We start from the raw sequence: 72,089 nt of genomic DNA on the forward strand, positions 1-72,089 counted from the left end.
AGTCATATTGAGCCGCAACGGGTCTCGCAACTACTGTCAGCAGCCACCGCCTCCATTTCCCCCTGTCGAAGAAGTCGTACGTGACCCTAGCCTCTACTGTAGCGCCTTATAATGTGGTGTGCCTTATATTTGGAAAATATTTGTCATTCATTAAAGTTGCGCCTTATAGTCCGGTGTGTCTTATATATGGAAAACGTTTGAAAAGACACCATCTATTGGGGCTGCGCCTTATACTCCGGTGCACATTATACACGGGAAAATATGGTTAGAGCAGATGTGTGGGCAGTCAGATGGGGGGGTTCACCATAATCAATATCATGGAGGTCTCCAAGCATACTGTATGTTCATCAAAGGCCTCAAAATGACTTTATTTCTGGTGTACATGCGTGGCCCTTATACATGTGTCCAAGGTGCATGCAAGAGTCAAGAGGTCATGTTTGATTCCGCCGTGAGAGGCCAGCATGTGGATGTGTTGTGTTTCTGATTGAGACATAGGATACACTCTTACGGGAGGAGTTCTCGGCATGTTTGCATGTGAGAGCGTGGGGAAATTAACATGTGAGAGAATGAGATGCTAAATGAGGAACAGACTAGACGGTGGAAGAAATGCACAAGTGTGCATTTACATATGTCAGCGGTTGTCCTAATGAAATGTGAAAGCCCTCCGAGTCACCTCTGCCAACCCCCCTACCACTACTGCGTTGAATGCTGTCTGTCCATCTCTTGTCTCCCGCACACAAAGCCACATGCACCCAGGGCTTGTGTTAACGCGGAAGTGTTAGCGTGGAAAGAGGTGGGTTGCGGCCCCTCTGCGTCTATCCCGCGAGGCCATGCTTTTCCCTGGGCTTGTTGCTCGTACAGCTGGCAGTCCCGGGGCCTGCGGACACACAGACACGCATGCATGCAGACAGAAGCACGCTCGGCAGTAGGTCATGAAGCTGCCGGCATGAAGAATAGACGGGTATGACACCAGACATGCAGACAGCCGTTGTGGCATGCACGGGAGAGCATTGTGAGCACAAGGGTGGCGTGTTCCGTTGTGACTGCATGTATGCACACATCCGTGTTGGACAATCACACATTCTTATGAAAATGACAAGGGTTAAGCTAAGTTTTTTTGGGGGGGAAAGGACACTCTTTATTTGTTCGACCTGCAAAGACAGAATTTTACATTAAAAAAACAAAAAGAACCTGAAAATAAATTACCGGTATATCATCAAAGCTTTCGATCAATCAGATGACTTGCTCGCTGAACAATTTGCAAAAATCTTACTGCCATTGTTCAAGATATTAGGAGGCAGTTAGCCGTTAGCTCAAAATGAGTGGATGTCATCATGTTGTGATGTCGGAGCCACTGAAATTTGTGCCCAGAATAGAATTTGCAAGTCTGCACAGGAGAGCAGAGAAGAACATACCTGTCATTGTTTTCAGATGTATGATAAAGTGCTTTTCTTACAGCTGCTTTTCACTTTTGGGCCATCAATCATGTGTTCCTTTTCACCAGCTAAACAATCTTTGATGAAAATCATTGTTTCACAGCGGTAATATGACTACACTGGGCCACATGGAACATTTTTTCATAAATAAAAAAATAAAATAAAATAAAAACAATAAATCTCCCGAATGACACTAAATAATGTATGTCATTGACTGTGATATATAAATAAAAACTGCAATAAAATGCAATGAAATTAAATCAACTAATTAAATTAAAATACATTAAATTAATAAATGATAGGTAGGTAGACATGAATGAATGAATAAATAAATAAATAAATAAATAAATAAATACAAAATACAAACTACAAAATACAAATACAAAATAATGCAAAATAATAAATACAAAATACAAAATAAAACATTAAAAAAAAAAAAAAAAATTAAAAATTAAAAATTAAAATTAAAAATAAAATAATAAAAATACAGAATCTATAGTGTAACATGTTATGCCTTGTGTGGCAGTTCCGATTAATAAGGCTTGTCAAAAAAACTCAAAAATCTGAAGAAAAAGGAAAATATCAACGTCACATGAACTATGCCATTGTCCTTCATGACATTTTGCATGAGAGTGCCTGAAAATGTCTCCACCATGCATAAATTTTCCAAGTTACCGTCGAGTGTCAGACTTGTTTGACTGACACTTTGAACAAAGTCAATAGCAGGCAACACATTTTCCACATTACCGCCTCCTTCATTCCTATGACTCCTACTCCTGCCTCTATTTTAGTGTCCTCTCACATTTACTACGCTCTTTGGAGCGATAACTTCCTTTCTGCTGTCAATTATCTGTAGCAGTTAGCCCTATCTCATTTTATTTTATGGACTCTTGTCATTGAAATTCTTCTGGATTTTTATGTCTCAATGACACAGGGTCAGCCACTAAACACGTCAACGCTTTTAATCAATAACAAAGACATTGTTTGGGAGTGATGCGTATATAAATGAGGGAGGTAATTTATCACTGTGTCAAATCTGTGGTTTTCTACGGGAACATTACGGAAGTGTTGAACTTTGTGATGTATTGAATGATAGTTGTTCTATTCCAGGATACAACCGGGTGTTGACTGCAAAACTTCCCGTTGCCATGCGGAACAGAGGGTTCGATCATTGCTTCCTCCCTCTGTCTCTCAGCAAGGCCGCAGTGTACACACACAGGCATTGTCCTCTACATTGTTCTGTTTGTCGGCGGTTGCATGACAACCGGTGTTAGATATTAACTCAAAGCGATGAAGCAAAAGGTTGAACTTTCACATGCATTTGCACGTGTTTCTGTTTTGCTCATCATGAGGTGACCGCTGGTGTATCCGCACAATGCTCGGGTTGTGTACAGCTGACTCGATGAAGGTGTTGCACATGATCTCCTTTGCAGTACGTACTGTGTGTGAAACACATTTACCTGATGTATCACAGCAGTCAAATCATTGCTTTCCCAGGAAATAGAAAGCTCTGTGTGTACGCAAATGGACTGATGGACCTTGCATCAGTACAGCCTGGCAGAATTTATCATGTGTTTTTTAATTCTTCCTTAGCACGTTGCCTTTTGCAGGCACTTTTGTGTATGAGGTTTCTCCTGTCTCTTGTGGCCAGCCCTTTATGTTTGTACATTGTCGGTGGGCTTTTCTGGAAATAAATATTTCTGTTATCACATTTTTTTCTGAGCTCGCATTTCTGGAGTTTGTAAACATTTGCTTTGCTCCAGAACCTGACCTATGTCCAAAAACCGTTGGATTATTGATCTTGTAGATCACTTTTACATTAACGTATTTTGCCGTGTATACTGTAAGGTGTGTCCAAAAGCTTTCATTTTCTTCAAAAGACGACCCTGTCTTATACATCGGAAAATACGGTAATATGGATTCCATATAAAAATTGTCAAAATTGCAGACATACCATACACTATGTAATTTATGGCAATACACACTTCACAAACTTCACTTCGCCTCAGATCCAAAGTCAACGCAATGGCATAGACTACAGCCCACCCGAATGAGGACATGTGGATATGAGAAATGTCCAAAGTAGCGTACTTTAATCAGACAGTGAGTACCGCACCGGGGGAGAAGCAATCATAACAAAACTCACACACAAGCACTGTGGAGTCATATGACCCACGAGAACTTTGAAGTGACCGCTGCATACTGTCAGACAAATGACAAGAGTGTAAGTCAGCTGCTTGCGAAATGAAACAGAGCGTGCGAGGCTCGAGCTTGTGACGAAGGGGCAGGCTTAAATCTTTTGACCTGAGAAAGGAAAGCGGCAGATCACAGCCGGTGACACATCCGCATATGCACACGAGCGCATACACTTGGAACAAAGTCAAGTTTCAGGAATCAGCTGATGTGGGATTGGAAAACCTCTAAACAGGAAGCTCTGGCTGTGAGAACAGATATATGATTATGTCCATTTGCTAATCCCGTTAAACAAGAAACTGGACAATGATGCTCCAGTAACGTTTAGTTTGGCTTTAAAATTAAATATTTTAAGACCAGCTACGGGTGGAGACCGTGAACAGTAGCAGATGTATGGAGGAGAAGGTACATGGTATCTGTGGCATTCCAGTAGTACAGACCTGCTGGGCTGGTTTGCAGGTCATTAAAATTCCTTTCCTTCTCTCAGCGGTTGGCTTATTGGAAGCTTCTATTTGTTCCTTATGCGACATGTTGGCTCATGTCCACCCACCTGCCTGCTTTGCCTCCCACCTTCCACTGTGCTGCCCCCCATCCCCCCTCCTGTGCCAGAGCACACTCCGTTCTGTGACTGTTGGAAAGTTTACTCCATTTCCACATGTTGTTGTATTTACTGAGTAATGGAAGAGTTCCCCCCTTCTGTTTCCATACCTAGAACTGATCGACATCTATTTTTATCTTCTTTTACAATACAATACAATACAATACAATACAATACAATACAATACATTGATTTATATAGCGCTTTAACAACAACTGAAGCTGTAACAAAGTGCTTACCATGGACAGGTAAATAAAGCAGTCACAAAGGAAAAGGATCAATCCCCTCTGAGCCTCTGATTAGTTTTTGGCACATCTAATAATGTCTGGTCAGCAGACCTGAGGCGCCGGGAAGGTGTGTAGAGGTGGATGAGCTCGGAGAGGTAAGGAAGAGCGAGGCCATTTAGATGTGAAAACAAATAATAAGATATTCAAAACAATTCTAAAATGTATAGGGAGCCAGTGAAGGGATGCCAGAGTAGGAGTTATGTGCTCCCTCTTACGAGTACCAGTCAAGAGCCGAGCAGCATTTTCTTTCATTTCTTTCATCTTTCATTTAATCTATTTTATTGATGTGTGTTTGTGTCCATCACTCCAGTGGCGTGGGGAAGTGGAATCATCTGGGATGTTGACTAAGTTAACAACAGTTATTCGTCACAACAAAAGGATGAAGGAACGAGTTGACATTTTATGATTGTGATTAAGAAAACAACATAGCAACATAATAATAATAATAATAATAATAATAATAATAATAATAATAATAATAATAATAATAATAATAATAATAATAATCCAGTGCGAGAATAAAGGCAAATCCAATCCAATCCAATCCAATCATCATAATCATAAATCTATAATGAATGATCCATGAAGGTAAACCCCTGGTGAGTAAAAAAATCTGTAAAAGTACAAATGCATAACAACATTTTGTGTAAACATGACATTTGAATTTATGTGGGTGTACTTTTTCCATTCGCAACTACAGTGATAAATCAGCAATGTTTTTTCAACCAATATTTTTTTTCTCCGAACCTTCTCAAAATTACTGTATTGTGATGATCATGTTGTTTTTGCCGAATATTGGGATCGTCTTGTACTGCTCGTGACTTTACCTACAATTAACTCCTTGTGACAAATTATTAGTCAATGGTTTTCACCAAAAAAATATATATACTGTATTTAGCCAATCCAATCAGAGAAAACTCGATCATCATGGAAAAAGTGGACAGAATGAGCATGGAAACGTACAGATTGAAAAGCAACTGCCTCTGGTGAAATAAGATCACACACCACACACATAGACACAGTCAGCCTCCAGGGGCGACATAGCCCACCCCCCACATCGACCTAAAAGCCACACCAAGCCTTTGATCAACATACATTGTCAAGGCACACTGGGCGACCTGTGTGAGAGGCACAAGAGGGGGGTAGGAGGCCCCAACCTGAAGCACCTGGTACTTTTGTGTTACTTCCTGTCCTCTTAAGCTCTGACCCGGGGAAATTCAGCCAAGGCGCCTTGTGTTTAGATGACCCTCTACCTCGACTGTGACCCTCCCCATTTCCTTTTCTGTTCGTTCACTTTTCACTCCTGATTTCCCTCCTTGAACCTTAACTGTAAAGTATCACTCGTCCATTGGAGCTGATCATCGCAAGAACACAACCAGAATGTGTGTGTGTGTGTGTGTGTGTGTGTGTGCGCGTGTGTGTGTGTGTGTGTGTGTGTGTGTGTGTGTGTGTGTGTGTGTGTGTGTGTGTGTGTGTGTGTGTGTGTGTGTGTGTGTGTGTGTGTGTGTGTGACATCATACACATTCCTGAATGGTCTCCATAGCAGCAGAAATCCTTGATAGCATTATTTGAACCCGAGTTGGGTGGGTAGGTCACCGGGTTCCTCCACCAAAGGGACACCGTGACGGCCCCACCGTCTGTTTTATGCACGTTAAGATTCTTGTGGTGTGTAATAAAGATCATGTGCTCGCACACCATGAGACCGAGCAGAGATCAGCTCAAGGTGACCTTTGCTTTTTCAATTGCAAACATGCCCAATTGGTGCAACACACTTCTTTGATGTTATGATAATATGCCGACTGTGATATTGTGCAGAAGTGCATTTCTCCCTAACCTTGGCTTAAAACATTTGATATGTATTGCCAAAATATGACAGCATACTTTTTCCTTATTCACATTTGGGAAGATGTCATGTTGCCGCCGCTGAATCTTTGCAGTTGAGTTCACATGCCTCACTCCACACATTTCACCAAAGTTCACTTTGGTTCTGGAGTTTTTTTCGGGGGGTGTGTGGGGGGGGGGGGCTCCAATCAATAAACGATGCAGAGGGAACAGAGTGTGTGAGCGAGCGTATGCAGCCTGTCTGCATCAGCTTGTTTGACAAAAGGATGTCAATTGTACCAGCGACAGCCCCGTTGATGTCAGCACCGTTGTGAACAATACGAGTTTATGTGTTGCCATCAGGCTTGGGGGTGGGCAATAACGCCCTCCCCCCAAATCTAATATGGTCTCAGAAGACTGTTTGGTGAAAATAAATATTTGTTTTTCTTTGACAATTTTCAGGAGAGTTTCCCTTTTAATCATTAATATGATATTTGGTTGGATGACACACACACACAGACAGATTTGATTGTGTAACAGAGTATATTATCACTATATATACAGTACAAAATATTGCAGGAAGCGCCGCCATATTGTCAGATAATGATGCAATTATAAAAATGTTTGCATGACTGTATGACTACTAAATATATGTGCTAAATGATCATCTCAGCGCTTTATTTTAATGCAAGGGTCGGGAACCTTTTTTTGACTAAGAGAGCCATAAAAGTAAAATATCTAGAACTGTTTTTCAGTGAGAGCCACACGCGGGCGGGCGCGCACACACAAACGCGCGAGCGGGCGTGCACACACATGCAAACACGCACGCAAACACGCACGCAAACACGCACGCAAAAACGCACGCACCCGCGGCCCCTTTTCAACAAAATGTCAGAATGTATTATTTAAAATAACTTTGTGATAGTACTCACCGTTAACATGAATGGTATTCCGTTCCTCGTGATTGGTAAATATGGAGCAAAACGATCGGGTCCATAGGCGAAGTTACTGCTCACGAGCCTGCACACGGCTCATAAGCTTCCACACTTGCTATCTGCAATATAATTCTCACAGAGGTATATTAATGCTAACGTTAACATGGGGCTTGTTAAAATGTCACTGACATTCGACTGTTTCATCGATGGAATTGTTTCATTGAAAATTAGAATCAGAACATTTTCTCTCCTCAAAGGTGAATGCTCCGGTGCATTCAAGCTGAAGTGTACTTGTCGGCCTCATTTCAAGGGACGTTTACATGTTTCAACATGACGGCCAGTATCATCCAATTAAAATTGCGCTCTCCGCCAACCTAGGTCAGTGTTATCCAATCAAAATTGCGCTTTCCGCAAACTGCTTTCCCAGAGAACTACTTTCTTGTCCACTGCTTTGACAGCATCAGTATTGTTTTTCCTAAATAGGGTAGCACACTTGCGATTAGCTGTCAACCAAGTCAGGGTGTACCTCGCCTACTGCCCAAACGAAGACAGCTGGGATAGGCTGCAGCATGCCTCGCGACCCTTGTGAGGATAAGCAGATCAGAAAATGGATGGTAGGATGGATGGCAGCACACCACAAGTCTTATTTCTGACAGCGCAGCTCGTGGTTGTGCAGATAACGTATGCCGGTTGCAGTGCGATTTGATTTAAAAATGACTGACACCAAACCGAAAGTTTTTGTGATTGGCAATCTTTACTGTATAAAAGTTATCCGGATGCTTTTTGAAAAACGTTTTTTACACTGTGTAACTTTTTGGTGAAGCATTTTGTAAACAAAGGCTTTATTTTTAAATGAATTCATATCCACATTATTTTCTACAATTACAGTAAAGTCTCGTTATATCGATATCGGATATATCGATAGTCCCGGTTATATCGATACTATTTCTATGCACGCACGGAGAAAATTACATGCAAACAGGGTCGGATATATCGATAGTCCCGGTTATATCGATATTTTTTCGGACTCCCTTGAATATCGATATAACGAGACTTTACTGTATATTACACTACAGCTTTCTCTCTCTCTCTCTCTCTCTCTCTCTCTCTCTCTCTCTCTCTCTCTCTCTCTCTCTCTCTCTCTCTATATATATATATATATATATATATATATATATATACACAGTAAAGTCTCGTTATATCGATATTCAAGGGAGTCCGAAAAAATATCGATATAACCGGGACTATCGATATATCCGAACCTGTTTGCATGTAATTTTCTCCGTGCGTGCATAGAAATAGTATCGATATAACCTGGACTATCGATATATCCGATATCGATATAACGAGACTTTACTGTATATATATATATATATATATATATATATATATATATATATATATATATATATATATATATATATATATATATATATATATATATATATATATATATATATATATTCTATAGAATATTCATATTTATACTTTATACCTATATTTTATCTGTGTGTGTTTTGGTTTTCAGTCTTGATAGAATTTATGCATCAGACAGATGGCAGTAAATATTGATGCATTGATGTGGGGGAACGAAGACGGCCGCTGGGCCGCACCAACCTGCAACTTCTTCCGGCCACCACTAGACGATGCTTCTCCAGTTCGTGAAGCTCAAGCCCAGATCTCGAGTCCAACCTCCAGCAGGTTAGGAGGCGGGACCTGTCCGGGCAGAGGAGAGGCAGCATTGCACAGCACAGCACTGCGCAGCACTTCCCCTCACATCTGAGCTCCCTTCGCTGTGCTCACTGATCAAACGGCTTTGCCAAACGGCTGAAGGACACAAAGAAACAGCCGGACACTTAACAAAGCATGAGAGGAGCGAGGGCATCATAGAGACACGTCAAGGTTTACCCGGACTACCGTTTATCTGCGCGCGGATATTGTGGAGCTCTCCAAGCGTGCTCCGCCGATGTGTTCTCCGGTTGTAACGCACCAAAGAGCGCCGCGATCTGAGTGGCGGGAGGACTTCATCTCTCAGGTAGGGGAATATTTTCTTTCGGTTTTAGGCCAACCCGCGACGTTGAAAGGACACTACGTTGGTGCGTTTGCTGTTTAGGGATACAGTCACGACCCGCGTAGGCCGCAAAGAAGGGAGCGTTTTGTGCTGATTGAAGAAACGTTTCTTAAACGATGATGGAAGCCTAGCTAGCAAGCTGGATGAAAGCGCCTGCTGCTGTGGTGTGTGGTCTCCGCTGTTCCGCCGCAGTGGATACGTGTTTGTTCGTGTGTGTGTGCGTGTGTTTGTGCGTGTGTGTGTGCGTGGGTGCGTGTGTGTGTGCGCGCGCTGGCGTGCGCGTACAGGCGCTGGCAGACGTGCCAAGTTGCGCGAGGGCAGCGACGTCTACGCTGCACGTAGCCGACACGGAGTTGCATATCGGACTCCAGTGATCAAAAATACAACGTCCCGGGAGATCGAGAGAGAGAGAGAGAGAGAGAGAGAGAGAGAGAGAGAGAGAGAGAGAGAGAGAGAGAGAGAGAGAGAGAGAGAGAGAGAGAGAGAGAGAGAGAGAGAGAGAGAGAGAGAGAGAGAGAGAGAGAGAGAGAGAAAGAGAGAGAGAGAGGCCGAGTGGGGGTAGTTATAGTTCGTTGCCACCGGCTTGATTTTCTCCCTTACTCGGAGAGACAAGACCGATTTTTGTTCGGCACCAAAGAACGTTGGAGTAAAAGGGCCATTATACGATTAACACAAGATAAACGAAGCTGGTGACAGTGACTTTATCCACACCCCCTCACACGGTTAGGCTCTCATAGTTTTCCATTCTTTTACTGCTTGTGAATCGCTCATTTTTCCAAATTACCGCCCGATGCACTTAGTATGACGTAATTATCCAAGTGCGATCCACTGGCTTGTTTCTTTGTCTTGTCGCAGCTGTTCAATACAGTATAGGTTTCGTTTCAGTACATCAACTGTGCCGGCTGTCTTTCCAGCAAAGCAATGGAGATTTATGAGTAATTTCAAACATATTTCTTCCTTTATACACTGAGTTGACTTCATCTTGTGAAAAGGGTGCGACATTCTCGGCATTATCTTTGATGACTGCCCTTATCACTTCTTTTTCCCCTCCAGGACCCTCCGAGGTTTAGGTGTGGAACATGGCTAAAACTTTGCACATTCTACAGAAATCCACAGACGGTGTCCGGACTGGGATCTCCTTGAATGTGAGCTTAAATGTGGATGAAAGGCAGGACTTCAGAGAACACCCAATCGTGGGACTCTCGGACAAAATACCTTTGGTGAAACCTTATTTCAAAAAGAAGCAGAGGAAACTCGATGCCAAATGTCTTCACCACGCCTTGGAGGAGCCCATCCTGACCTCTCTGCTCAGCGGCGACATATCGGGGGACGGCGTGTTTGTGCCGCGCAGTCAGGCTGGACGTACGCCGGGGAATCTTTGCGCGGCGGTCGCGGCCAAACAGAACTGCATCCGACCGGTGTGCGGCCTCAAAGACTCGCCGTCCGCCGATGGCGCCGCGTCGGGGACTGGAGATGTGGAGATGGCCGATACTACTGTGGAGTTGGAGGAAATGGAGCGGCCTAAAGAAGGCCTCAAGGCTGCAGGGAGCATGGGGACAATAACGTCCGCCAGCAGGGACATGCCTCCCGTAGTCGCACCTCAGGCTTCTCGTCAAGAGGGACCCATCAAAAGTAATGACTGTTCAACTCACCCGAATCCCCTCCCCGCCCTGCAGGACACCCATCCCCTCCTCACGCAGACCCAACTGCCTGACAATCGAGTGCTCTTTCAGGACAAAAGTGAAGAAGCTTCTTTGGACTTGGTATTTGAACTACTCACCCAACTTCAATATCACACGCACCAGTCAGACTCCGTGGACATTTGTGTGGATTTCCTCCAAGGACAATGCGTGTACGGTAGCGATTGCGCTCACCACCACACGGTTCTGCCCTACCACTGGCAGATCCGCAGGAGTGACACTCAGACCTGGCAAAGCATAGCGGATGAATCCCAGGAACAGCTAGAGAGACTCTACTGCAACCCAGACAATGACCAAATCAGACTCAAGTACCAGTAAGTATCAGTCCCACATTCGTAGGACCGTATTTCCCCGTATCTAAGGTGCACCGGACTATAAGGTGCACCTCCAATGAATTAAATATTTTAAAACCTTTCCCATATATAATGCGCACCGGACTATAAGACACAGCTTCAATGAATGAAAAAAGTTTTCCAAACACAATATATAATTATATATATTTTTTTCCAAATATAATATATAAATATATAATAAACGTTTTCCAAATATAAGGCACACCACATTATAAAGCGCTACAGTAGAGGCTGGGGTTTCGCTTTATATATCCCAGCATGGACTATGCACTACTTCTAGGGGGCAAGTGGTGAGTCAGTGGCTGCTGACAGTAGTTGTGAGACCTGTTCAGGCTCAACATTTTTTCACATAAGACATACTGGCGGATAAGGGTCATGTCATCTTTTGAAGAAAATGAAGGCTTTTGGGTTATACGACGGAAATATTTTTTCTGCCTTATGATGATTATCACTTAAAGGACAACCGACACCTCCCGACAAGTTGCGTCCATAATTTGTAAAATCATTTCAAACGACTTCTACTGAGCGCATTTTACAAAGATTCCACCGCATATAGCTATATTTTACGTTTTAAGACTCGCACGGAATATTCATGAAGTCTTGTTTTCGAGTTGATGACGATGCCCTAAGTCACGTCATAGAGGGAACGCCTCTGACCGAGAAAGCGACACACAATGCATTTTGGGTACTTTTTTTGTCTGAAAACACAGTGTTGACCGCAAAATTAGAAGGAAAACTACATAAATAACGCAATGGTGAATCGTTGTGTGTCACATCTAATTGTGGTAACACGCATAAAGACGGTGTAAGTTTACACAAATTCCCAGCGGACAAATCAGCCCATTTCCAACGGAGCTTGTGCGCCATCTTGTGCATTTTCTGGGCGCTACATTGGAGTCCAGACGGCTCGAATTGATAGGAAGGACTTCTTTAATCGATTGCAAACATTTATGCTTTCCTCTTCAGAACTATTTGAATCATATTCATAACTGGATGAGTAACAAGAAAGCATTTTCTCTGAATCTGAACTCTCTGAAGCCATTGTTTTCATTCTGGAGCAAGGCAGTTTGTGAAGGAGTATCTTGGTGTAACGTCACAAACAAGGGGGCGAGACTTTCTGAACCTACCCAGTTCCGAGCTCATTTTGTGGCAGTTTTGGGACATTAAGTCATTGTTATTGGTGTTTTGCATTTGATATCAGCCTGCATGTTTTGGGTATTTTAGATGCTATAAAACGTTTTACTGATGTCAGTTAGGAAACAAAAAAATAAAAATGGTGTCATTTGTCCTTGAACTCATTCACTGCCAGACATGTGGGAAATGTGTCTAGTCCAGTGCCTGGGTTTTTGTCATTTTCACCAACATTTCAGGACCCACAGAATATTGAGTTTTAGGACTACATAAACATTCAGTACAGTGTTAGAAACCTTAGACTCCCCTCTTTCATCAGAACAAAGAGTTGATTTGTGAGTTATTTGACTCTGGAGTTATCTCAGCTTGTAATGGGGGTGGCTGTGAAAAATACAATGCAAGAAATACATTTTGATTTCTATAATGCTTTTAACAACAGCTGAAGCGCAAAGCGATAATGTGGGCAAAAGGCAAATGCTGCCCCCTCGTGGAAGGGAAAACCATTGCCACAGGTCTGACCAACGCTTTATCGACACCCCCGCAAGATAAAACAGCCCAAACAAATTCGGAAATGGCGCTCCATGTCACACTTTCCCATTCAGGAATGGCAGCGAATTAGTTCAAAGTTTTCCAGATATAAGGCACACCACATTATAAGGCGCTGCAGTAGAGGCTGGAGTTATGTTTTATAAATCCCAGCATGGACCACACTCCACTTCGACAGGGGGAAATGTAGTTGGTGGCTGCTGACGGTTGTTGCAAGTTGTGGCTCAATATTACTTCACATATAAGTCACACTGGTGTATAGGGCGCAGGGTCGTCTTTTGAAGAAAATGAAGGAGTTTGGGTGCACCTTTTAGTGCAGAAAATACAGTATTTAATTTTTTTTAGATTTTTTTGTGTTATGATTGTTTTTACTCAAAAATATCCTTTTCCAGTTTACAAACTGACAACACAAATGTTAGGACCAGAAAATACCCACTCTGTCATCCTGTTTTATCTTAAATTTTCAAAGATATGCAGAATCAAAAGCCGCAATGTTGAATGAAGTTTCAACAACAACAAAAAATCTGCGGTGTGAAATGATGTTTTGAAAACAAATTAGCTTATTTGGCTGAGTCAATCCCCGTCAGGGGTCGTTGCGGAGAGTTAAATGGATCTCGATAGACTTGTATAACGCAGTTAGTTGTTGCTTCACGAGATACTTTGGTGTTGTCAGTGTTTCTCGAGAATTCTGTATGGTAAATGGATCGAGATACTTTGGTGTTTTCAGTGTTTCTCGAGGATTCTGGATGGTAAATGGATCAGTGGCAATGTCATGCCGACAATGCTGCTGCGGTAAGTTGATAGGCTGCTTATAGATGATCAGCAACTTCTCATTCATTGTGTTGTAAACATGATACTTGTTCCTCTTTGGTTTCAGCAATGCTTACCAGTCGAAGTGCAATTGCCCCCTTTGCATCCAAACGTGTTTTTTATTTCATACACACATTATGTAAATTACGGTCTATCATTTTAAAGGTTGTAATCATCAGCAAAAGGTTGTTTTTCTGTTGTGGTGTACAAAGGTAATCTATCAGCTCCTGGTCGTATGACTTCCCAATCTCCCCACTGTGATATTTGTGATTCATTTCCTGTAAGTCAACCCTCTGCTTGGCTGCCGCTCTGTCCTAAGCAGACTTTAGAGCACTCATGGCAGAGCGTGGTGAACTTCTGTGACCCCCTTGTGCGGTCACTGACACAGCCGCACTTGGCAGCTTCTGTCCCTCTCTCGGTCATAGACATGTACACAATGGAGCACACACACACTGACACACACCCGCTCAATCCCTCCCTCTCTCCATCTCTCCTTCTCTCTCTGCTCGGCACGCAGATGCTCACACGAATGAGAAAAGAGAAGCTCAGTGGCTCGCAGCTCTCACACGCACACAGTTTAGCAGACAGAGATAAACCGCTCTTTCACTCTCCTCTCACACGCCCTCAAAGTTACCCCCCCGCACGCACGCACATGCGAGCGAGCACTTGGCAAACCAAGGTGGGGTGACATAAAAGAGAATGCCGTTTCCTGCGGAAATGTACTGTATGTGTGCAAAGTCTCACACAATGAAAACATGCACGATGACCTTGTTCCAAATTGGAAATGTAGCTCGGAGAAGAGGTTTACATGAGTTAGTTAATAATCCTTTTGTGTTCTGTATGCAACACGAATATATGTAGTTAGTTTCGATACACCTCCGCAATACCAGGACAGCTGGCACCAAAAATCAAGATACAAGGCAGTGTAGATCGATCTCATGACTACATCCAGAATCATCAATATGTTAATTGTGTAAAAGATATGAAAACAACTATCTTGTTGCTCAAAATATAGAAAGGAGAAAACCCCTGATTGTAAATTACAAAACAAATTTGCGGCATTTTTTCAAGCTAAGATCCACATTGTTTTTCACCACGTTATAATTCTGCTCTCAGCTTGTCCACATCTACTCACCGTACCACCTGGGATCAGTCATACGGATAGATTAGAGGATTAGAAGTGGAATTTAAGCGTCAATGCGGGGTTTGCAATGTTAGACAGGGTGCACCCTTAAATCCAATGATATTCTGGATTTTCCGCACGATAAGGCGCGCCTAAAAGCCTTTGTTTTCTTGAAAAGATGATCCTGCCCCTTATAATCCGGTGCTCCTTATATGTGTAATATTGAGCCTCAACAGGTCTCGCAACGACTGTCAGCAGCACTCCATTTCCCCCGTATAAGTAATGCCCGGTGCAGCGCAGCACCATCCAATGCACAGGTGTCAAAGTTAAGGCTTGGGGCCACATCTGGCCCGCCACTTCATTTTATTCGGCGCGCAAAAGCAACTAAAGCATGTCAAATGCCATGATGCTTGCTAAAGTCTGAACCAAAATTTCAAACTGTCCCATATAAACCACTATAACATACATTATTTTTTACATAAAATTTGAAAACTACGGATTCATTAATTTGTTGTGTGCTGTATATGTAATATGTGGAAGGGATTAAACATATTAATGGTTTAGCCCCCGAGAGGAAAGCGTAATTACAATGTGGCCCATGGCAAGTTTGACACTCATGGTCTAATGGATGCATAATGTAATCTCAGCCTCTCCCGTAGCACTTTATAATTTGGTGTGCCTTATATATAATAGGACAACCTTTATTAGTCTCACAATGGAGAAATGTACATATCTGGAAAGTGTTTTTAAATACACCATTTGTTTAATGTGTGCCTTATAGTGTGGAAAATATGGTACTTTTAAACAGGTTCTTGTACTTTGCACTAAATTCTCAATATTATTGATGAATCAATGACAATCCTTGAAAGATGCTCAGTGTCTTATAGCAATGTCAATGCCTATCGAATGATGTAGCCGTAAACAACTCTTTGAGCATCGATTGCTTTTAGCAACTCGCTACAATGGGGGGAAACAAACAAACAAAAAAAAACAATGCCCTGGTGTTTGTATCAGAAAACAGAACCGTATTTTCCGCACTTTAAGCCGCACCTAAAAGCCTTCAGTTTTTTCAAAAGCTAACCGTGCGCCTTATGTATAGAAAAAGTTTTTAAAATGTGTCATTTGTTGAAAGTGCGCCTTATAATGCGGTATTTTGAGATACAAAAAACACGAAAACAAAACCACAAAGCAATTTAGCGAAATAGTCCAGGTAGAGCCGTTTTGCCTTGACCACTGTAGCAAAAACTACACAAGGAGCGCACACCGCCTGACAGTTCGGTCAGTGTGCTGTTAGCCAAAAGCGATTCTTTTGTTCAAGAATGTAGTGCTTCATCATGTGAACAAACCCCTAGGCAAAACTTTTCTGCGGATTCGGCTCTGCCTGTACGAACAAAGATTTCTATCAGCCATTGTTGACTTCAACTGAAACTCTATGCAAAGTGCTCTTCAAACAGGATATGCACTTGATGATGTCAAACCAAATTGGGATGCGAGTGTCTTCCACCCTCAAAACAGGCTCAGCTGGCTCCCGTGACAGAAACTGCCTGTGCCACAAAGGCAAATAAAATGTACTCTTTTATTAACCGCAATCATCTTTTCTTCTGCCGTACACAAATGCATCTCCGCCACCCTAACCGACAGTCTTGACTCGCTGTCTTTGGGATCCTGGCCTTGCACTGCTCAATGGAAGCGGTGCGCTTCATTGGTGTTGCACTATGAACGACGCAAGCGGTTTTTACAGACTAGTTGTTGAAAAAAGACATATTTTCTGGATTGCTTCTTCAATGCCTTAGTGAGCATTTTATCGCGTCCCATCGAATTAGCTTCGCAGGTGTCTTCGTTAATGTCACTTGGCTCGTGTTTTGCTGCTGCACTTGGCTGCCTATCAACACGCCATTTTGCCTCACTTGCTTCAAGCTCAATTAGTCACTAATTATCCACACAATTGACCAAATTATTTGTGTTTAACTGTTGAATTGACTATCAGTCAAGTATTTTGACTCCCTGGTAGAAAAATGCAAGTGAATCTAGTTGTCCTTTAAAGTCCTAAAAAAGAAGTCGGAAGAAGGCAATTTCAGCACCCCATGGTCATACTTTATATTATTATATTGTATTGTGTATACTTCTTTTTAATTTCCTCTTTGCTGCTGTGAATTGGGAATTTCTCTATTGTGAGACTAATAAAGGTCCTCTTTTATCTTATCGTATCTTATCTTATCGTATCGCATCGCAACTTAACTTAACTTAACTTATATGGGAAAGTACATATACGTATGTGAATGTGAAGTAGCGGTGGTAAATATGGTTGCCATCATCGCTTCTCGATAGACAAGTGACACTGCAATAATCCTCAACAGTTCGTTTTTTGGTGAACTGCTCCGTATTGCTGAATACGAATTTTTATATGCTAGAAGGGGTGTCTGTACTTTCTGTAATCCAACCAGCGATGAGAATATACAATGTGGTGTTAGATTTTGAAAACAGAATGTCTAAAGCACACTTCCTGTAATGTGTGTGTGTAATAGGATCATGTTTTCACGCTTGAAAGACAAATTCTTGCATGACTTCCTGAAAAAGTGCGCTTATGTGCGTGCTTGTGTATGTGCGTGCGAGTGTGTGTGTGTGTGTATGTTGGCGAATGAATGAATGAGAGCGCGTGATGGGGCTCTTTTGTTAGCCAGGTGATAAAAAGGTTTGCTTCTCATTAACTAACATTAAGAGTCACGGATTAAGGGCAATGTGACCTGACATCACACAGTGTGCGTGTTTGCGTGTGTGTGTGTGTGTGTGTGTGTGTGTGTGTGTGTGTGTGTGTGTGTGTGTGTGTGTATGTGTGTGTGTGTGTGCGCGTGTGCGTGTGTGTGTTTGTATGTGTGTGCATGTGAGCGCGTGGATCTTTATGTCAAGTCAGATTGATTCATTTTGTCGTGAATTTTTAGCAACCAACATTGTTTTGTCTTTTGCGTTTCTGCTGATGTGATTGTGTGCAAACATGAGCTCTGTGTGTGTCTCTGTGTTTATGTGTATATGTACCCGTACTTGCATTGCATGAATCAGCAGGGTGAGGTCAGGTGTTGCTCTGCCTCTTTGTTCGTCACGAATAAATTGTAGTTATTTAAATGAATCACCTTGGTGGATGGTCAAAAGGTGGATTTCCATCACATTTCATTATTTATGTGATGAAACGGCGGCCCGGTAGTCGAGTGGTTAGCACACCGGCTTCACAGTGCAGAGGTTGCCGGTTCGCGTCCCGGTCCGACCTCACTGTGTGGAGTTTGCATGTTCTCCCCGGGACCGCGTGGGTTTTCTCCGGGTCCTCCGGTTTCCTCCCACACTCCAAAAACATGCATGGCAGGCAGATTGACCACTCCAAATTGTGTGCCCTGCCATTGGCTGGCTGGCACTGGAGTGGACACATTTTCGCACGTCTGGTAGTAAATGAGTTAATAAAAACGGAATGAAACTATCAAAATCCACATCAAAATGTCATTGGTTGTCATTGTTGACAGTCAGGTGCTTTTTACACACCTATCTTAACAAACAAGCAACGTTTCAAACATATGCTTTAAGTAAAGGTTAAAAAATATGCTATTCCAGTCAAATTGAGCTCCTACAAATTGAAAACCATGACATCATTCTCGGTATGTAAGTGTCTGTGTTTGTTTGTGTGTGTGTGTGTGTATTTGTCTGAAAGGTACATTCGTCAACAGATCTTATCGATGGAGTATATTTATTGAGGCATGACTGGATGAGGCTAGCATGTGTGTACATGAACCTGTCTCAAGAATGTATGCGAGGGAGCCTTTTTTGTTTGTCTGTGACGTTCACACTAGTATGACTGAAGATGCTGGTATGCAGGTCCTTGTGTGTGTGTGTGTGTGTGTGTGTGTGTGTGTGTGTGTGTGTGTGTGTGTGTGTGTGTGTGTGTGTGTCTAGCCATGAGAAACTTTGAAGGCATGTAATGTATGCCTTTAGGAACCGGGGAAGGGGAGGTGATGATTAACAACCTTTTTTTCAATGCTGTCAGTTTTCTTATATTTTTTTTTTACACTGGGTGAAAGGCTTGTTCTTTTTCGAGCAACAGTGTCGCCTCGCCCTTCGCAATGAACTGTGAACGTTCAGCTGCTTTGTACAGAGCAGGTTTGTCTGTTTTTTTTCTCTTCCGTGGCCTGACTCCACACCTTCAGCACACCTCGGCTCAAGTCAGCAGATGTATTCATTTTATTCTTTACACGTGTAAACATATCAAGTTAACCTTGCCAGCGTGAGTGCCAAAAAACGTCTCTTTCCAACTTTTCATTTGCTTCCGTGTCCGAAGCCCCCCTGTTTGAGTGCACTTAATTTAACTGGCGGAGTTTTATTTTTGGAACATTACAAACCAATCGGGGGAGCAAGGCAGGGCAGAGCTCGGTGAAATGTCTGTGAAAATCACTGGCTGTCCTGTCTGCTATCCAAATATTTTTCTGGTCGGGCTACACGCTGGGAGACACAATGGGTGGGTGGGGAGAATGCCACAAACGTGCACTTAGTATGCAGATAATAACTGTTGAAAATGTGCTCGCTCAACAGAATATACTGAACCTGCCCAAACGGCCGTTGCGTACATGTGTAAAGAGAGGGTTGTGTATATGTATGTATCTCCGTTCCTACTCGGGCCCTCAGATCCTCTTCCTCCCTCCACCTCTACACGCCCTCTGCCCGTCTCACAACGATGGGGTGCAGAGCTTTCAGCCGCTCCGCTCCTAAACTCTGGAACTCACTTCCACCCAACATCCGCAACATTGACTCCCTTCCTACTTTCAAATCTCACCTGAAAACCCACCTCTTTAAACTTGCTTTGCTTACATGGTCTAATTTATTATGCTGTTTTATTATTTATTGCTTTATGCATGATTTTACTGTTTTGTGTGTTGTCTTTGTTGTAAAGTGTCCTTGAGTGTTCAGAAAGGCGCTTGTAAATTAAATGTATTATTATTATTATTAGATGGGGTGTGGGGGGCGTTCAGCTGCATCCGGAAAGCTTCCATCCAAAACAAAGGGAAAGAAGCAGTCCATCAAAACATGGAATCAATGACAAATGTACAGTAAAGTCTCGTTATATCGATATTCAAGGGAGTCCGAAAAAATATCGATATAACCGGGACTATCGATATATCCGACCCTGTTTGCATGTAATTTTCTCCGTGCGTGCATAGAAATAGTATCGATATAACCGGGACTATCGATATATCCGATATCGATATAACGAGACTTTACTGTACTTGTATCTGCATTTACATGCATATGATGTACATTTTCTCAAATTTCTCCTCTTTGATCCAGCTGGATCTCTTACCCACTCCCACGGGTCTACAATTGCAGTTCCAATTCGCTTTCGATGTCATCATCAAACAACATGAAATGACTGGAAACAGCTCGAAGTCTCAAGTACAGATTCCATACATGGGCCTTTTTAGTCTAGTTTTACTTCTCATGCTCTCATGCTCATGCTCATTCAATCATGCGAAAACCAAGTAGAAACAGACTGCAGCACATCCATTATTTTGCCGATTAATTGCCGATTATGACAAATTCTAACTTTACCTTCTCAAGATGTTATAAACATTCTACATTATGTTTGATAACAAATTCGATTGGAATTTGTGTTTTTCGATGCCCGCTGCCAAGTCTACCTGTTCTTCCGAGTCAGGGAATTGGTTGCCCCTGTACCGGAGTATGTCAAAGCAGCAGTTTTCAAGTAAAACCCCTGCACACAGTGGCAATTCAGGAAAGTTTGCACATACTGCCATATTGCGCCATTGTTGGCAAATGTTTGCAAAAAGTGCCTGTTTATCTGGTTTTGGTTAAAAGGTGGCATTACACAAACGGACTTTATTTCTCAACTTCCGCACAATTGGATTGAATTTCATCCTGTGAATGCTTCCAGAGCGCCCAAGTGTTACTTTTAAGCCATTTCCCAACACACAGACATCATAGTTTCCCCAGGAAGCAGAATCAATCCTCCCATTCATTTACCCAAATGAGTATAACGTATATTTAGCCAAATTTTGTTGGTGTGCTCGCGCACGTTTATCCGTCTCACCACCGTATGTGGTGTAGCGTGCCAATATATGGTGCCCGTATTTATGCAAGTGTTATGTCTGACCCAGAAACACTATTTTTTTTTGCCAGAGGCCATATGGCAGACCAATGGAGATAGACTGTCAACCCCCCCTAAAACGACACACACACACACGCACACACACACACGCACACACACACACACACACACACACACACACACACACACACACACACACACACACACACACACACACACACACACACACACACACACACACACACACGATGAGGTGATGACCCAGCGAGCTAAAGAGAAGTCATGAACAGTATTACAGTATTTTGTCCATTAGCTAGGATGCTCATGCGTGTGTTTACAAGAGCAATGGTGCAAACAAAGTGCAAATCGTGTTTGTTTGTCATTCCACAAACAATGCCATCGCCAATTATACTCCAGACTATCATATCGAGAAGTTCGATGGTTCCTGGTCAGCCTTATAAAATAATACGAACATTAACAAGAGAGGCTCATATTCGAAAGGATACAAATAAACGAGATTCCGTTTTCAATAGCATTTTCACTTCTCACTTTGTGTTTCAGGGGATCGATGTTTTCCCTGGACTTTTCAGCTATGCGGGTTTGTGACCTGAAGTTTGATCGCGTCCGCCGGCTGTCCACTCCCCCCAATCCTCTCGCCACACCTGTGACAAATCCGAATCCCACCTCTAGCTGTCACACAGTGTGGAAGTACTACTGCAGAGATAATTTTGGATGGAGGGAATACTCAGAGGTGAGGAACCACACTCATGCACACGAGTCCAGACACATTAACCATACCTCGATCAATCAGCCTCAGGTCAATACAGACTTATCGGAATACAATACAATACAATACATATTAATTTATATCGCGCTTTCACAACATCTGAAGCTCTAACACAAGCGCTTTAAACTGACAACCATCATATAAGGAAAAATAAAGAAGTCACAAAGATAGTAGAAAGCATCAGGGAATAACATTTACACTACGGTGACACTCAACACTTTTTTTCACAAACACACAAATTTCTCCACTGTGAGAAAAATAAAGGCTGATCTAATCTAATCTAACACAACCGTCATAAACCATTTGTATTTTATCCCAACCAAATCGTCAACCACTTATGTGTCGGCATTCCTCTATTGACTGTAACTAAATTAATACATTAAGGAAACTGTCATATCTGTTCCATGCCTCTTAATGTTCTTCTTTCCATGCCCCCCCCCCTCTACTTATCCCCAAAAGCCTGTGGTGAAGCTTATAGAAAAGGCGACTCTGAGGGGTCTCAAGAAGGTGCGCTTCATTACGCTCCAGAACCAGTACATCCTAAACATCAGGGAGGGCTTCCAGCAAAATGCCATGTTTGGCTTCAGGCGTCAAATCAAGAAGCGGCCCATGTTCATGTCCTCGGTGATGCTTGCCCCTCACCTAGAGTAAGTAAAATATTTCGCTTGATATGAAATATCGCCTGAGCTATGTTTACTATCCCGATCACAAACATCAAGGCCACGTCGGTTTCGGGACGTGCTCGCAGTGGTATGCTGTCAACCATTTCAAATAAGTGTTCCGAATGATCGCGTGTTGAAAATCAGTTGCGGAACAAGATGAAATGTAAAAGCAGGTGATGAGTGGTTGATTCTTGGTTGGCATCCAGTCACCAAAATGCCAAAGTGTAGTAGCACAGTACCCTCTGAGTGCACTGGCGGAAAAGTGCTCTCTGAGGCAGAAACAGACAAGAATCTCAAACAAACTTTTTCCTGCGAAAAACAAGAAACCAAGGATGGAAATATTAGCGGCTTTGAGAGTTCCCATTTCTTTCTGTGGCCATTTTCTCGAGGAGTGGGATGATTCCCATCCCTCTCTGCAGTGATAGTTCCGAAGAATGTGATACCAGTTTCAAAACAAGTGTCATCTCACCTCATTTGCAGAGTTTTTCACGTCCTCGGCAGAGGGCCAGTCATCTGCTCTCATCCCACACTGAGCGAATTAGAACGAGCTGTTCGTACAAGACCTGGCAGCTATGAAAAGGAAAAAATGTAGGAGTGTCAAAGATGGAAGAGAAAAAGATGAGATGGTGGGTGCAGGGGACACGGAGAGACAGTTGAGTGAGAATGGGAGAAAGCGAGGCGCACAGCCAAGAAAGTGAAAAATGGAGGGCGCTAAATGCCTTCCAGACCAGTTTAATGGAGTGCGAAACGTGACTGCGATCTGAAATTTGGAACGAGGGATTTTGTTCTCAACAATTTCCAGGGAATACAATGTCCCAAATTCTTCGTGTGCGTTCGGAACAACCGGTGAGAAGCTCAAAGGTTGACGTTGTTTGTTTGAGTGACGCCATCACTCCTTTGCAATCTGCCGGTCAATTGTTATTGTTTCATTTCCCGATTGTTTAGTGTCAATGCTTCAAAGCCCCCGCGGGGATCCAGTCGTCGTTCGTCGCGGTAGATTGACACCAGACAGACAGGATGAAAAAAACTGTCAGTGTGACGTAGAGTCAAACTGATCCAAATCTCTTGACAACGTACCCCGGCTCGCGTTCTTATGGCTCATGGCACTTGCTTCATTTACAGTGAGGGGGTTGACAAGAACTGCTGTTCGTGACCCAGATGACAAACAAAGTATGTTTTCCTGAAACAATGAACGCTCCACAATCTGCACTTCATTTTTTACTTTGGATTTCTCAGCACCCGTTACAAACTGGCGTTGTCGTTGACAGGCAGGAGTGGATATTGTGGAAGACCAAGCATGGTCGTTCGTTAGAATAAACAGCATTTTGGCAACACTGTAAGTCAGACTGAGAAGATAACAGATAGTGGGTCGACAAAATGAGGGAAAAAAATCCTGGAGCCTTGCCGGGCCAAAATCCAAAATATGAACATTTGGCCTGCGAGGAACCCAAACTGTAAACTCTAGATGAGAATGCCGGCGCCAATATTTCTAATGTGCTAACCACTAGTCCACAATTTTGACGCAACATTCATCACAACTAAAATATTTTCTCTCTGGTCTCAGATTCCCTTTTCTAATCTTTTGATGACTGTCAATGCACATGTGGAAAGTCATGAAATGTCAACAACTTTATATTTCAAATCTTCTTTTAACCTTTCCATTACCTGCCACAAATGAGTTGGATCTGAAATATGATTGGCTAAAACAGTTGTTTCTTCTGTTCAGGACATTGGGTGGCATCGCTTCATCTCCACTGTCTAGTTCTTCCTCCTCTCTGTTGTCCGCATCACCAATGGATGTCACGGTGTCGCAACAGCTCTCCCCGACCAGCCCCAACCCGCCAAGCCTTTTTCCAGAGACTTGGTTGCCCATGGCAGTGAGTCAAGACTTTCTGCAGGTGCCCGTGTCCCGCGACGATCGCAGCTACAGGACCGTGTACAGCTTGTTCCACAAAACGGTGGCGGAGACCAAGTTCAGGATCATTAAAATACTCCGGGTACAAAACCCTTTCCTCTGGGAGAAGTACAAAAGGTGAGTTGTGCGTTTCTGCAGCAACCCTTTCCGCATAGCCACAATTTAGCACCATTTAACAAAATGAAGTGCTAAAATAAATGTTTCACTGTTGGACTCTTATCTTTCCAAAAATGGCACCACAATTGACATGGTTCAACATAATAGTTTTTTTAATTGTGTAGCCAAACTACTGTTTTCTCAATCCTTGAGCATTTTTAATGATGAGTTTTAAACTCATTAATTGCCAGACATGTGCAAAAATGTGTGCCCCCCAGTGCATGTTTTTTTTGTCATTTTCACTCAGACTCCAGGACCCACTGAATATTGAGTTTTAATACTACTTCTTTTCCTTTCGGCTTTTCCCTTCAAGGGTCGCCACAGTGAATCAGTGTTCTCCATCTTCAGAGGTTTGATTCGCATGTTTGTTTTGGACAAGCTTTTACGTCGGATGACCTTCCTGACACCCTTTGTATTTATCTGGGCTTGGGAATGGCACGATAAGACACTGGCTTATGTCCCCTTATGGCTACAGAACAAGAGACTCTATGAATTTAATAAAAATGAAGATGCTAAGGAAAAGGCTCCCAAACACAAAATGGTCATCGGCACAGCAGCATTCAAACAAAGCAAAACTATACTCGCCATTGACAAATGATATATTAGATATATAAGGTTGTTAAAACAGTGAGTATTGTTCACAAGCCTGCCAAAAATAACAAGAAAATAGATGTATATTTTTTATATTACAATTATATAAAAGAACGATCCAAAGTCCCAAAAATAGAACCGGCCTTCCAACTGTAAAATGTTATACACGTGCCCTTTAAGTCATTGAAAACAAACCCTGCTTGTCCATCACCTGTCTATCAAATACATTCCTTTACACCAGGGGTCGGGAACCTATGGCTCGCGAGTCACATACGGCTCTTTTGATGATTGCATCTGGATCGCCGATAAAACTAAATACATATTCTCGCTTTTTCACTGTTCATTTCCGGTTTGGGCGGCAGTTGGCGGAAAGCGCATTAAATACAACGTAAGAAATCTTAGACTCTCCTTTTATCAGAAGAAAATAGTTATTTCATAAATTATATGGGTCTGGAGTTATCTGAGTTTGAAATGAGGGCGGCTATCCAAAATACAATGCAATACATACATATTGGTTTATATAGCGCTTTAACAACAGCTGAAGCTGTAATAAAGCGCTAACATCGAAAAAAGGCAAATGTTGTCCCCTCGTGGAAGGAAAAAACATTGCCAGAGGTCTGACCAGTGCTTTCTTGGCAGTCATAGCAAGAAAATAAAAAAACCGTAAAAAATGGTGGTTCACATCATATTTTCAATTCCCGAATAAATTTGGGAATTGCAGTAAATGAGTAAATTCCCTTTTTTACGTACATTTATTTTTTTTGTGTTATCATTTTTTTTGCCGTGTTTGGTTGAATGTCGCTGCTGCTGAGTACGCGATCGTTTCACACTAAGCTGGATTGGCACAGAGGTGTGATAACATGGGGCGGGATGTGAAACGTTGCGACGGGGAAGCGGAAGAAAAGATAAATGAAACTAGCGCCTGGTGCAACTTGGTGAGGGCGAACTACCGTTTGTGCGCGAATGAAGCAAATGGGGTGGTGATGTTTGGGTGATGGTGATGTTCCGTTTGTGGGCAAGCCGTTGCGGTCGGTGCAGGGCGGGTCCAATCAAAGGTGACCCACTTACACAGACTGGTACCGCAAGCCTTTCACAATGACTGTCGTTGTGTCATACGAAGAGTGAGGCCCCATTATGGCCATCACTTGATTTCCTCCTACCCCCCTAACTCTTGTTTTGACACAGGAATCCTTCATGGTGTGTGTGCGTGCGTGTGTGTGTGTGTGTGTGTATGTATGCTCGCGCGCGTGTGTGTAATTGCATGCTCGTGTAAGTACATTTGCCGTCGGCAAACTGTGCCGTGCAATTTGTTCGTGAAAAACTGAAGAGTGTGTGTGTGAATTATTTTCAGTGGCTGTCTGTGTCAAGTCACTAGTGGCGGGATCACGAGAGGTGACGCCAGGGTCACCGCCGAGTTGGTTTTGGCCTCTGTATGTCTGATTGATCCGCTCACAAAACAAGTCGTGTGCGTGTTGCTCAAGGAAGGGATCAGGACCAATGTTCTTACTGGTTTTAGAGCAAATAAGGTTGCTCAAGTTGTATGCTGATATATCATCTACATTTGTGAATCATACTACGACCTCTGGTAGCGCCACCATTGAAATGAATTTTAGTGGGCCGTAGCCATTCGCTTTTCATTCGCATTTCAGTGAAAAATGTTGTCTGTATGGTTTGTGATTGATGAGCATTAAAAGGGCGTATCTCGCTAACTGTCAAGGACTGATTTGTATACAGCTTAAGACAACCTGAACACACATGAACGTGTGACCGATCCTCTTTGTCCAACTCAACAGGAAGAAGGACTACATGTCCAGGCGGATGTCTGAAATGGACCAGCTTCTGAGCGAGCGTCATCTCTTCCACGGCACCTCGGCGGACGTGGTGGAGGGCATCTGCAAGCACAACTTTGACCCGAGGGTCTGTGGCAAACACGCCACCATGTTCGGCCAGGGCTCCTACTTTGCCCGGAAGGCCGTCTACTCGCACAACTTCTCCAACCGCTCGCCCAAAGGAGTCCACTGCATGTTCCTGGCCAAAGTGCTCACTGGCAGGTGTGTTGCATCATCAGGACAAATCAGTGTTTTTTTTCATTGATGTTAAATTAAGCCAACAATCACTCTTTAATGCATTAGCCATACAGTAATCACTGCCGTTCTGCAGAATCCTCATATCTCACTTACTTCCCACGCCCAATTGAAAAAAAGAAATATGAGCCATTTTCAACATTTCAGTTTGGCCGGTGGATAAAATCTGAAATTGAGCAAATTTTGGTACAATCAACACCACAAGTCAAGTCCGCTGTAAACTGATGTTCATGCTCAAGCTTTTAAAGAGTGTCGCGGGAAGTGTCCTCGATGTATAATGGATTTTATTCAGAACCCCAGAGAGCTTTGCAAAAATTTCTGGTTTATAGCTCTTTGGGCCTGCATAAACAAAGTGTTGGCATTGCCTGGCTCATTTCACATACGTTCACCACACAAAGTTCATGCTCTGATATGAAGCCTCATGCTCCAAAGCTTATATTATTCAAGGTTTCTTAAGCACACAAAAGAGCGGCAGACTTGTCATCATTAAATTTAAATCATCTTCTTCTAGATGCTGAATTATTCCGCAACCCTCCATACAGACACTTGTCTGAAAAAAACCCACGTAATGCTCTTAATTGCCGACGTGTACTCAAATGGGTCTCATCTCTCTTCAGGTTTACTGTAGGAAATCCTTCGATGCGCCGACCGCCAGCCATCAACCCCCGCGATGCCTCTAGTGACCTGTATGACTCCTGTGTGGACAACTGGGTAGACCCTCAGATCTACGTCATCTTCAACGACGACCAGAGCTACCCATATTTTATCATTCATTACGAGCAGGTACCGAGCATGGTAGCCCTCTGAGCACACTTGCTTTTTGGCCGTTCTCACGCCACCGACTAGCTTAAACCACATTCTAAGAGACGTTTGCACACAAAGCTGTCAACTGGATTCAACCAGACTGGACTTTGCTGTCAAGACCCACAGACAAGTCCAGGTTGGTCTCAACTGGACACAAGTGGACTGTTGAGGGACAAAAAGAAGTCAATGTCACTCCCACAGTACGTTCACATGTACTAGAGAACACCCCAACGACCGTGTTACATAACACCCGGAAACATTGAATTGGATTTAATTTGGGATTGAAAACTCCTTGTTTCCTCCTTTTGTACTTTGATCTAAAACTAGATCACAATAAATTCACAAGAGACTGGTAGAAGTGTGCAGTCCGGAACACGGAGAGTCGGACCTACTACTTGATGAATGTGTGCATGTAAACGTACTGAGCATTCGGCAGTGGGTGGCAGCTTGCAGCAGGCGTGCTAGTCTTGGATCGTAAACCGTGTTAACTAGAACATTCAAGAAAATCTAATGATATCACCCTTATCTTTAAGTTAGTAGTAGATGGTGGGCATATTCAAGTTTTGTACTTTTTGGTGCGGCAACTAAACCAACAGAGGCAAACTCGAACCAACCTTGTTTATTACAAAAAAAATGCAAAAACAAAATACAAAAAAATGTGTTATCCCTGCTGCTGGCCTGCATATTTTTCAAGTTCCAAGTCTACATGTTGCGTGTTTCTATTTTGTGAACTTAAATCTCGGGGCCTCTTGAACCAGTCACTGGACGGAAGTGTTGAATAATACTTGTTTTTCCCCTTATGGACATCTATGTACTGTAAGCCTTCACACGGAGGACTCGTACAAAGTTACAACTGTTCCTGGATGGCGTGTGTTGCTGCATTGGCGCCCACTGCTTTATTTTCCAAAAGGGGGAAGTGAAGTGGATAGTTTTCATCCTGAAGCTGCAGCTCTCTCTTTCTCTCTCTCTCCATCTCTCCCTCACTTACTCATGTTCAGAGACTATAGACAAGTTTGATTGAGACAAATTGTAAAAACATTCTTTGTTTATATTTGAACTTGTGTGCCTTTTGTTCATAAAATTGTTTATTTATGTTAGTTTAATGTAACATTGATTGAATAAAAAAAACAGAAAGCAAATATGCACTAATGTGGTTTATTGGCATGTTAGCGTTTGGACTTTTAGCACTTTTTGCAGATATTCCATTCAATGCAAAGTTTTTACTACCAAAAGACCGTGCAACAAGAGTAAAAAAACTGTTGGTGACCATAAAATGGTTTGAAATGTAAATATAATGATGGATTGAATTTTATCCCCCCCAAAAATTACATTGACCCAAAAAAAACAAAAAAACAAAAAAAAAACAAGTTACATTTACAGTGTGAAAAAAAAAATCCCTCTTGCTTGTCCGGGGCAATTTATTGTCACTTTTATGAAGACAATACAGTGGCACCTGTACTTAGGAAATTATTTTTTTTTTGTTTTTATTACACTTTTCGGTTGAAATGCAACATTGAAGGAACCTTGACAAAAAAAAATAAAGAACACGGAATGTGCGTCACATTTTTTTTCCAGATATTCCACTAAATGCAAAGTTTTTACAAAGAAAAAACCCTGCAACAAAAAAAAACTTGGTGACCATAAAAAGAGGTTTGAAATGTAAACGTAATCACGGATTGAATTTTGTCAACAAAAAAGGTAAAATTGACAAATAAATATAAGAAAATAAAAACCAAACCTCAATAGCAAGTGAACCTTTACATTTGCACTTTAGGAGTGCAAAAATTACCTCATGCTTGTGCCGCGCAATTTATTGTTACTTTTACGAAGATAATACAGTGGTAATTAGGCAATTAAATACTTTTTTGGTTTTTTTTACACTTTTGGTTGAACTGCAACATTGAAGGAACCTTGACAAGAATAAAAAACTGAATGTGCGACACACACTAGTATAAATGAGATACGGATCAAAGAACTTTTTGTAAACAACCAGAATTTAGTTTCTTGCTCTAAAGCTCGCACATCTTCACCTTTATATGAACGGTGAATGTATTTATTTATTTATTTATTTTTGAAGGCAAAGACTAACTTCACAGCCCACTCTTTACGATCCTAGATTATTTATGATAAGGTATGCAGCTGTCATGTTAACTATTTAAAAAGCTTTCAAATGTCTTCGTCGTGACACTACAGTACTCCCGGTGCTTGCTGAGAGACTTCTTCGGTGTGTCCTTTCTGTCAGGAGACAAGCCTTCTCCACCCAATCACACACACTTTCTGACTTCCCAACCCAATGAAGCCGTACCCAGCGGGGTATGACGTGAGTGCCGCGTCTAATGCGGTCTGGGCGTTGGGGGTGCTGGGTTGGGGTGTTGTCTGTCCCAGCACAACAGTACATGTTGTTGACGGGGAAGAACGGCAAGCTTTTCCGGCTTGACAAATTTTCAAAATGCACATGCTAGGTATTTTTGTGTCATATATGAAAACCAAGTGGAAAAAATAATAATACTAATTTTGTAAGGTACCACTGTATTATCTCCGTAAAAGTGACACTAAATTCCGCCAAACAAGCAAGAGGTATTTTTTGCGCTCCAAAAGTGTCAAGGTAAAAGTTGACTTGTTGAGGTTGTTGTTTTTTTTACAATACATGTTGATTTATATAGCGCGTTAACAACAGCTGAAACTAATAAAGCACTTTACATGGATAACTATCATATATAGGAAATAAAGCAGTCACAAAGATAGTAGAAAGCACCAGGGAGTGTCAACATTTTTTGTCAATTTCTTCTTTTTTTATACAAAATCCAGTCCACCATTACATTTCCAGTCACAATAGATTTGTTTTGACAGTTTTCAGTGACATTTTATTTTGTTGTTTTATATATATACTGTGTTGGTTAATACTATTTACTTTTTAAGGTTGTTAATAGTCATATTTTTTCTAGAATATCAGTCTTAAATAGATCATTTGTGGGAATCTACATTGTCAGCGTAACCTTTCACCTCATTTCCTCCGTGCCTTTGTAAATCCTGCATTTGGCCTTGTCCCACAGCCCCCTCGGCCTCCGGTCACTGTCATGTGAGGATGGCGTGCTGAGCATTACTTTTTTGTTGTTGTTACGGAGGGAATGAAGGAGTGGGGGTTTTAGGAACAAGAGTTATTTTGCTCTCTTCGTGCTTCCTTGCTGGGCTGCGTGCCTGTCTGCTCCTCTCGTGTGCATGCAAGCTTGTGCAGTGTGCCCTCAGTTTGCCCCCATCTCCCTCTCTCCACTGCTGTCTAATTCCCCCCCTCCCCCGAGTCTCTCTCGCCTCACCCCTCCCTCTGTTAATCTCACACTCCACTTTTCCTTCTCTCTCTCTCTCTCTCTCTCTCTCTCTCTCTCTCTCTCTCTCTCTCTCTCTCTCCCACCCCCCAAAGTCCCTGCCCTACCTGCCCCCTCTCATCAGCTCTTAACGGCTTAAAACTCATTTTGCGCTCTTAACAGTTCGAACCTCTTCTCTTGCTTCTTGTCAGCCCCCACCCCCGCCAGACTCTCTCTTTCAGTGGTCCCCTCTCATGAGTCATGCAGCGGGCACTGACTGCGTTTGTTTGCCTGAATGCCCTCCAGGAATTGCTGCCGGCAAACAGAAAGCGCTACTTTGTAGACCTGCTGGCGAAGGCGAGGAGAGCAAAAGTAGGAGTCGATGTGCAGGGTAGGAGAGGTAATGGTTGTGTACTGAACTGTGTGCAGGACTTTATCTATCTGTCTGAGAATAAGAAAGCCTTTCATCGGACCACAATGGGAAAATTTGCAGAAAATCCCAAGTGGTGATGCATGGGATTGAACCCAAGACCTCATACATACAAAGCATGCACTCTACCATTGAGTACATCCCCATATAATGATGCAAAAATGTATGACTCATGGTAGGTTTTTTTGGGTTAAATATGCCTTACGGTGCATTTTTTTGTGCGCTAAAAACACCTTACAATATATGGTTGTTATTGAATAAGAATAAGAAAGTCTTTAATAGTCGCACACTGGGGACATTTGGAAAAATCCCAAGTGAGAAGCCGGGGATTGAACCCCGGTTGTTTTTATTTGGGCTGAAAACGCCGCACAATAGATGGTTGTTTTTTTCCGGCTAAAAAAAAGCCTTGCTTTACATGGTGTTTTAGTTTTTGTTGCTAAAAACATCTTACTATACATGGTCGTTTGTTTTTTTTTTTTTTTGTTTTTAAAAACTGCTTATCATACATGATTATTCATTCCATGCTAAAAAGCCTTCTCCAACATGGTTGGTTTTTTCAGCTCAAAAACACCTTTTTAATTGTTTATTTCGGGTAAAAAAACTGCTTACTATAAATGGTTGGGGTTTTTTTCGTGCTAAAAACCCCTTACTATACATGGGCGTTTTTCTTCTAAAAACGCCTTGCTTTACATGGTCTTTTTTTTGCCGAAAAACACCTTACCTTACTTCGTCTTGTTTTTTTTTTTTTTTTTTTTTTTTTTTTTTTTTGGGGGGGGGGGGGGGGTGTTAAAACGCCTTACCATAGATGGTCTTTTTTTTCTGTCTTAAAACACCTAACATTGTCGTTTTTTTTTCGGATAAAAACGTTTTACTGTAGATGTTGGGTTTTTTCATGGTCATTTTTAAGTAAGAATAAGAATATCTTAACAAAAATCCTAAAAGGAGATGTCAGGGATTGAACTCTGGGCCTCATATTTGCAAAGCTTGCAGTCTACCGCCATCAGTGATCACTGCAATATCTTCTATCATCAGTTGCTGTTGACCAGATGTTTCAATGCTGTTACCAACGTCTGCCATTGTGTCATACTCATTTTAAGTGAATAAAGACGGCTCCTCGAAATAATTTCAGGAGGATTAGGAAGTGATTTTGATCTCACTGTGTGTCATAATGAACATTTTCGGACAGATTACAGATTTGTGCAAGCACTTTAGAATGTGCGTTCATGGATTTTACAAATCCTATCACTCTTACAAGCGTTAAAAAGTAGTAATAGTAAACTTAATCATGGTAAAAAATAAAAAGAACAATATAAATATAATTTAAAAAAAACTTTAAGACTTAAAGGAGAAATCACCCTGCAAATTTTTTCTATGTTGTAAATGCCTCCACAAGCCTATACACATATTCAGAATCAGAATCAGAATACCTTTATTCGTCCCGCAATGGGGAAATTTGCAGTCCACAGCAGCAATTGAAGAGGGATGGGGTTGGGGTGGGAGTGAAAGGATAGAAAACAAGATATTCTAAGCATAACAAAATAAAATTATTATTATGGGTTATTATTATTATTATTATTCTTAGTTTATATTGCATTTGTGGAACAGTAATTAAAGTTCCAGTGTCCTTTATCATGTGAATTCATAAATATAAATATTCACTGATAGCAGAATGGCTCTTAATACTCAAAACTAAATGAGTAACTGTACATGGGCCTACATATGATCAAGCAATTTAGTTCCCAATGTCTACTTCCTCTTTGTTCACACATTGATTATTCACACACATGTGCGCTCAAGTCCTCATTGCACATCCAACTATGCCCAGCTGCAATCAATGAACATCCCAGATGCTGTTTTTTTCCCTCTCTTTTCTCCCTGCTTCCCTCTCAATCATTTCAAATTTCAGCTCTGAGCCTTTAAGAGACCCAAAAGCCAATATGGGCAGGCCCGTGTCGTGAACTTTGAATGACCTTCTAAAGCGACATACAGATCATGACCTTTAAGATCCAGCCTGGAGCTGAGCTTTAGGCATCAGCCATTGTACGGTCTGCTTTGACCGTTAAACAACTCTTTTTGCTGGTTGACCATTCTCAAAAGAACTTCTTAATGAATCAGTAAGCTTTTAACTCATTCACTGCCATTCCCGAATTTCTGATCAGCGCTTTATTGGCACCCCACCCTCACCCTTGCAAGAAAAAACAAAACCCGAACAAATTTGGGAATGGCACTCCATGTCATATTTTCAATTTGCAAATAAATTTGGGAATGGCAGTCTTCTAAGCCGAAAGGAAAAGAACATTGCCATTCCCAAATATATTTGCAAATTGAAACTATGTGTGGGTGAGGGTGGGGTGCCAATAAAGCACTGATCAGACCTCTGTCAATGTGTTTCCCTCCCACGAGGGGGTAGCATTTGCCTTTTGTATACCCAGCCCCACTAGCACCTCATATTACTCCAGACCCATATAACTTTGGAATAAACTCTTTATTTCTGATGAAAGAAGATAATGTAAGGTTTGTTATGTTGCATTGAATGTTTATGTAGTCCTAAAACCCAATATTCTGTGGGTTCAGGAATTTGAGTGAAATTGACCAAAACCCTGGCACTAGAGTGGACACATTATTGCACACCTGGCAGTGAATGAGTGAAGAAAAAAATGAAATAAATAAATAAATAAATAAATAAATATACACTGTAGACCAAATGTCAGTACACCGGCTATTAAACAAAAGTACAGCGAATTGCTCAGGGATGATTGGCTTTGGATACAATTTATCCTGCAGGAAATAACAGAATATAAACGAAGTTGTTCCATCAAAACTATGCAACTGTACAGGCAGATACAATCCTTGAAGAAGAGAAAATTTTCCATTTTTTTGTACATGCAATACTTTGTTGTTTTTCTTTTCGACCCACAACCCCTTTCGATTTTGCTGCTGTAGATTTCAAATGTCTCCATTGTGGGATTATTAAAGGCTTTCTGATTCTGATTTAATCACAAATGAAAACAATTCCCAGTCTCATGTCTGTGTGTGTATGTGTGTGTGTGTGAGAGACATTATTTGCTCAAACCAACCCACATTTCAATTATTGAAACAAAGTTAACACCCTCTCAAAGGTCCCCATCACGGGGAAATGAGCCATTGCTCACCTCTACGATTTACACAGTTTTCATTCCGAATGAACTATTTTGCAAACGCCATGCCACTATGTGGAAATGCGGAGCAAGAATATCTATTGACCCATTTTCAGAACCTTTAGCTTTTTTTTGCTCAAAATACTGTAATTATGACTTCACAGCTGCGTAACGTACGGTTCGTGATAATAATAATAATAATAATAATAATAATAATAATAATAATAATAATAATAATAATAATAATACATTTCATTCATAAGCGCCTTTCAAAACTCTCAAGGACACTTTAAAGTCACAGGATAAGTTTTTCTGCGGCAGCTTGACGTGCCAGAGTTCACTCAACCTGGAAGTAACACCCACTCGCAGCAGAATGTGGCATGTAAACAGTATAAAATGGACTCACTGGTTGCCCACCACTTTAGGTTCCTTCCTTGTCATAAAACCGCAGAGGACATGGGAATAATGATACGCTCATCTTTGTTTCTCAATGTCAATTGAGTAATTTATTTTTGTTTGTTTGTTTTGTGACCCTCTAAATCAAACAACCAAACTGCATTGTTTGCAAAAATGCTTTTGCTGACCAAGTGCTGTCTGGTTGCAACCCTATCGAGAACATGCAAACGTCACACAAAGAAGGCTGGACCAGGTCCTGAACTCACAACCTCTGTACTGTGAAGCTGGCGTGCTAACCACTCAGCCAACAGGTTCGGGTTGAAACGGTAGCATTTGAAGCATTCCATACACACAAACAGAGAGAAACACTGTCCCACATTTTCTGGAGTATAAGGCGCACCGGATTATAAGGCTCACCTTCAATGAATAACATATTTTAAAACTTTTATCCAAATAGTATAAGGCGCACTGGATTATAAGGCGCATGGTCAGCTTTTGAAAAATATTGAAGGCTTTTTGGTGCGCCTATAGTGCGGAACATACGGTCCGTTGTTTTGTCGCTGATCTTGTATGGAAACGAGCCTTGGTTTTGTTCCTTGCTAAAGTTTAAAATGCAAGCAAAGCTGACCTGGATAGACACAATTTCTTCCGGTGCATCCACTATGCCACCCTTGGTAAGTCCCAAGTGTGATCAAATGACTCATTGATTTGTTCAGTCTCACTGTTGTTTATCTGAGCAGATACAAACACGGGCCTGTCTAATTCGTCGGCAGTTTGTACGGCTCCTCTCGCCATCACCTCTCTGCTCCGCCGACCCCGCTGTCGTCTCTTGTTTCCGTAATTGGGGTTCACGGGATGTGAGTCCGGCAGGATCCTGAGATGTGGAGAAGATGTAGGAAGAGGAGGAGGAGGAGGAGGATATAGGGAGCAACATAAGTGACAAAGACTTGAGGAGCCAGCCTGCTAGCAGGCCAACACGTGGAAAGATCCTAATCAAATTGAGGTAATGTGTTTAGGGTACTGGACTGCACTGTCGAGTTAGTCAAATAAACCCATGGTGACATTGTTTGTGAGATAGTGTTCTGTTGCTGGTACTGTGGTACACAACAGTTTGGTGAAGTTAACATATGGGACAATCTTTTTTTGAAAAGATAGTTTCAAAGCAGAACATTGATGCCACACTTGAAGACAACAGCTGCTTTATCTCAGGCTATCCCCTTTTTTAGAGTGCTGCATATAATATATGTGAGGTAGTATTGAGACAGGAACGGAAGACATTGATTCGAAGAACAGGTGTGGTTTATTCACTTGAGCAGACCACGTGAAAGCAGTTGATTGTGCCCAGCTGTGTGGTGCTTGGTCGCCAGGCAATCTCCGACAGCCACGATTTTGGCTGAGGTTTTTGTGGTTTCAATGCTTATATGACTCAAATAAAATACACAGCGTCAAACTTTTATATTGTGCGTTTCATGAGCATTTTTTTCAAAATGCATTTAAAAAAAATTGAGACTACAAATGCACATTTACCACCATTAATTATAATGACAATCATGAGATGGGGTTCCTGTGTCATTTTTAATTATCTATCTATCTATCTATCTATCTATCTATCTATCTATCTATCTATCTATCTATCTATCTATCTATCTATCTATCTATCTATCTATCTATCTATCTATCTATCTATCTATCTATCTATCTATCTATCTATCTCTGCCTGTCTGTCTGTCTGCCTGTCTCCATTTATTGATTTATTCATTTAACTTACCCCCCCCCCCCCCGTGGTTGCAGCTCTCTGTTTTCAAGAGAAGCCATTTCCGCTCTCGCTCATCAAAGTGAGTGTCATGTGGCATTTTAAGGAGGATTCCAATCAAGGATTTTTGGGGGGAGTTTTTAATATAAACACCCAGTGTTGCTTGTTTAAGTCTAAGCATGTTGCCATCTCGGTATGTTCATGTGTGTGCCCTCCCTCAGACTCTGTATCTACGTGTAGGTCAAAAGGTTAATTGTGCCATATGGAGCCTGCGTGCATACGGGTGCATGTATGCCAGCGCGCATGCAAACGCTGCACGTCTGTGCCGAGTTGAAAAGGTCAGTCGTGCTTCAGCGCTGCGGATCCTGACTCAATAATTGAGGCTTAACGAGCACATGTTAAAACATGATGATCCTCTGTGCTGCTCTGACCCGGTCGCGAGAGCCGCAGAAACGCTTTTCACTTAGTCGTACAGTGGCGGACTTGTAATGAAAGTAGCCATGGATTGTCCAGCCACAATATGAGGTACGGCGGGAAATGGATGCAAAATAATCTTTTTGGCTTTGTGGTCCATAACGTCATCTGGCCCATCTCTGTGTTTCTTGTTTAAAAGGCTCTCGAGTTGCCCATATATAGTATATTAATTCTGATTTAAACATTTGTTTGGGCTGTTAAAAAAATCTCATTTATTGACAGAAGAACCAAATTAAGAAATGCAAAAGCACGATGCACAATAATTTATTATCTTAATATTATATTACATCTGTAATGGGCAGTACCATATTTTCACAGCCCCGTTTTCTTTCTTCAGCGAAAAGGTAGACATGCACATTTCACCATGATGACCCTGATCCACTAGTGGAAAGGACACTTTGATCCTCTCCTCTTTCATCTAGAACTGCTTCATACAACAGTGAGGGTGCAGAAAAGCGCTTAAGATTGAATGACTGTCTGTGTCTTTTGTATTGTGTCACATCATTTGTGATTAAGGTTTTTGTTGTGTGGACTTCTAGATGGCGTTGCAGCTCCTGTATTTTGTTTTTACTACTAATCCAATCCAATACCATTGCGGCGTTCTCATAACCCATATTTCCCGCACTATAAGGTGCACCGTCAATGAATGACATGTATTAAAACTTATTTCCATATATAAAGTCCCCCAGATTATAAATCACACCTTCAATGAATGACATATTTTAAAACCTATTCCATCAATAAGGCACACAACATTATAAGACGCGACAGTAGAGGCTGGGGTTACGATCTTTTCACATCATATGACTTTATTCACTTGCAACGTTATACTGTATAGTCATAGCTGTACTGTCATAGCTTGATGAAATTTTCCTCACCAAATATGTTGAGGTACAGTAAAGTCTCATTATATCGATATCGGTTATATCGATAGTACTGCTTATTACGATACTATTTTTATGAACGCAAGGAGAAAATTTACATGCCGCAGGATCGGATATATCGATAGTCCGGTTATATCGATATTTTTTTCCGACTCCCAAGAATATCGATATAACGAGACTTTACTGTATTTCACAATATTGAATTAATTCAGCATGGCCAAAATGAATCGAATACTACTCGTGGGCAGAGCGGAAAGGAAAGAAAGAAAAACAAAATTGGTCAAAGGAAGTATGCGGAGGAAGACTGGGCATGGATTTGGGCGGAGGTTTCAAGACGTGCGTACGTGCGGCGTCTCGCGTGAGCCTCAGGGGTTTGGATGAAGCTGAGAGAACAGGATGCACACCCCGTGAGGAATGTGTAGAGTCGTGTTTGCATTCATGTGAAACTCATCCCTCCCTTCTCTTTCTCCCGTTTCTCTGTCTTTCCCTTGAGCGGCTCTCTTATCCCGCTACCCCAAGCCCCAACTTACTCCAGTGGTCCCATCGGCAGCACGAGGCCGATCCGTAAACCGAGATATCGCGGCAAAATAAAATAAAAGGGACTGAGGAGGGAGCGAGAGGCAGTCTGTGGGATTTGGAGTATTACATAAAAAGCTCAAATTACATTTGAAGGGAGAATAGTCAATCCCATTATCACTCTGTCCGATCAAACCCTCTGTGACAACTTTCGTGGTGACTCCGCACTTGAATGCGGTAAGTCATGTTACTGCTGCTGTAACGTGAGTCACGTACAGTGTCCACGGAGACATCTCAGAAGAGCTGAATGACTAAATCTCTAGATTCACAGAGAAAATAATAAAAAAACAAACATTTGCGTTTTCTACAATCCGCAGATACAGTAAGATGGAGTTCGTATTATATGTAACGGGCGTTTATTTTTTGTTTTGCATATGGCCTTGGGCATGTTCCACGGAATTAATTTACATCACATTCTTTTCCAAACCCTCCTTTCCATGCTTTGCTTTACACCCCAAACAGCTGCGCTCCATTCATCCTTATTTTCACGGAGAACAGAAACCTTGAAGAGCCCAGTTCGTACTTAGCGGCATGCAGCTTAGCGCGACGGGGCTATCCACAGCAGACCCGCATTCCAGCTTTGTGCAGTCAGCTTGTATTAAACTTTTGTAGCATACTTGGCAATTTGTGACTCACCTTTCATACACTCCACCTCACATTTGAGGGACGGCTGATTTAATTTTAGGTTCCACGCATTCATGCCAAACACGTGAGGTAAACTTCATTGAACGCAATTATGGAGTCTGGTACCGATGACTGATTTTGCACCGTGGCAGACGCAAAAATGTAAAAGGCTGGTGAACAGGAGGGTGTTGTTGTTCTTGCCCTGCGTGGTTAGTGAAATGACCATCTTGCATGTCAACCACGCGTTTACTCATGTTTTGGAAAAACGGACCATTAGGGACGCACTTCACGTTGAACTAGTGTGCCATTGAGAGATGGGAAAAGATCCCGGTCTGTTTTCTGAAGACCTCAATATTGACATGTCCCTGTCCATAACTCATAGTCCAAAAAACGACGACATGTCCCATTGCGCGAAACAGATGTGTTCTGTCCACAGAGTTGGAGAGTTGAGTAAACAAATCTACATTCCGGTCTTTCATCTGAACCAATGCGTCATCAGCATACTTGAACCAGCTGCTGGGCATAATTCCTCCGCAGAAGTCCAGTGCTGTTCTTTCGCCCCACTGGTCGAGAGATTGACAAAGCCACGACGCAACCGTGCTTTTGCTTGTGGAAACAAGTGTTGGATTGGAAGCATTGACAAGCAAAGACAAAGTTGAAGGAGATCACAAAATTGACCACGAGTTGCTTCTGTCGTGTCAACTGGAGTCTATTGTCAGACTATTTGACCGGCCACTCGATTTTATTCAACGTTCGCATATTTCCGTCACTTGGATGATTGAGAATCTACACCAAGATTTTGTTCAATTCTCTTTTATAGTCCTGTGCTGATTCTGAACATGTATGGATGAATTCGGTCCATTTTGGCATCACAGTCAGTCTCCATTTTATCAGTAACCATTTCTAATCGTAACATTTATAGATGTTTCTAGTTCCGAAATTTGTTCTTTCTATGGGTAATGCGTATATCATATTTTAACATTCAAGGACCATATAAGTGTAATTGAGTCATGCATTACGATTATTAAATTGTGACAGAAGTGACGCAACAGCGTGCAGTATAGCGCCCCCAATATCCATATCTAGCTCAAGCAGAGATAGACTCAACTGCTATAAACTTCTACACAACAAAATTTGAATTAAATAATAATACAAAAAGTAATCTGGACTCGGCAGGAATTAGGGAACTAATTAGATATACCACACAGTAGAAAAGGGAAAGCAAAGTGGTCAAGAACGCAGCAGTGGGGGATGGGGTGACAGACAGAGAGAGAGTGAGGCCGATCTCCAAAAAACAAAATGGCGTCTTCGGTTAAAGCCACGTGATTGGTCAAGAACACAGCAGTGGGGGGGGGGGGTTAAACATTAAAGGGACAGGCAGACAGAGAGAGAGTGAGAAAAAACACACACACGAAAGGGAGATGACAGAGCTTGAAACAAAAAAAAAACAAAAGTGTGAGAGTGTGAGAATAGTGAGGAAAATGATAGAAAACAGTTAAAATATCCCATCAATGAGGCTCCACAAATAACCCGACAAGTCATCTGTACACTTGATGCAAAAAGTTATCAACCCAGCAAAACAGATCACAATTGATGAAGAACTAGATACAATTATCCCAGAGAAAGCACCTACAAGGATTCATTCCTCAAGATGGTGAAAGAAGCCAATGTTCCTCATCAAGTGTTTAATGCTGAGGAAACCGGACACTCCATTCCATCAAGCCATTAACGACCATCATAAAGGTAAATAAAATGACTTTATTGTATAGTACAGTTTATTTCTTAGTCATAATACTATAGCACATTTATTATATATAAAATAAGGTATATTTTGTGTAGTTTTAAGGCTTAGAAAATTTAGAAAGTAGAAAATTATGTTTTATAGGGACCTGGGAACGTAGTATTCTCATTTCAATGGTTTCCTATGGGAAATTAAAGTTTAGGATACACACTTTTCGCCTTACACACTCTGTGTGGGAACCAATTAAGTTCGTAAGCCAAGGTGCCACTGTATTTTATTTATTATTGTATCTGTATTTTTTTCTATGCTTGTCTGTGACTGTAAAGTGTCCTTGAGAGCTTTGAAAGGCGTTTGAAAATAAAATGTATACATATATTCTTCTTCTTCTTCTTCTTCTTCTTCTTCTTCTTCTTCTTCTTCTTCTTCTTCTTCTTCTTCTTCTTATTATTATTATTATTATTATTATTATTATATCCTGTTTCATGCATCCATAGCTGATATTTGTCAGTCGAATGTCGGCCTTTCGTTTTCAGCCCAATAATATCAGCCTAACAAATAAGTGGCAGCATAACAGGTTGATTTGGAGGACATTGCTCCAAAGGTTGCAAACAATGTGGGTCACCTCTCGCTGCTCAATCCAACGGCTGTTAAATCTCAAGAAGCCGGTGACGCACTGTTGATCTTTTTTTTCTCTCTCCCTCTGCACTTTGTATTTGTTGCTGGTATTGTTGCTCTCATATCCAAGGCAACTGGCCTTGGGGGCATGTTGGCCCCTAATCATCAGATATCATCTTGGCAGTCGGCGTGTCCCGCCTAATTCAGCTGCACACAGCCGAGCACAAGCTGTTGTTGACAGGATGCAAAATGTGGCGGGGCGGGAGGGGTTGACAGGATATTGGTGGGCTCACCGCTGTGATGCCTGTTAAATTTCAAACACACGGCCAAAACTTGGGAGATGATTAATTCTGAAGAGACATAGCGGAGTTGAAACAAAAGATCCTTAAATATGGGCGGAGGGTCCTTGCTCCGCTTGAAGCTGTGTGTTTCGCAAATTACTGTGGTGGTCATTTTTCCTGACACTGTCTTTTCAGATGGTTGTATTTACTCACGAGCTAATATTGAAGTTACCTTCACCGGCTGTAATTATAGAAACACTCAGCTCTGTTCATCTATTTGTATCTGGAATATACTGAAAGACTGTAAAATCTATATAACAAGTCAGTACACACCCTCTGAAAATGTAAAATTGGGTCACTCTGCCTGTGTTTCGAGATTGAGCCACATTCGCTCCACATGACTGTACAAAAAGTCCTTATCTCAGAACCTGGAATTGAGGAAGGAACTGCCGATGCTGTTACAAAGGGTGGGCCTCATGAGGGTAAGTTGACATGTTTTGGTTCATGCACTTTTCCCGTTAGCTGTGAAGTTTAGAAAACACGTTTTTCTTATTTGTTTTTGTTTTATTTAGTTTTGTTGCATATAAGGCCAAAACACTTGAAACGTGAAGGTTGGTTCTAATATCCGTTGTGTCGAGGGGAGTGCTTGCAAAATCAGTTACAGGTGCACAATCTAGTGCGACAGATCAAAGCTGAAAAATGACAATCCTGCAACATTTTAATTCACACCGTACATTATTCCAATACATTACAGTATACTCTGGCCTGATACAATGCGAGTAGACCTTTCAAATTGCTACATAAGGTGACCTAAATATGTGTAACATTTCTCAGGATGACACTGCATTGTTGTATACAACAGCAACAGTAACAAAGTACTCCCTGTTTGCTTCGATTCAAGTACCAGTGGTGAAAGACAAATTGTGGCAGCGTTTCACTTTCTGGATCTTGATTTGACACCACCGTATACGAAAGTAAGTGGGGAAAAAAGGCATTTTGTAAGAATTCAGCAGAGTTAATTCGTCATAGGTCCCTTTGAGTTCATGCAAGACTAGAACAGGACATGTGTAAATGAATGTTGATGAATGACAGATCAAGCAGACATGATTGAATGGTCGCGGACATAATACTGTCCTGTGGTGCACTCCTTTCCTTCAGCAGGGGTGGTCCAGTGGCGAGATAACCTCATCCAGACAGCCGTGGGTGATAGAGATCAGATTGAGATGACAGACTGAAGTGCAGCTTGCCTTCACACGCATACACACACACACACACACACACACACACACACACACACACACACACACACACACACACACACACACACACACACACACACACACACACACACACACAATCAATTTTGCACGACTGAGTTCTTGTAAACCCCTTCAGTGAGGCAGAGTACTGTCTACCTCACCTTGCATTTTGTTCATCTGTGCCTTTATGCAATCAGCAAAAAAAATGATGTACCACACATACTATATGAAATCCATTTACTTAAAAAAATCCATTTACTGGAGAAGTGCAGCAGACAGAGAAACTGCCACTTGCAAGCCTCCCAGCCCAATTAGTGAGGGAGTGCACAGACGCTCCCCAGTTTACGAACATCCGAGTTACGAAAAACGCTACATATGAACATTTTTGCGGGTACTGTATGTCGAAAAATGTTTGGACAGAGATGCTGTGAGTCAGATTTTGGATTGCGCGCCTTTTTCTGGCCGAGCTCGCTTGCGATTAGCTGCGTACTGCGCTTCACGCACACGCACGCACTCAGACACATTAGAGTTTTCAAGGGCTGAATGTTTATGCGACAGACACCAAGGCTGACCAATCAGTATCCCAAGTGTTGCCAACAAGTTCAGGTCACGATCCGCAAAGCTCGCTTCTGATTGGCTGCGTAGAGTACGTGGGCGGGGAGGAAATCCCTCTTCCCAGTCGAGACGCCGAAGAGGAGAAGATGTAATGGCTGCTGGCACGTAATTCAGTAATTTCGTTCCAGTAGCTTCAGTCATGGCTTCCTGAAGACCCAAAGATATATGTTGTCATACTCCAGTAGGTGTGAATTTATTTGACAACATCTGGGAGCATCTGGGTTTTATACTTTTCCATTCAGTGTTTGACTTGAACAAACATTCCATACAAAATACAGTAAAGTCTCGTTATATCGATATTCAAGGGAGTCCGAAAAAATATCGATATAACCGGGACTATCGATATATCCGATCCTGCGCCGAACTGCATTAAACAAAAGCCGCCAAAAGAGGGCAGCCAAGCGCCATATAAGAAACGGAGCTGGCCATTAGCTCCCTTTTTTTTGGGAGATGTTCCCCCAATGTTGCCTCAAAATGGCACATATAATTCTTTAATGATTGTAAACATGTATGCTTTAATCTTCAGAACTACAGTGTATTTGAAACATATTCATAACTGGATGTGTAACAAGAAAGCATATTATCCGAATCTGAAGCCATTGTTTGGATTCACAAGCAATGCAAGACGTCTTGGCGTGAAGTCATTTTTATTTGCATTTGAATAAAAAGTGACATCGGCTGTCCTTTAATACACAGTATGGAATGTTAATAATTTTCAAAATCATCGCGCTTCAGCAGACAAAACAAGAAACATTGTTGCAAAAAACGATTGCATTCATATACAGTACAGTGGGCATGTACATAACACAACAGGGAAACTGCAACGCTTACATCTTACTGTATTATGTATACAATTTAAAAAAGTCATCAATCTTCTTCTGCTTCCCATTTTTACCTTTTAACACAAACACTTCAATCTCGTCTGCTACACACGAGCTAGCGTCTGAAAATGAAAATGGCTCTGCTACACGGGTGCTGGGCACGTAACCAAGTCACCTGACCAAGTCGACCAATGGCGTGACTGATGGCGTGACACGTAACCAAGACACGTGACCAAGTTGACCAATGGCGCGACCGATGGCGTGTCACGTGACAAAGTCACACGGCCAAGTCGACCAATAGCGCGACCGATGGCGGCTCACGTAACAAGACACGTGACCAAGTTGACCAATGGCGCGACGGATATATCGATATAAACAACAAAAATGGCTGGCCGATATCGATATAACGAGACTTTACTGTATCGCACTGAAGCAATTTATGACCAAATTCACCTGATGAACGGCCAATCGGAACGTATCTCGTTCGTAAGGTGGGACCGTATGTAAAATCTGAGGTGAAATAATGCTGTTCGTGACCACAATTTGTGTCTTGCACATCTATTTAAAAAGGTAATATCAAAATATAGTAGTTTTGACAGATGATATCATGGACTTTCTTGGAGGTAAATATATATATATATATATATATATATATATATATATATATATATATATATATATATATATATATATATATATATATATATATATATATATATATATATATATATAAAAATCCTCGTCTCACCCAACATGGGTGGTGTCTTCCCCCATTTTTAGCTCGGGTCCTCTACCTGAGGCCAGGAAGCCCGAGGGTTCTGCGCAGTATCCGTGCTGTTCCTAGAAGTGCGCTTTTCTGGACCGAGATATCTGATGTTGTTCCCAGGATCTGTTGCAACCACTCGTCTAGTTTGGGGGTCACTGCTCCGAGTGCTCCGACCACCACAGTCACGAATGTCACCTTTACCTTCCAGGCTCTCTCCAGCTCCTCTCTGAGCCCTTGGTATTTCTCGATTTTCTCATATTCCTTCTTTCTGATGTTTCCATCACTCAGGACCGCTACATCCACGACAACGGCTTTCCTTAGCCCTTTATCTATGACCACAATATCTGGTTGGTTGGCCCTTACCATCTCGTCAGTCTGTATCTGGAAGTCCCACAGGATCTTTGCTCGGTCATTCTCTACTACCTTGAGAGGTGTTTCCCATTTTGACCTTGGGGTTTCCAGTCCATACTCCGCATAGATGTTTCGGTAGACTATGCCAGCCACCTGGTTTTTATATATATATATATATATATATATATATATATATATATATATATATATATATATATATATATATATATATATATATATATATATATATATATATATACAGTAAAGTCTCGTTATATCGATATCGGATATATCGATAGTCCCGGTTATATCGATACTATTTCTATGCACGCACGGAGAAAATTACATGCAAACAGGGTGGGATATATCGATAGTCCCGGTTATATCGATATTTTTTCGGACTCCCTTGAATATCGATATAACGAGACTTTACTGTATATATATATATATATATATATATATATATATATATAATTTTTTTTTAATGTTATATTTTTTAGATGTATTTATTTATCTATGTATTTATTTGTTAGCCACAATACAGACGTTGAGCAAAAATCATGGCAATTCTGTTCAAATTCATGTTTACCACCCCAAGCATACCCTCATTCTGTTTGTTGGAATGTGACCGTCGCTGAAAACTGCATTCTTTGATTACTGCGCTGCGGCCGCCATTCCTTGTCATTGTTTCCCCTCTTGTGCATTCGTCATGTGGAAGTTTATGATAATTCGGGCCATTCATGGAGTGTTGACAGATTGAACACGTACAGCTCAGAATGGAATTTATGAGCTGTGGGTGAAGGCGTCGTCACTGAATATTGTTTTTTCCACCAATATCTTTCAGTGAATATCTAGTGTGTGTGTGTGTTTTTTTTTTTTTTTGTTTGGGGGGGGGGGGGTGAGGTGTTATCCCGGAGATCATTGTCTGCGGGTCTAGACGGCACCTACTCAGGTTCTCAGTGTGGCTTCACTAATCTGCCATAATTGTGTCTCACAGCCAGCTCATTCCTAGTCATGCACATACATACATGACCTCTCTCTCTCTCTCTCTCTCTCTCTCTCTCTCTCTCTCTCTCTCTCTCTCTCTCTCTCTCTCTCTCTCTCTCTCTCTCTCTCTCTCTCTCTCTCTCTCTCTCTCTGTCTTTCTACTCCCTCTCTCTCTCTCTCTCTCTCTCTGTCTTTCTACTCTCTCTCTCTCTCTCTCTCTCTCTCTCTCTCTCTCTCTCTCTCTCTCTCTCTCTCTCTCTCTCTCTCTCTCTCTCTCTCTCTCTCTCTCTCTCTCTCTCTCTCTCTCTCTCTCTCTCTCTCTCTCTCTCTCTCTCCACTCTCTCACTCTCTCTCTATTTCTCTGTCTCTCTTTCTTTCTCTCTTTCTCTCTCTCTTTCTCTCAGAGAGTTGCCATATGTGTGTATGTGTGTATACATATGCAGCATTGTAAAGCGATGCTCCCCTACATTCTTGGGATTGAAATAAATCAAAAGATACATCATGTGAGTCAACATATAGTAAAACTTGCTCAGCGTACAATTTGCGCGCGTGCCCGTCTCATGCCACTTCCCTTGTCCCGCCCCTGTTACGCACTTTTTTCATGTTGTTTATCAACCGTTGTACCTCGGGCTGTGTGGTGACTCGCAGGCTATGTGGACTTCCTAATTTCAGACTACCTGAAAGAATCCACAAAAGCACCATCAATAAAATGACCAGAATGGAATTTTCAGCGAGCACAATGGCTCATTCCAGTTTATGGCCTTGTAAAAGGTCCCAAAATAATAGATTCGCGAAGTCACTACCTTTCTTTGGAATACCTGTCCCAGCAGGGAAGAGCTTATGATGCTCCATTTTATCACTTGATTAATAGAATACAAGTCATTTGAATCGATCCATCGCTTTTCTCGAGTATATTACCAATTAATGGGTGGGGTTACGATTTGCCACAGGTCATTCACAGGGCACATACAGAAAAACAATTCACATTCACATCTCTAGACTAATGAGAGCCTTTCAAAATTTTAAATGCAGGTTTTTGAAACGTGAAGGGAAGCAACCGGAGAAACCCGATGCAAGCAAGGGGGGAGAACGCCTTAACTCTGAACTGTGTGCGCTTCACTAGTGTTCAAGTATTTACATGGTGTTCATTTGCTGCTTGCTGACATGCGATTCTTCCAAAAATGAAATTTTGTCAACCGCATATCCTATTCCAAAACAGTTTCAGGTAAGGAGACTAAAATGTATCAACTTGATTTTGTTTGCTAAACGTGATGAGCCCCACTTGAGGTCACCTAGTATACGTGTCGTGACTTCACAGGCAACATAACCGGGACAAAGTGTCGGTCATTGTTGTGGTCTGGGCTCATTCATATTACACTGGTGTGCAGGTGAACTCTGTTTAACCCCATGACAGCATTCATTTATTTAAAAGGCTGCTCGGTCTCACAGACAAACCTGTTCCTTTCTACGCTTTGGATGGTTTAACTTGACTGACGAAAAGCGAGTGTGTGTGTGTGTATATGTGTGTGTGCGTGCGTGTGTGTGTGTGTGTGCGTGCGTGCGTGCGTGTGTGTGTGTGTGTGTGTGTGTGCGTGCGTGCGTGCGTGCGTGTGCGTGTGTGTGCGTGTGTGCGTGTGCGTGTGCGTGTGTGTGTGTGTGTGTGCGTGTGCGTGTGCGTGTGCATGTGCGTGTGCGTGTGTGTGTGTGTGTGTGTGTGTGTGTGTGTGTGTGTGTGTGTGTGAATGCCATTGATCTCATTAAACTGTTAACATCTCTCTTCTCAAGCGAACCTCCAAATGATATTGCATGTTTACGGGTTGAAAACACGCAAACGCACATGCACACAAACACACACACACACACACACACGCGCACACACACACACACACACACACACGCACACACGCACACACACACACACGAACACGCGCACACACACGCACACACACATACACACACAGGCACATACAAAGCCTCACCAAGCTTTTTTGACTAAATGCGTGCCTGGATGCTTGCTTTAACACACACACACACACGCACACAAACACACACACCCACACGGCTGCAGCACAGCACTCTTATTTAAACTGATGTGAGTGCTGTCACGACATCCGACTAGTCCTATTTGTTCCTCAGAAGCCTTGGCGTGAGAGAGCAGGGTCACCCCACTGGCTCTCATGCAAATCCATTCAGCACACACGCACACACTTAATAGTCGTGCAGATAAGCAAAAAGACAGAGAGGGAGACAGACAGGCAGGAAGGCAGGCACGAGAGCAGCCATTTAAAGAGTCATTAGAAACCTGTCAACAGTCAGTCAAATCAAGCGACCATGAATCAAGTCAAACATGAAAACGCATTTTTATAAAGTGTATACATCAACAAATTAGCCCGCAGTCCCGATAGCCTCACAGATGATTGAAATGATGATGTAATTTTTACTGAACCTTGCACGTCATAACCGTAATTGTCTTGCGCCTATTAGCAGGTTGTGTAACCGTGTAGCCTGCTAACATGGGCAAAAGTCCAGCTTGCTCGAACAAGATGACTAGATCAGTGTGACTCTAACGACGTTAGACTAATTTAAATAACCACTCCCACTGCCTTGCGCAGGACCCGTCGCTCTTGATTTGTTCAGTTTTGTTGCAGTTTGTGATGCTGGTTAAGATGCTGGTTAAGATGCTCATGAGTTGGTCTGTTTTGGGAATGTGGGAGAAAACCGGAGTACCCAGAAAAAACATGACCATGCGCTTTATAATCCCATGCGCTTTGTATATGACAAAAAAGGTAATTCATTGAAGATGCGCTTTATAATCCGGTGCACCTTGTAGTCCGGAAAATACGGTCAGACTCAGTCACCATTAACTCACTCACTGCCAGACGTGCAAAAATTTGTTCAGGGTTTTTGTCATTGTAACTTGAATTCCAGGACCCACAGAATATTGAGTTTTAGGACTACATAACATTCAATGCAGCGTAAGAAACCTTACATTCTCTTTTTTCATCGGAAAAAAGAGTTAATTCCGAAATTTGTGTTATATGCTACGACAAGATGGCGCCGCGAATGGCAGCCTCGGTCACACGCTCCCTCGTATTGTTCCTGGTTCTGTCATTTTCATTTGTTTTTTGCGACCCTACGCGATTTAGTTACATGGGGAAGAGTTACTGAACATTGAGGAATCCATTCTTGGACTATTTTCACAGACGCAACAAAATCCACAAGGTTTTTCAGGGCTGCTCGCGAGCGGCGTAGCAGCTCTGTACAGCTTTGAGACGCCGGCGTAGGAGGGACAAGTGAGCCGGCGTGCTCATCAAGCTACGGCAGCGTGGATTTCGAACGCTGCTCCCATCGATCCATCTCACTAATCTATGCTCACTACCAAACAAGATGGACAAACTTCTTCTTCTCACAAAAACCAATAAAACGTTTGCACGTTCTGCGCCGCTCTGCTTCACTGAGACCTGGCTCAGTGACCGCCACCCGGATTCCGCGCTACACCTACCCGGCTTCCGTCTCCTCAGAGCCGACCGCGACACGGAGCAATCGGGGTAATCCAAAGGTGGTGGAATATGCTCTACATCAACAAAGAATGGTGCACCGATGTCACGATGCTCGACGCACACTGCAGCCCTGGCTTGGATTCGCTGTCTCTCAACTGCAAGCCATTCTACTTGCCACGTGAGTTTGCTCCCTTTATTCTCATCGCCGTGTACATCGCTCCACAAGCTAATGCTAACGCGTGTATACAAACGCTAGCGGACCATGTAAACAAACTCGAACTAAAATATCCAGAGTCACCCCTGCTCATTTTGGGCGATTTTAATCAAACGCGTGTAAACCGTGAACTTCTCAAATATAAGCAGTATATTGACTGACCAGAGAAGAAAACATTCTAGATCACTGTTACACAGCACTCAAAGGGGCATACCGATCTGTTGCGCATGCAACACTGGGTCTTTCTGACCACTATTTAATCCACTTAATTCCCACATACAGAGAGAAACTCAAATGTGTAAAACCGGCAGTCAAGACTGTTAAGAAATGGACCGATGAAGCAAAGTTAGCTCTACAAGAATGCTTAGACCGCACTGATTGGAGCGTCTTTGAAACTTCAACGGGCACATTGGATGAATACACAGACACTGTAACACTATACATTAGTTTCTGTGAGGACATGTGTGTACCAACAAAGTCCGTCCGCTCATTCAACAACAACAAGACATGGTTCACTCCCAAACTCAGGCAGTTTCGGAAAGAGAAAGAGTCCGCATTTAGAAGCGCCTATCGAGCACTTTACAAACTCGCCCGAAACAGACTGACAAAGGAAATTAACATCGCAAAGAAAAGTTATGCGGAGAGGCTTAACAAACAGTTCTCCGCTAACGACTCTTCATCGGTGTGGAATGGCCTGAAAGCAATAACAAATTATCGTTTACCATCACCCCAAGCAGTGTACAACAATGGTCTGGCTGATAAGCTAAATACAATACCTTCTTTTGCCGATTTGAAAAGGACACCCCCATTTCTCTCATATGCCCACCATTACCAGAAACTACCATATCTCCGCCCTCTGCCCTACAGATCCACGAACTGGACGTGAGATGGCTCTTCAAGCAGCAGAAGATCAAGAAAGCTGCGGGACTTGACAGTGTCCCCCTCCTGCCTGAAAGTCTGCGCAGAGCAGCTGGCTCCGGTCTTCACACGAATCTTCAACAGATCCCTGGAGCAGTGTGAAGTCCCATCATGCTTCAAACAGTCTACTATCGTCCCAGTTCCAAAGAAACCAGCACCCTCGGGATTGAACGGTCATGAAGTCCTTTGAACGCCTCGTGCTGTACCACCTAAAGAACATCACCGGACCTCTGCTAGATCCTCTTCAGTTTGCCTACCGAGCAAACAGGTCTGTGGAGGAGGCAGTCAACATCGGACTGCACCACATCCTCGACCACCTCGACAGCACAGCTCTGGACTACAGCTCTGCGTTCAATACCATCATCCCAGAACTCCTCATCCCCAAACTTCTCCAGCTTGGTGTGTCCCCTACGATCTGCCAGTGGATCGTCACCTTCCTGACAGGACGGACACAACAGGTCAGACTGGGAAAAATATCATCCTCAACACGAACCACGAACACTGGAACCCCACAGGGGTTCTCTCTTGATTGCTCTTCTCTCTCTACACGAAAGACTGCACCTCAACGCACTCAGCTGTCAAATTCATAAAGTTCGCAGACGACACCATGGTCATTGGTCTCATCAAAGACGGCGACGAGTCTGCGTACCAACAACAAGTGGAGCAGCTGGAGCTCTGGTGCAGCCGTCACAACCTGGAGCTGAACACGCTCAAGACAGTAGAGATGATCGTGGACTTCAGGAAATATCCATCACCACAGCTACCCCCCACACTATCCAACTGCCTCGTGTCAACCGTTGAGACCTTCAAGTTCCTGGGAATCACAGTCTCCCAGGACATGAAGTGGGAGGTCAACTCCAACTCTATCCTGAAAAAGGCCCAACAGAGAATGTACTTCCTGAGGCTGCTAAAGAAGCATGGCCTGCCACAGGAGGTGCTGCAACATGTGTACATGGCTGTCATCGAATCCATCCTGTGTTATTCCATCACCGTTTGGTTCGGGCCGCCACAAAAATGGACAAAATCCGACTTCAACGGACAGTTAGGACGGGGGAAAAAATCATAGGCACCGCCCTAGCCACTCTCGAGGACTTGCATACTGCAAGAATCCAAACTAGGGCGCGGAAAATCATACTGGACCCTCTGCACCCTGCCCACCACCTTTTCCAGCTACTCCCCTCAGGCAGGCGCTACCGATCCATGCGCACCAAATCCAGCAGACATTTAAACAGCTTCTTTCCCCAAGCCATTAACTCTTTGAACAGTAGCCCACATGGAACTGTATAGTGCCTCTTTGCAATTTTTTGATGATGATACTAGTGCAGCATGTTCGACCGCTGCTCTACCAAACAAATTCCGTGTGTGTTCTACATACTTGGCAATAAAGATGATTCTGATTCTGATTCTGATATGAACTTGAAATGAGTGCGACTGTCCAAAATACAATGCAATACATACAAGCTTGGTTTATATAGTGCTTTAACAACAGTTGAAGCTGGAACAAAGCAGGAAAAAAGGGAAATGCTGCCCCCTTGTTAAAGGGAAAAAAATATTGTCAGAGGCCATGGCCAGCGCTTTATCAGCATCCAAACGAGAAAAAACAAAACCCGAACAAGTTCGGGAATGGTGCTGTCAGTCATATTTCCAATTCCAGAAGAAATTCGTGAATCGCAGTGAATGAGTTAAGAATGTCATATTATTCCACCACCATCACTGAAATGGAATTCCACACCCCCTGTCAAACTTTCACCCTCAGAATTGGAATCTGGGCCACGAAATGCATTTACAGCGTATTTGTATGGATTTGGTATTGGTCAGTTTAGGGAAGAAGGTTGTTGATTTGTGAGCTAGAAGATACCATATTGCCCTAAAAAATTGTTTTCATCACGGCATCCATGCTGAGCACGGTGACACATTGTGGACGGATTATTTCATACTGGGGGGGGGGGGGGGGGGGCATTATTGCGATTAAGAACAAAAAAAATCCCAAAACAGATTGTTGATGAAAACACAGAAGAGGATGTGATGTGTAGCTGGCTGGAAACAGTCAAGCGCAAAGGCAAATATCACAGAAAATTATGTAACACTTACTTTTTTTATCTGGATTTACATATCTTTAAAAGTTTATCTGTAGTCACAGGTCAGGCATCATGAAATGCCTGGGCTTTGGATTGTGACATGAGTTTTGATGTTCAGAATTAACGTCCAAATTGTTTGAACAGTGAGGTGGTCAACATTTAAGTTTTCACTGAACACCGGAGGCATGTTTTATCCGTTTTTTATTCCCATGCGGTAAATAAGTCACAGTATTTGGTCATTTGTGTTGTCGTGACAAAACACCCAAAAGCCTTCTAAGAAGATTGACGATTATCGCTGCGCTGACATATTGTGTTGTATTTAAAAAGGGAACACGACATCTGTGCTTCACTAGAATATCGCAGATGGTTTTGGTATATTCATTGATGACGATTAAAATGTTTTGGGGCATTTATGGTAGCTTGGCTCTGGCTTTGTTTGTCTCTATTAAACTTTGTGTTTTGTTTTCTAATGACATTCTAAATAGATACCGAAAAAAACATCATTCAAATAATTCGTTCTGTCCATTTTCTATCACATTCACCTTGTTCAGGGTCACAGCTGGAGATGGATTTTTATCAGAGTTCATTCAGGGTGAAAGGCAGGCTTACACCCTGGAGGTACTCGGCAAACCCATGTCGATATTGAACCTATGTGAACTGCTACCAATGAGATACATGAAAAAAAAAAATGGTACAACTAAAAGCCCCTGAGGTCCCCCGATCTGGAATTTAAGTCACATTTAGTTAGTGTGTATCAAATAAGCTATATGTTGTGGAGCACTGCAATAACGAGTTGTACTTGAATCTCTGACAGTAAGGCAGGTTTCCTCATAAAGGTTTTGTCAAGTGTGTAAAATTGCGAGTGTGTTTGCTGTTTGTATTGAATTTGCAGGTGAATAAGGGGCTACAATGTCAAAAGATTGATATAATGGACCATATTTTCATGTAAAACACTTAACATCCATTCATTTGCGAAAATTGCTCTGGATACCAAAGTTCACATGCACATGTCTATTTATTTCCCATTCCATGTCTGAAAATAGAAACATATCCGCCATAGTATTTGGGATGCTTTGCATTATATAGTCATTTGCAACATGTTCATGATTTATCTTCATTGGTTAAACAGTCGTCAACAGTTACCCGAATTTTTCAGTGTATAAGACACACCGGAGTATAAGGCGCATCAAAATGAATGGTGTATTCTCAAACTTTTTCCATACATAAGGCACACCGGACTATAAGGCGCATCTTCAATGAATGAAAAATGTTTTCCAAATGTAATATATAAACATATCAAAGTTTTCCAGATATAAGGTACACCACATTAAAAGGCGCTATAGTATACGCACAACCTCTTCAACATGGGGAAATGCAGTCGGTGGCTGCTGACAGTCGTTGCGAGACCTGTTGTGGATTCAATATTACTTCACATATAAAGCGCACTCGCGTATAAGGCGCAGGGTCATGTTTTGAAGAAAATCAAGGCTTTGGGGTGCGCCTTGTACACAAGAAAATAAGGTAGTTTGATAAGATTGTGATTCGTCCCACACACTGTAGCCTATCCCCAGCCGAAATATGTCATGCGTGATAATATTAGTCGTTTCATGCCCCCCCTCACCCCCCCCCCCCAAAAAAAAAAAAAAAAAAAGAATTGTGGGTCATATTCAACATCCCTCCCATCATAAATCCATGCATGCACACATAGACACACAGACACTTTTCCCTGTCACCCCTTCCTCCTCCTGGGCCAACCCCCCCCCCAACTCCCTCACCCCCCTCCACACACAAGCACGCAAGCATGCTTCATTATACACTTGCCCACATAGCGTGCCGGAAACAGACTCAATAGATGCCAAGTCCCTGCAGGCTCAGTGCCCCTAAAACACTGGATGTACCTTCCCAAATTAGGTTAATTTGTTTTAGAGGCTGCTCAAAACAAAACAGCCTCAAATATTTATTGTCTTCAAAGTTCCATATTCTCAACTCCTCGGGAACGGTTCATACGTAGTTTCCAAATGGGGGAGAGAAACGGGAAAGAGTTCTAACTAGCGCCCTTTACCCCCTTTACCACTGCAGTTTGTGAGGTCAGATTGTTATCTGCCTGACTGCAGCATTTCACCCCCTCAGTCACGTTCACCAGACTCTTCCTCCTGCGGGGGTAGATAAACAAGCACGGAAGGTACTCTAGACTTGAGTGTGTGTCTGTGTGTGCAACGTGCAGCCCAGTCTGAACGTTTCATTGATGGCTCCATAAATAGTGCGACGTGCAACCCAAATGAAATCATTTCAAATCATTCTCTTCCTTTCACTTGCTGTTCTGCGACAAAAGGTGACATGAACCCAGATTTACACAGGTTCAGCTTGGTCAGCTTGGTCAGCCACAAAGAATTGAGGGCATTTATATCTCAGAAAAAAGGCAAAAAAAAAAGAATCTGTCTGAGGACATTTGTAGTTCATCTAAAAGGCATCATATGATTGGCCCACTCCAAAAGGCCCTGCAGGAATGTCTGGCCGTAATTTCACATTACGTCTGAGACAATACATGAAATGCACACGACCCAAACACACTTCTTAGGCGACACATGCAAGCGTCGTCAGCAAAGCGCAACAAAAGGCATCACATTTTCCCGTGTATAAGGTGCACCCAAAAGCCTTCATTTTCGTCAAAAGATTGCATTTCCTAACACAATGTTTTAAATGACACATTTCTAAAACACAAAGCATATTTGAAATTTGACAATCAGTGGTGCTCAAAAAGAAGTCCAAGATGGCGACCGACTAGGCAAACGTCAGCGGCAGCAATACAGAGCCTTGCTTTTTTTGTGTAGTTTTTGTGTTTTCTTTTGTCACGTTGTGTTCTTATACGGATACGGATTGTTTTTTAGCATCTTTGGCCACAACATTCATCAAGGAAGAGATGCTGCTGAGCGGTTGCACTTACCGTATTTGGCAGCACAAATATGCCAGAACTGTTTTTGATTGGGGGAATGTCGTTGCCATTTGATTGTCATCACTGGACAGCTCTCGGGCTTGTGCTTTTTTTGTGCCTATTCACAGCCCCGCTTTGTTCAGCGGAAAGGTCGGTGCTGTCTGTGTCTGTGTGTCAGTCTGTGGCTGGATGGATGCATGGGATGAGAAGAAATGGGCGTCAGCGCAAAGCGCCGATGCGAATGTGGAACTGTTGCGACTTGGAATTGAAGCGGATTGACGTGGGACAGGAGATGTGAGACAGTCTCTTTTTATGAATGGACGTGACAGCTTTTTGTTTGCTTTCAACGTTTAGCTTGTAGTAGACGTGCACATTTCAGCATGACGTCTCTGATCCACTGGTGAAAATAAGGCTTTGATTCTCTCCTCTTTCATCTAGATTTGCTTCATACAACAAAGAGGGTGCAGAAAAGCTCTTAATATTGAATGACAGTCTGTGTCTTTTGTGTTGTGTCACATTATTTGTTATTTAGTTTTTTGTTGTTTTGACTTCAAGGTAGCACCTTTACAGCAGCTCCTGTATTTTGTTTTTCTACTTCTTCCTTTCTTTTCCTCTTACTTTCATCACTTTGATGATGACTCACCGCTGTGAAATGTAAATTTCTTAACTGCGAGACTAATAAAGGCTCATCCAATCCAATACATAAATTTCACAATAAATTCCATGTGGATCATAGCAATGCTGATGATTTTAATCCATGGACATCCACAAGGTCATTTAATTTATGGCCACTTTGATGTTTTTTATGTCCGGAAAAGAGACATTGATTTGCATGAACACTTGACCACAACACTGTTGATGTTGCATCCAAATATAATTTGGCCCGCACAGGTTCTTCTTTTGTTGCTCGCATGCTTAATTGTGTGCCTTTGTGTGTTTCCAGTCACGACTCAGGCATGCACCCATGCAGAATATGATGAATTCATAAACAGCATGCCATCTCTCACATTAGACTGATTAACAGTTCAATCAGGGCTAAAACGGACAAAATGTCATGAAAGGGGAGTGGGGGGGGGGGGATTGTTGTCATGCAAAATCAGGCTTTTTATATCCGCGTCCATCTAAAGGGATAGGCCTGCTTAACGCTGTCACAGAGCGTTACTAATTTATCTGTGCTGTGCGAGCTGCTGATTGAGGATCTCTGCCCGAATGTTTAAACGCAGAGCTCGGAGACAGTAGGGATGCGAGGGTAGTGGAGGTGGTGGTGGGGGGGGGGGGGGGGGATAGGTGCATATTCTCACGATTAGTGTGTGTGAGCTTCAAGCTTGCTTTTTCATTGGGCAGACTGTTTTGGAGTGCAAAAGCACATTTCTGGCTCTTTACATGACAAACCTTGACTATCAACTCCAGCCTTGCCGTGACTTCTTAGTCTTATTATCTTTGCGGGTTTGTCTGCTGCGTGTCCTCTCACTCTATTTCCCTCTGATGGCCCGAGAGGGCATTTCATGTCTGGCATGCAGCCACGCACGGAGGACCATCTGATAGCAGTGACCGCTGGCCCTAAGTTGGGCAGAGGTATTTAATGTGGGGTCAAGTGTTGGCTTGGCGTGATGCTTTCCCTTCCTAATGGTGAACTGATAGATAAATGCCCTGAAAGCGTGCACGGCCACATACCAGACAGAAGCTGGGTTAGGCTTGTATTACTGCTCTCCTCACACAACCCTCCATTCATTGCCGGGGGAAATTTATCAGCCACATTTGGCAATTTTATCCCTGTATGGCTGCTACTCAGAAAAAATAGCACAACGTACAGTCTATAGGCTTAATACCATAAGCTTGACTGATTAATCTATTGAATCGCGTGGGCATCAAATGGGTTTAATATGGTGCACATCACGCTAAGGGATTTGCTCTTGCATTAACCTCAGAGGCTAAGAGCGATTAATCAGTTTACCACCCACCTTAAATCCTAAAAAAAGTTTACTTGATGTTTGGGCTCAAAGGGCAGAGGATACGACGTCAACTCCTAAGGCACGCTTGAGACATAGTCTCAAAAGTTTAACACATTCCCATTGATTTGGTTTTCATAGGAATGATTCCCAGCAGGGAAAAAAATTGAAGATCGGAAAAACAAAATCGCAAGCTGTCAAAGTCATGAAATCTTGCACAGGTGATGTTTTAGGTGACACTGTTTATATATATATACATACTGTGTATACTGTATATATGCAAATAAAATATATTTGACTACCTTTGAGGCATTGAATACGTCATTTGATGATACAATAGGAGTCATTTAAGATCTAATATAGACCCGTGAGGAACCCCATCATTGACCTTTTAATATCTTTGATTTGAGTTTTTCGTGGAAACATAAGACCAGGATAATTTAAATCATTCACTACCATTCCCAAATGTATTCGGAAATTGAAAATATGAGGCTATTCCAGAATGTGTTCGGATTTTGTTCTTTCTTACGTGGGTGCCAATAAAGCGCTAGCCAGACCTCTGGCAATGTTTTTTTCCTTATATGAGAGGGCAACATTTCCCTTTTTTCCATGTTAGTGGCTTGGTACAGCTTCAGCTGTCGAGTAAGCGCTATATAAACCAATATGTATGTATTGCATTATTATTTTGTACAGCCACCCCCATTTCCAGGTTAGATAACTCCAGACCCATATAACTTAAGAATTAATTTTTTTTCTAATAAAAGAAGAGACTCTAAGGTTTCTTACGCTGCATTGAAAGCTTATGGAGTCTTAAAACTCAATATTCTGTGGGTCCGGAAATTTGAGTGAAAATGACAAAAACCAGGCACTGGAGGGGACACATTTTTGCACATCTGGCCATCCCGGCGTTGGGTTTGTTGTCTAATGTGTTGACACAACAAACTACCTTTTGTGTGAATCTGTAAACATCTGAAAATCAACATATGATACATATTGAATGTGTTTCACTTCATTTCCTACATTATGCGACACGGGTGCAGATGACAATAAGTCAATGCCGTTTGGTTTTACGGCACCCATCTGTTTGAAGATAAAGCAGGCAGAAATAAAGTGATGGTGTGTTGCTTTACATTCTCGTCAATGCCAGGTGGCACTCTCATGTCCCCATACGATGCACCATATGCTATGAATATGAATTAGGTTTGCTATTTATTTCATGTATGTCTAACACAGGAGCAACAAGAGTTACACTGGAGGATGTACAGTTTAATATCAAATAGAATCACAGTCACAGAGTTTTTGAGGCCATGGCATTATTAACTCATTCACTTCCATTAACGAATTTATTCAGGAATTGAAAATATGACATAGAGCGCCATTCCCGAATTAGTTCAGGTTTTCGGTTTTCATGCTTGGGTGCCGATAAAGCGCTGGCCATGGCCTCTGGTAATGTTTTTTCCTCTTTTACTCCTCCTTACTTTTTGACTCCAACCACCCTTTACAACATAAACTAGGAGTTATCAGAACCCTCCAGCATAGGGCTAAACTAATACCAACTAGCACTGAAGGTAGAGAAAAGGAGTCAAAACATATCAGGAGAGCACTCACTAACTGTGGGTACCCTCAGTGGTCATTCAACAAATGTCAGAAAGAAAGAATAGCGAACGAAACCAATAATTCTCAAGATTCAAAAAGGAGAGGAGTAGCAGTACCGTACATTGCAGGAGTTTCGGAAAAATTACAAAGAGTCCTTTGGCAACATAAAATTCCTACTTATTTCAAACCGATAAACACGTTAAGGCAAAAATTAGTGCATCCAAAAGATAGGCTACCAAATAAAAAACAAAGTAACGTAGTTTATTCCATACATTGTAAGAATGAAAATTGTAAAGAGCAGTACATTGGGGAGACTCAACAAATTCTCAAAAAAAGACTTTATCAACATCGCAGCGATAATACTAGTGGGCCTCAATCGGCAGTACATTTGCACCTAAAAGCTAGCAACCACTCATTTGACGACAATGAGGTTAAAATCTTAGCGAAAGAACATAGATGGTTTGAAAGGGGGGTAAAAGAAGCGATTATTATAAAACAACAAAATCCGTCATTAAACCGGTCTGGTGGGGTGAGGTTCAATTTGGATCGTTCATACAATAGCCTGCTTAGGCAAAACAGGTTAGGCAACTTTCGCAATGCTGATGAGGGTCGTTATGCTGATGAGGTGATACCGGGGGGAGTGGGGGTAATAGGCCAGTCGTTAGTCAGGAATGTAGGAACAATCAGTGGGGCCACAGGGAGTGGTCCCCTGCCCCCCCCCCCCCCCCAACCTGAGAGTAGGGACCTATCATAGCTGTGTCCGGCGCCACCATGTCTGGACATTAGGGATATATAAATGGGGCCGATACGACCAGTCAGACTTTAGTTCGCTGACGAAGCCTCTTGGATAGGAGGCGAAACGTCCGAAACCTTCACTTTTGTACAGATGACGGCTGAAGAAACCTTCTCATCGATGGACCACTCCTGTACGACTGAGAGCTTACACAGAAGTAGAATGAGTAGATGATCAAATGCCCACATTCCTTGTACTTGGTCATTTTTTGAGCATTCCTCAACTTTCTCATCTTTTTGGGAAGTGTTTCTATCGTTTTTTTTAAATCTGGATTATCTAAATTTTCGACCCATCACAACCTCTTCCAAAATTCTAAACAAAGTGTCCTTTTCTTCTGGTCAAGGTGAATATTCAACATTGGCATGTTTCCCGCATGCTTACGTAGTGTTCCCGTCACACTGGAGCTAAAAGATTCGTTGTTTTCAGCAGCACAGCACACCGCCTGAGCACCTTTTGTTCCGCGTCTGGTGCTCATACTACCCAATTTTCCGTTTAAGTGTCACAGCCACAAAAGAGCTGAAACACATATGCAGTCGTGCGACGGAACAAAACGTCCACTTCCAGCGGAGAGGGAAGCACAGCAGGGAGGTGGAGGGGGTGGCTGGGAGGGGTAACTGGCTAGAACCAGAGAAGGAGAAACAAGAGGGGCATTGCGCTTAGCTTTTTTAATGTTTCGTGTGCGGATGCGTGCAGGCGTATGTCTGCTCGCATAACCGCAAAGTAACAGGACAAGACGTTCACTGTGAGGGTGCAGCGAGCGTGTGGAAAGCAAAATAGCAGAGAATAAAGCCAAGAGTCCTGTGTGCAAAAAAATGCATGGAGATGCTTGGCCCCATTGTCACACTGAAATAGCTTCACATAGACAGTTACTTTTGTGCACTTAGGTACTTGCTTTTTCCGGCCAGTTTGCTCAGATAACAACAAACACGCTCTTGACAGCATACAAGCGGATGATTTGGACAATGCCTGTGAAAATTGCCTGTGTTGACATGTACTGCATTTTTTTGGACAATGTGACAATATGCCGTGTCTGAAACTCATGACAAAAAGTTAGCGGACACCAGGGCAGACAACTCTGAAAAGTTGCCTGCCCGGCCATTAAGTTGCCTGCTGCATTTTTCACAACTTGAAACACAATAAGACGACTAATCGCCCAAAAAAAAAAAAAAAAACGTTGCAAACTATTAAATATTGTTTTTTTTAGGGATGTACCTACAACAAACGCTCCCTTGCTTAATTAATCGTAAATATCCCTTGCTGATGATTTTGCTCCAGTTGGTCGTCTGTCCATACAGTGTTGGTCATTTTCCACAATGCAATGTTTGCATTGCGTCGTGTGTTACCAGTCAAGTGAATTCCTCTTCCCACGATGCTTTTAATGTGCGTTCAATTTTTAAGCACCTTTCAAAACTCTCAAGTACACTTTACAGTCATGGGATAATGTACATTTATGTTTTGTAGCGTCATAAATTTTGTTAGCTTCTTTGGAATCTTTCTTCTGGGGCTGAGGTTCTGTGCATCTACTTTGGAAAGTGATATGCAAATGCACAACCTTATAATGCTCGGGAAAGACGGAAGCATGAAGCAGGCTTCTGAATGGCTGCCGTGCCGAGTGTGCAAATTGCCAAACGAACCGAAATTCTGAAATTTCCAAACCGAATGATTTCAAAATCGGATTAATTTATTCAGATTTTGAAATCTTCATTCAAACGTTTGCTTTATTAAATAAAGCAAACGTTTGATTTGAAAAAAAAAATCTTTTTTTTTTTCTTGAAGAAGTTTTCGGCCACCCGGGTGGAGACATTTTGTAAGTTGTTACACGCCCCGGTCAGACGCTATTTCAGACACTGCAATATCAATGACATATTTTAACTCATTCACTGCCCGACATGCAAAAATGTGTCCACTGCAGTGCCAGAGTTTATTGCAGGATCCACTAAATATTGAATTTTAGGACTGCATCAACATTCAATGCAGCGTAAGAAACCTTAGACTCTCTTCTTTCATCAGAATAAAAAGAGTTAATTCCTAAATTATATGGGTCTGGAGTTAGATGAGCTTGAACTGTGGGCGGCTGTCCAAAATACAATGCAATACATACATATTTGTTGATATCGGGCTTTAACAGGAGATGAACCTGGAAATAAGCGCTAACATGGAAAAAGGGAAATGCTGGCCCTTGGGGAGAGGAAAAACATTACCAGAGGCCATGGCCAGCGCTTTATCGGCACCCAAAAAAGAAACAAAAAAAACGAACCAATTCGGAAATGGTGCTCTACGTCATATTTTCAATTCCCGAATAAATTTGTGAATGGCAATGAATGAGCTAAAATATATGTGGAACTGTCACAGCGTGGAATTGAAGTGGATTCATGTGGGACAGGAGATGTGAGACAATCTTTTTGTCAAAGGATGCTACAGCTTTGTGTTTGCGTTCAACATTTAGCTTGGAGTAGACGTGCACATTTCATCATTACATTTCTGATCCACTGGTGAAAATGAGGCTTTGATCCTCTCCTCTTACATCTAGATTTGCTTCAGACAAGCGCTTAATATTGAATGACAGTCTGTGTCTTTTGTGTTGTGACACATTATTTGATTTTTTTTGTTTTTGTTTTTGACTTTGAGATTGTGCCGCACGAGTGGCTGCCTTTACAGCAGCTCCTGTATTTTGTTTTTGCTGTTGTGAAATGTAAATTTCTCCATTGTGAGACAGATAAAGGCTCATCTAATTGAATGTAATCAAATCTAAAACATTTTCCGTATATAAGGTACCCCACATTATAAGGCGCTTTGGTAGAAGCTGGGGTTACGGTATGCATCCATTCGACGGTGCTATAAAAGGAATGTCAACAAAATAGTCAGATAGTACGATGCTGAATAAACAGGCGTTAAAATCTGGATTCACACCATCCCTATTGTGAATATAAAAAAATAATAGTTCTATTGGAGTTTATCACAAAACAATAATAAATATAATTTTCAGAGATGACCAATCTCATTCTTTAAAACTTTGGTGTTCTTTAGGGGTTGTCATGGATTATTTTGGTTTTCACATTTTTTTGAAAAAAAAAAAAAAAAAAAAAAAAAAAAAAAAAATCAGACACTAAATACAAGCAAAAAAATGGCAAATTTTCCATTGCCAAAAACAGAAAATTATTGCAGAATTGAGAAAAAAAATTCCCCCGGGCTAACTAATTTTACAAGATTACTAAAATGAAACGCTGTTATACATATCCCGCACTACTTCTTCTACAGCGGCTGCTGACAGTAGTTGCAATATCTTTTGTAGCTCAATGACTTCATAAATAAGGCGCATCGGCCTCTAAGACGCAGCGTCATCTTTTGAAGAAAATGAAGGCTTTTAGGTCTGCCTTTTACACTGGAAAATACGGTACTCTTGTGTCCACGCTGGCCGTGACCTGTATTCACATGTTTTAACTTTATTCATTCGAAAAGAGAAACTGTATTCTTTTTTGTAATCTGCATTTACCAGTGCATCCAAATTTTGCAGTTTTCTTTCATTTAATTACAAACGTGCATTACAATCTGTTTTTTAGAATGAATTACCAAAAAATCTAAATAGTTTGTCATAAATTAAAAATGACACAAATTATTCATAACTTTTAAAAAGGTCATTCATCATGATATTGTGGACTGGATTATGATCGCAATCTAAAAGTAGAAAGGAAAACACATTCATGCTAGTTACATACTTGTCTTGTGCCTTATGCGCAATAGTAAATGTGTTCTTTGGAACGCTTTTGAGCAGACGGAGTTACATCATTGACAGAATCTTGTCAACCTTGCAACTTTATTTGCTCAGAGCTCCTTCACTGTAATGTCTTACCAGCGGGGAGTGTTTTTTTTATGTATTTATTTTTGTGAGTGGGGAGGGGGCGCTCATTATACAAAGCGACAATTCTTATTTTCAGGAAAGAATCTGCGAGATACAGTTATTTGTACTCCCAGACTTGTGACAGCCCAACAATGGGGGTTTAACCACTTTTGCTCTCCCCTTTCCCACCCTCTATCAATCCATTTTTAATGGGAGCTTGGCAAAGTCTTCGGAGAGAGACCACATGTCCCATTGAGATCTCCTCATTTTACTCGGTCGCACTCACTGCCTCACTTCAAGCCTTTTTCAATAATGAATGGATGCTAGCCAGACACGGTCTTCCTTTTTTTATGATCCTCCTCCTCAGTAAAACCTCAACAGGCCACTGGATGAGCATCCCACACGTGTTGTGTCTCTCTACTCCCGTCAGTCAATATAGGAATTGCTTTGTTCCTCATTCTATGGGGGTTGATTTTGCTGTTCCGCCGACATGATGCCTGCCCATTTTCTAAAATGAGGTGGGGAGGCGGATTATTTGAGGCAGGAGTCGGTGGGGTCGTTTCATCAGGTAACTGATGATTTGCGGTAATGACTGCGAGACAGCACGGGGATTATTGTGCACGATTAGCATGGGTGTTGTCTGGGGCTGACTAAAGTGACAATATTAGATGATAATCCACAGGTCAACTCAAGGTCACTGGGGCCTTTGTAAAAGAGGTGCTTTCCCGCACATTGTGTGAAAATGTTTGGTTGAATCTTTGCTCACGACATTTTCAAAGCAGTTTGCACGACATGACCAGCCCCCCCCCCTCAACCCCCTATTCTCCCTTTGTTCACATGTCTATTGCAGTATGTCGGGTTAAGATAGAGAAATTGGTCTTTCTCTTAAAAAATAACAAAAAAATACACAAATAAAGTAAACTCTTAAAGTTTAAACATAAAATAACAAAACATCCATCCATCCACTTTCCGTACCGCTTATTCCTCATTAGTGTCGCAGGAGGTGCTGGAGCCTATCTCAGCTATGGTTGCCAGCCAATCGCGGGGCACACAAAGACATACAACAGTCACTCTCAAACTCACACCTAGGGACAATTTGGAGTGGTGAATCTGCCTGCCATGCACTGTGCAGCCGGTGTGCTAACCACTCGACTACCGGGCCGCCCGAGCATACCGAGCATTTTTTTTTTTACCGGCTCGTTTAAGAGTTGAAGTCAAATGAGGTTCATTTGATTGCCATGCTTCGCTGGCTGCCATCCCGTCCGATATAATGATGTCTAATTCCACCTGGCCGCGGCTGCAAATGCAGGTCACAAAAGCGGCATCACTTTTAAGAGGTGTATGGGCTCCTGAAAAAAAAAGAACGTAGGGAGACAGGCAGCCATGCACGGTTGAGCCTGCGTTACTTCCTCTGGCCTCTCCTGGCTGACAGTGCCATGCCATGTCGTGCCGATCCGTGTGTTGTGATGCATGCTCTTGTGGGGCTAACGGAAGCACATGTGTTGTCTGTTAACTCTGATTAGTGTAACAGACTCCTCCTTTGCTCTCTACCTCTTTTTTTTAAACTGCTGCTCTGTTGTCATGTCCGCAAAGAGTCTGCGGTGCAAAGCTGAAATGCAACAATATCACTCATTTTGGTTATTTATTTATTTATTTATTTATTTATTTATTTATGTGTGTGTGTGTGTGTGTGTGTGTGTGTGTGTGTGTGTGTGTGTGTGTGTGTGTGTGTGTGTGTGTGTGTGTGTGTGTGTGTGTCTGCGCGCGTATGCGTGTGTGCGTGTGCGTGCGTGCGTATTTATGTATTTATTTATTTATTTATTTATTTATTTATTTATTTATTTATTCAATAGTATTTTCTCTCTGGTCGATACTTTTATTCCTTCAAATAAATAACATGGACAGAAAATGAGAAACGAAGATTTTAAGTTAGTTTGAGAGAACCGATTCCCAGTACTGTATTTTGATTCCCAGTATTTTGATTCACAATAATTGTTTATTCTTTTTTTCCGACAATCATGGTAATTGATATAACTGCCCTCGAAAAGGAAAAAAAAATATCTGCACTTTTACGTTTTTTTTTTTTTACAGAATAATGCATTGTGTTATCTCTGAAATACCTTAGAATCATGTTAAATTCATAAAGATCATAGTAATTATTCCCAAATGTAAGTAGTGTCATACATTGTAAAAGTTATCCCGTGGCTTGTGGTAAAAAGTGCATGAGATGCTGAAGCCTATCCCAGCTGTCTTCGGGCAGTATGTTGAGATGAACAACCACCAAACTCACACTCGGGGACAATTTTCAGTGTTGAGTCAGCCTGTTGCATGTTTGTGAAATGTGGGAGGAAACCCAAACACCCGGTGAAAACCCACACAGGCCCATGGAGAACATCCAAACTTCCCATATTGAGTCGAGAGCTGGAATCGAACCCACAAGCTTAAACCGGAAAATAAAGGCATATTCACGAAGCCGCATGCTGGCTGTTCCTCGGCCTCTTTCTTTGTTGTGGCGTGCGCTGTTGTGCCACGCCGTGCCATGCCCTTTGTTAGTGTGTGATGCGATGCGTGGACAAGCGCTGATCCAGACAGCAAAAAGTAATTCTACCCTAACTTCTGAACTTTCTCTGTATGAGTTCTACGGAATTATCAACTCACTCTGTTCGAACGGCACGAATAACATCCTGCGCTGGAATCACATATTAAGATTGTGGCAGTGTACTTTTGAACCGTGATACACATTTGTAATTTGCTCCTTTTTGCAGAAAGCTGAACTTGAGGTGCTCAATTATCATGGGTTTAATTTACTGAACCTTAACGGTTTAAATACCACCATATAGAAACACCCAAACATGTCATGTGATTTGCGATATGCTGCGGGGTCCACAAGTGCAATCTCAGTGTTGGCTCTCTCTACAATGAGCACCACGTGGGGTCTTCATCGTTGCAAAAAAATCAACAAAGCCGTTGTCACGAAGTGCCATCTCCATCACATGCGCATAGGCACACATGCATGCGCATCTAAGCCCGCACATGCGCCCGGGCATCCAAAGCACACACACCCCCCGCCACACACACGGAAAGCCAAAAAAGGACAAAGAAAAAAAAACTAAAATGGTGCCCAGGCGAGCACGCACAGTGACAAAAATGCTCTGGTTTTGACACGCAAAGATAAGTGCGCAGCTGGACAACAAAGAGGACGCAGTTGATAAATTCTTACACGCTGCCTCAATCCCTCACTCAAAAGAAGAAAACAATTTTAGAAAATTAGGGAAAAAAACAAAACAAGGATAAATCCCTTAACGACTTAATCCTATCTTAAACGCTTGCGTGATCTATCGAGTCTGTGATTTTGCCGACAGCGAAGAGAGGGATGAAGTGGCGGCTCAACGGATAGACAAAAATCATTTGGTAGATTGAATGAGAGGCGGCGTGAGTTTGAAGAGTCTAAACAGATCCAGATATTATTTGGATATAATATAGTTTTTTTCCTTCTCGAAATCCACCATTTGTTATTGTATCACTCGATTATGCCTTTAATTCTCCAAGCACGTTTAAAAACATACCTTCCGACACATTTTATCGTCTACTCAATTTGGCTTTACTGGCTGTGAGTCCCCCGTCGTTGTCTGTCCTTTATTCCAAACCTTGACCTCATACTTATCTGTTGACTGCAAGAAATGGATAAACAGGAATGGTGTTTACTTACTGGAGCTGAGAACAAGCACTTTGAAATCAATACGTGGTAAGATAAAAAAAAAATGATAGCAATTGTGTACTTGCGGTTGATTTGATGTGAGAAAAAGAGTATCTTCACGTTATCTAACTTGTTATGTACATTTCCTTCTATTTGTTGATGATTTTTGCCATTTGGACAGATGATCACCGTTCCCCCTTGCACCAAATTGTGGCGTCACCGCGAAAAGATACACGAAAAGCAAAAATGAATTATTTACCGTATTAGTAAAAGCCTTGAATTTCTTCAAAAGATGACCTGGCGCTTTATACTCAGGTGCGCCTTATCTCATCTCTCATCTCATCTCATTTTCCGTACCGCTTATTCCTCATTAGGGTCGCGGGGGTTGCTGGAGCCTATCTCAGCTGTCTTCGGGCATGAGGCAGGGGACACCCTGAATTGGTTGCCAGCCAATCGCAGGGCACACAAAGACATACAACAGTCACTCTCACACTCACACCTAGGGACAATTTGGAGTGGTCAATCTGCCTGCCATGCATGTTTTTGGAGTGTGGGAGGAAACCGGAGGACCCGGAGAAAACCCACGCGGGTCCGGGGAGAACATGCAAACTCCACACAGGGAGGCCGGACCGGGACGCGAACCGGCGACCTCTGCACTGTGAAGCCGGTGTGCTAACCACTCGACTACCGGGCCGCCCTAGGTGCGCCTTATATGTGAAGTAATATTGAGCCACATGTATGTATGTATGTATGTATATATATATACATACAGTGGGACCTTGGCTTACGAACTTAATTGGTTCCCAGAGTGTGTAAGGCGAAATGTATGTATCCCAAAAATTAATTTCCCACAGGAAACCATTAAAATGAGATTAATCCGTTCCCATGTCCCCATAAAACATTATTTTCTACTTTCTAATTTTCTAAGCCTTAAAACAACGCAAAATATACCTTATCTTATGTATAATAAATGTGCTATTGGATTGGATTGGATTGCCTTTATTAGTCTCGCAGTGGAGAAATTTACAATATAGTATATAGTATGATTAATGAAATAAACTGTACTGTCCAATAAAGTGATTTTATTTACCTTTCTGATGGTCGTTAATGGCTTGATGGAATGGATTGTCCGGTTTCCTCAGCATTAAACACTTGATGAGGAACATAGGCTTCTTTCACCATCTTGAGGAATGATCCCTTGTAGGTGCTTTCTCTGTGATAATTGTATCTAGTTCTTCATCAATTGTGATCTGTTTTGCTGGGTTGATAGTCTTTTGCATCAAGTGTACAGATGACTTGTGTGGGTTATTTGTGGAGCCTGAACAAAAGTGTGAGAATGTGAGAATAGTGAGAAAATGGATAGAAAACAAATATTGTCATGAAAATGCGCGTTAATCCAGATCATCAGAGAAATGCGACTCACCATAAATCTCGTCCATATTGTTCTGGAAACTATGGGCGGGACTTGGTGCCACACTGTGCGCCGCCGTTGCGTCACTTTCTGCATAATTTAAGGGGGGGTGTATGTAACGGAGTTGTGCACTAAGATGATTAAATTATGACGGTAATTATGTGAAGTAATAATTCACTTTTGCTCTGCTTTATACTTTGCATGGTGGTTCCTGAGGGCTACCACTTACCTTCCATACATATTTGTCATGATTTTTATAATAATAATACATTTCATTTATAACTGCCTTTCAAAACTCTCAAGGACACTTTACAGTCACGGGATATTTGTCCTGCGGTGAGCAGCGGCAGCCACAGGCGCCAGCGTTCACTCAACCCGGAAGTAAAAAAAAAAAACAAAAACAAATATGACAACACAGAGACACAGAGAGTCATTCATATTTCAGCACTTTCTGTACCCTCTTTGTGACATGAAGCAGTTCTAGTTGAAAGAGGAGAGGATCTTTTTCAGCTGTGGATGAGGGACGTCATGGTGGAATGTGCACCATGATGATACTAGAGCAGCGTGTTCTACCGGAGACAAATTCCTTGTGTGTTCTACACACTTGACCAATGAAAATGATTCTGATTGTAATTCAGATATTTAACCGAAAGAGGTCTCGCAACTACTGTCAGCCGGCGCCGACTCCATTTCCCCACCTGTAGAAGACGTAGTGCGTGGTGCATCCTGGGATATATAACTGTGTTTCATTTCAGTAATCAGTGTTTCCAATTTCCCCATATTTTTCTGTTTTTGGCCCAAAAAAATATTAATGGGAAATGTGCCTTTTTTGTTTTTTGTTTTTACACGAGTGCCTCAAAAATGTGTTGATTTCTGAAAAATGTAAGGCCAAAATATTTCATGAAAACCTCTATGGTACATCATAGTTTTAAACAAGGAAGATTGGTAATCTCTGAAAACTATACCATATTTTTCAGTGTATAAGGCACACCCAAAAGCCTTCATTTTCTTCAAAAGGTGACCCTGTACCTTATATGTGAAGTGATGTTGGGCTACAACAGGTCTTTCAACTATTGTCAACAGCCACCGACTCCATTTCCCCCTGTAGAAGAAGTAGTGCATAACCCCAGACTCTACTCTAGTGCCTCATAATGTGATGTGCCTTATATTTGGAAAACGTTTATATATTCATATATTACATTTGAAGCACTTTTTTTCATTAATTCAAGGTGCGCCTTATAGTCCAGTGCACCTTGTATATAGAAAAAGTTTGAAAATTCACCATTCATTGGGGTGCACTTAATACTCCGGTGCACCTTATACACCGGAAAATACAGTATTTAGGATTGTGTTGTGATAAACTCTGATAAAACCTTGGGATATTTTTGCTATTTACAATATGGATGGGGTGAGTCCATATTTTCACGTGTTTATTCAGCGTCTAACTATCTGACTATCTTTGTTGACATTCCCTTTACCGGTGCACCGTCTAATGGATGCATAAGGTAACCCCATGCAATTTCTACAGAAGGGCCTTATAATGTGGTGTGATTTATATACGGAAAATGTTTTAAACTCTGTCATTCATCTGAGGTTGCGCCTTATAATCTGGAGCGCCTTATAGTCCTTAAAATACATTACGTGTCGCTTTTTTTGTGAAAGACATGTTGAGATTGAAACTTTGCATTTATTCCGTGTGCGACTGACAAATCTGTATTTAGCAGATTGAGTTTGTGTGCGTGATTCCACGCTGGATTGGGTGCGTGTGGTTGCACGCATGTTTGGTCAGTTTTTGGTCAGACAGTTTGGTCACGGAATGCATGTTTGGGTGTACTGTCGTCAAAGGAGAGGAGGGCGGGGGTATGTGTGAGGGGGTAATGTGTATTCATGTGTGTGTCTGGTGTCTGAGTATATACGTGCTCGTGACAGTGACCCACTTCTGGTGTTTTGATGAGCCAGATGGATCACGGCATCTGTAGGCGAGGAGGCGGAGGTGGACAACGGAGAGAAGAGGGAAAGAAGAGTTGGAAAAAAAATGAAGAAGAAAA

At 42.1% G+C, this 72,089-nt stretch overlaps 1 protein-coding gene across 1 annotated transcript; it reads left to right on the forward strand.

Annotated features, from left to right (window-relative positions):
• The first annotated feature begins 8,993 nt into the window (after positions 1 to 8,993).
• On the forward strand, positions 8,994 to 29,242 carry tiparp (TCDD-inducible poly(ADP-ribose) polymerase). The gene is made up of 7 exons (XM_089013568.1): positions 8,994 to 9,305; positions 10,395 to 11,355; positions 21,666 to 21,855; positions 22,351 to 22,538; positions 24,280 to 24,585; positions 27,009 to 27,266; positions 27,917 to 29,242. The coding sequence occupies exons 2-7, from the start codon at positions 10,421 to 10,423 to the stop codon at positions 28,104 to 28,106; spliced, it is 2,067 nt and encodes a 688-aa protein (XP_088869694.1). The 5' UTR covers positions 8,994 to 9,305; positions 10,395 to 10,420; the 3' UTR covers positions 28,107 to 29,242.
• Positions 29,243 to 72,089: the final 42,847 nt, after the last annotated feature.

Source organism: Hippocampus bargibanti, linkage group LG14 (genome assembly GCF_051943395.1).
Source record: "Hippocampus bargibanti isolate YZ-2025 linkage group LG14, ASM5194339v1, whole genome shotgun sequence".
In the NCBI taxonomy this organism is placed as follows: domain Eukaryota; kingdom Metazoa; phylum Chordata; class Actinopteri; order Syngnathiformes; family Syngnathidae; genus Hippocampus; species Hippocampus bargibanti.

Excerpts from the sequence above, each read along its gene's own strand:
- tiparp (XM_089013568.1), top strand. The coding sequence starts at position 10,421 with ATGGCTAAAACTTTGCACATTCTACAGAAATCCACAGACGGTGTCCGG. Across the intron at positions 22,539-24,279 it reads ATGCTTGCCCCTCACCTAGA|GACATTGGGTGGCATCGCTT; the intron begins GTAAGTAAAATA and ends TCTTCTGTTCAG. Across the intron at positions 27,267-27,916 it reads GCCAAAGTGCTCACTGGCAG|GTTTACTGTAGGAAATCCTT; the intron begins GTGTGTTGCATC and ends ATCTCTCTTCAG.